The 72,089-nt window shown below is 35.1% G+C and overlaps 1 protein-coding gene and 1 long non-coding RNA gene across 2 annotated transcripts; both read left to right on the plus strand.

Annotated features, from left to right (window-relative positions):
- Positions 1-28,382: 28,382 nt before the first annotated feature.
- Positions 28,383-58,105, plus strand: LOC141630274 (uncharacterized). Its single transcript, XR_012537467.1, has 3 exons — positions 28,383-28,554; positions 40,756-40,824; positions 58,009-58,105. It is a non-coding gene; the product is annotated as an uncharacterized LOC141630274 (long non-coding RNA).
- A 9,298-nt stretch (positions 58,106-67,403) lies between these two features.
- LOC141628036 (uncharacterized) lies at positions 67,404-67,964 on the plus strand. The gene has a single exon (XM_074441225.1). The coding sequence runs from the start codon at positions 67,404-67,406 to the stop codon at positions 67,962-67,964; it is 561 nt and encodes a 186-aa protein (XP_074297326.1).
- The last annotated feature ends 4,125 nt before the right edge of the window (positions 67,965-72,089 follow it).

The raw sequence follows: 72,089 nt of genomic DNA on the forward strand, positions 1-72,089 counted from the left end.
CCTTATTTGTGCCCTTATTTTCGAGCCACTTAACAATGTAAGGGACATTGTTTTTCCTTATTAATCTCTTATTTTGTTATGCATGCACTAGATTTAAAGAACACATATTAAGAAGTTAATTAGTTCACTATTAGAAAAGTCTAATAATAGGTATATGAATCTAACAGTTGGTATCAGAGCATAGGATGTTGCATGCATAATCGGTTATTGTTTTTCCGAGTCAAAATGTTAACATATAAAACTAAAAATTTGTGATTTATTAGATTAAGTCACGAAATAATGATGCATATTATATATTATGGTCATAAAATAATTTTAGGTCATTTTCATGATTTATGGTAATTTATTGCTCATTTTAATGATTTTTAGTGAAATAATTACATTTTTATGAGTAAAATGAACTTTTATTCACTAAAATAAGTTAACCTTCACTACTGGCCGTGATTTTTTAGTATGACCTCACATGAATATTTTATGTATTGTATATAAAATTTCATATTAATGTGATTAATATTTCATGATTTATGATTTTTATGTGATAAAAATGGTCTAAATTGAGGTTAAATGACTAAAAATGGTTAAACTTAGTTTCTGACCTTAAAAATTCTATATGCCCTCACATGCATATTTTAATTATTGTATGTAAAATTTCATATTAAATCGATTAATATTGCATGATATATGATTTTTATGGGATAAAAATGGATTAAAAGGAGATAAAATGTTAAATATAGTTAAATTTCGAAATGGACCATGATATTTTAATATATTGTCACATACATGATTACACACTGTATGTAAATTTTGAAATGAAATGGTTTCATTTAGCATTATTTATGAATTTTTAGTGTAAAAATGGCATAAATAGTGACTAGTTTAGCATAAATAGCTAAAATGAATTGCATGCCATGAGAAAATTATTTTAGGTTGCATTTATATCCCACTTATCATATCTAAAGTTGTAAAATTAATTGGATTAGTTTTTGTATACTTTAGATATTTTATGAGATAAAACCGATAAATTGCAACTATATTTTCTCGAAATTAATTCGAAGTTTTTAACCATGATTTTTGATATTATGAGTGTCATGGAATTATTCCAGAATATCCAAAAATTTAAAATTCAAATTTTGAAATTATTGTAATTTAATTTGGATTTATTTCATAAATGTTATGATTTTAAGGTAAAAAATGAGGATAAAATTATATTAAGTTGAATTATTGTCAAAAATTGAGTGATGACTAATTTTTAAGTCCTAAGTGTGTTAGGATAATTAACTTGAGCTTAAATTTGATTTAAGTATTGATTTGTGATTTTAATAAGTTATTATCACGCATTTCCATAAAACCGGGTTATATAATCGATATAAGTTAAATATAGGGCGATTTGGCACATAATTTGGTATGATAAAAACATATTATAATGTTGCATATTCAATTGTTGAATGTCTTTTATTTATATAGTTTTGAATTATGTAATTTTATCTTAGTATGGCGTTAGTTATAATCGATATTACCCGTAATGAAAGGGAATATTGATTCGGTTGTAATTTAATGTGATCTCGTATCACTTTTTTTTTTACTAGTTTTTCATATTACAAATGTATAATAGGAATAGCTTTGTATTTTTATTATTATTTGTAATCATGGAGTTTCTTCAAGACGGTGCCATTCGGAAAGGCGTTCCGACAAAGACGGTGTTCTTGGGAGGCGTGCCACTTGAAGATTCAAGAGACCAAAGGAGTTGGTTTCCGAATATGTAATAGATTATTTGATTTTCTATTTTAGGAAGGCCATACTAAGAATTTAATATTTTGGTTTGCATTTCTTTTAATATGTTGCATGCATTGTCAAATCGCCATAACAACACATGCATATCATATCGAGTCATCGACCGTATCAATTATAATTATCGTAGTTCACCGCTTTAGTTCACTTAAAACGTGATAGATAATAAATTGACAAGACCTCTCACTAAATAGTAATTGAAATTTAGCCTTACCGAATAGTAGAAACCATGAGTCCCAATTTCATAAGGAAGTAGGCTCGGCTCACCGGGGTGCTAAACTTGTTACGTTGGGTAAGTGGGTAATAAAATGTTATTATATCGAAATTTGGATTAAGCTTAACGGAAGTATTCGTGACCGTAGTCGCATGTGTTCCGGGCTAAAGATAAATATTAAAGTAATTTTATCGACCGAGAATTCTAGAAGTAGAATCGATTAAAGAGTTAATCCACCGATTTATATTGATACGGGATGAATCGGCTCACCGTGCCCGAATTGATATGAATTTGGATCTCAGGATCATTTATAATAGTTGCGTAGAGATTACTATATAAATGCAATACTTGTATTAAAATATTCACAAGTATTATTAAAACGATAGATGTTAATTATTTCCTTTATTTCCGTTTTGTAGTTATTTATATGCAATGGATTAATCTAATATTCTTACACCAATCACCATTAATTCATGGCTCCAATCATTCGATGAAAAGTGCTCCGAGTATGACAATGATACGATTAGAGAATTATGCTTTGGCATTGGTCAGGATGGAAATCTTTGCTATTTTACCACTTCCATACCTCCCACTCCAATATTAATGCCCACCACTTTGGTAATAAAATCTTGTGAAGAAAATATCACTAAACACAAGGCATCCTTGTTTGAAGAAATAAGGAGAAATATTAAATTCAGTGGGAGTTCTAGCAAGAATGTTCTTGCAACTGAAAGGAGTAATGATATTATTAAAGGAAAGGCAAAGATGGGTGAGAAACCCAAACCTGATAATGAATTGGAAATGAATAGTGAGACTACCAAAACCAAAACCAAGAAGGGTGCCCAATCTTACGAAGAATGTCATTATTGTAATGTCATGAGCCATTGGAAGCGAAATTGCCCCAAGTATTTGGGAGATATCAAAGCTGGACTTGTCACTCCACTTGGTACTATTTCTTCCGAAATCGTTGTTATTGACATAAATTATACATCCACCTCAACGTGGGCATTGGATACCGGTTGTGGTTTTCACCTTTGTAATCGTATACAGGGGCTTGGAAATGTGGAAAAGCTAAAAGTGATATAGATCTCCGACTAGGAAATGGAGCTAGTGTAGCCGCCACTTCAAGAGGGACTTATGTGCTTGTTTTAGCTAATAGCTTTGAGTTGTAATCTACATAGTTGTTATTATGTACTCACCTTGTCCAAAAACATAATTACCATATCTATGTTAGACATAGAAGGATTTTTCCTTTCTTTCGCCATCAAAAAACAATTGGTGTATTTTGTTGAATATGACTTGGCTGTGAGCCAAGCCACTTCTATCAATGGTATTCATGATTTAGACTCTTTCAACTCAACTATAGATATCTATAACATACAAAACAAAAGACTCATAACTAATGATCCAAATGATTTGTACATTTGGCTTTGTCGATTAGGTCTCATAAATGAGAAACGCATTAAAAGCTAGTGTCGACTAGATTTAATGAACCATTTGATTTTCAATCATATGGAATATACGAATCTTGTCTCCTTCACAAGATGATTTTTACTCCCTTTAGTGGTAAAGGGACACGAGCAATTCATTTGTTGGGACTAACACATGCCGATGTATGTGTTCCAATGAGCATCACCGCAAGAGGAATTTATGACTACTTCATCACTTTTACCAATGATTTAAGTAGATATAGGTATGTTTAATTAATCAAATATAAAGTGAAGCATTTGAGAAATTTAAAGAATTTCTAAATGATGTAGAGAACCAATTGAACAAAGTACTAAAGCATTACGATCTGATCGTAGTGGCAAAGATCTAAGTAATGAATTTGATTTATTAAATGTGGATTATGACCTTGTGTCACTACCCATAAGATCAAACTAATATGAGTCGCTTTGAGTTATCGAACTCAATTTTGGGAATTTCCAATACAAAACGGATACGTTATTAAAAACGAATGGTCAACCCAGGAGATACCTGAAATAGAGAGTCTATTTAACATATGACATGGATCAGGCTCGCATATTACATGAATCAAGCTGCCATGATAGAGCTGGTCTTTTATGTGCTAACATGTCAGTCTAGACAAACTTCCAATTACTTCACCATATATGTTTGTAACTCACAAAGCTATCTCTTAAGAAGATAGAGGTATTTCTAAGAGATAGAGTGGGAGTAGATTAGATTGTCACAAACATGACTTATAGTTATTGTGTTACTTTTTGAAAGTAATGGAACTATAATCTATAAAGATAGAGTGGGAGTATAGCACACATGTCTTATTGTTAAAATGTTGGTATTCGAAAGTAATGGTATTATGACCTTGTCCCAAATCGACCTTGTTAAAAACGAACCATGGCATTACAAATCCAAAGATTGTTACTCAAGAGTAGATTTACTTTAAGGCAAGGGTCTCTTTAAAAATAAATAGAGCTTTAGAGTACTTAAGTGCGTAGATTGACATGAAGATGTTAATCAAGATAAATTATGTTAGGAATTGCCGCATTTCATTTTGATGAAGAATGGCAAATGATATTAAAAAAATTCACTTTTCTAAAATGGGAATTTAGAGAAGGATGTGTTTGGAACACAAACTCTTAGATAAAGATCTAAGAATCCTAACGTATTATGCGTAGCTTTCTTAAGTAATCCTAGAATGGTCTTAAGCAAGCATTAATGAATTATACTTTTCGTTCATGTGATAATTGAGAATGGTATCATTCACATGATTGAAGAATCATGTTTATACATGAAGTTAAGTGGGAGCCAGAATTATTTTTTCAATGTCTTATATGTTGATAACATATTACTTATTCAGAATAATGTACCAATGCTCTCTTCTGTGAAAGAGTGAATGAGAGACTAGGAAAAGGTGAGATGTATTCTAGAATTCTGATTCTATGTGAGAGAATATTGGCATAGAGTTGAGAGTCTTATGATGATAAGATCTTTCATATCTGTTTAACATCAACAAGGTTGAGTAGGTTATTCATGTTGATAAAAGTGGAATTGCTATGATGGAGTCATAGTCATTCACTGAACCTATTAAGTTGTCGATCACATGAAATCGTTTTCTTGCCATTATAACGATCATGTATGCCAACAGACGCATATGCCATGATGTAACATATGCTTAGAGCATGATAAGTCAATAACAAGTTAATTCGAATGATGGCTTGTGAAAGCCTTAAAGAACATCTTTGAGATTCTTGAGAAGAATTAAAGGATTCATTCACATGTTTAGATGATAAACTAAGTTATGTGTTGTAGAGTTGCACAAATTTTAGTTTCCAAACCAAAAAGGATTTGTCGAAATTCTAGGCTGATTTTATTGACTTAGGAGTAAGAGGCCAGAAAAGTGTTTTAGTTTCGTACATTGCAAATTCTACAAAAGGAATCTAAGTAAATTGTGATAAAATGGTCAACGTAGGGAATGAGAATAGATTCCTCTACCGAAGACTTTATCATAAGTTATGTGATAACAGTGGGAGCATCTTTCAAGTTAAAGAGCCCAAGTTTGGTAAGAAGACTAGACATATACTTAGATAAATTCATGCTATTAGAAATAACATTGAAAAGAAGGAAATAGCAATTAATAAAGTTGGAAAATATGGATATATGGTATATCCACTTGCCAAGCTTTTACTGCATTTCAACTAGTGTAAAAGGTACACTAAAGATTATAGGATATGAAGTAGTAATAGTGTATTGACTATTCATATATGATAATCGCATTTATCGTTTGAGTTTCTTTAAACTCACCCATTACTTTGTTACTTCCAAATGGGTTGTAGAGAAAAATTGAACCCCATTAAAGTGAACTGGATTGACATAGTATTCGCCCCTAGTTACTTAGAAGAGGTGACGTCTCGAAGTGACTAGAGTGTGATGCGATTGATGGTAAGTTCAAGTGCCATAGAGTCATATGGGATGACTAATCGATCACATAGGCAGACTGTATGGGACACTCTGTCGGGCAATGACCGCTTATAGAGTTCTGGTAATTCATCAAGCCTGGTCGTGGCAAGTGTGGGATTTATCTGTATGCATCCCTTTAATTTTAAGGACTATAACGAATTATAATGATGAAACTAGTCATAAAATTAAATTGCATAAACAAAATTGTAAAGGATTAAGAAATAACCTTTGGTCCTAGCAAATACGGCCTAAGAAAAATATCAAAGTAGATATTCGCCTATCAGTTGCACCCAATACGATATGAGAAATGCCCTTTGATTATGCTAGAATCGATCCAAAAATTAACTAAATAATTTTTAGGTTTTTTTGTGTTTTTCGTAGAGATGAGAGGCAAGAGAATGAGTGAGAAAAATTAGGTTAAAAAATTTACACTTATCTCTCCCTTTAACCGTGTATGAGAGAGAGATTAGGGTAGGATTTTTTTTCTAATTATTTTTAGGTTTTTTTGTGTTTTTCGTAGAGATGAGAGGCAAGATAATGAGTGAGAAAAATTAGGTTAAAAAATTTACACTTATCTCTCCCTTTAACCGTGTATGAGAGAGAGATTAGGGTAGAATTTTTTTTCTAATTACTCGACCCATAATCCGAAATTAGGAGAGTTATTTCTCTTATTTTCGGTTATTCCAAAAATGTATAAAATGTGTAAATTGTCATCTAGTGAGGATCGAACCCATGACCTCTTGGTTTGAGTACCCTCACTATTACCACTATGACACATTCATCTTGTTGATATTAAATATAAACGATTACATTTAATTACGAATTAACATATTAATTCGTCTAAGCTAACATTACATACATTTAATTAAATATAACTTATTATATTCAATTTATGAATTTACAGTTAATTTGTCTCAACTAATATTATTTAATCTTCATTAAATAATTGTCTCATCAACACATTGACTAACTGTTTAGTCATATAAGGCATCAATGTGATTATATTTCTATAACCACATCTCTCAAACACATCCAATAGGTGTGACCTTTAGGGACCAGTTGATCACCGTCATCTGTATGATAATAACGTCAAAGTTTCTAGCAAGCCAGCCGTTATTAGGTAATCGTTAATCAACTGATTAAAATACGAAGTATACCCTTGAGAACCTGTAAGAGATTTACAAATTTTATCACACTAATTTGTGGAGGACACAAGCTCCAATAAACTCCCACTTGTCCTCACAAGTGTATGTGCGATAACCGATTCTCATATCCTAAAATTTCTCCCACTCAATGTAAAACAATTTGCAAAATCTGTATTCACAAAGGTCGTATTTTATAAGTGATCTGTATCAAGAGTGGTTTCCCCGACTAGAGAGTAACTTAACTGATAAACGAATCATCATTCGAGCATGGCCATGCATTTCAGTTACAACTCCTCGAGTGGCCCTGAGAAATAACTATACCTGATAAGGGTTGGATATTTTCCTCAACTCGAATCCTGCAGATGTAAGCACAGTATGAAATGACCCAGAAAAAATCTACTTAGCCTCCGATTCACGGCGAGACCATGAGAAAGAAACCAAAGTCACCCAAAACTCGCTTAATCTCAAGAGACAGTCGATAGTCAAAAGAATCGACTCTAGGAACACAATGGATGTCCTATCCACGACCTGGCACCGAATGTTTTTATACATTTAGGACTCCATTACGTTGTCACAAAAAAAAAATTTGTCCTACGAGGTATCATTATAATCTCGCATTTGTGATTGATCAGTCAACAGTTTGACTTATGTCTCGTTGAACCCACCATCAATCGACTGCACAATATAATAGCCAGAGCTATCAGCTCTTGTAGGCGATTACGGACCAAAACAAAATATAATATAATTCAGTTCACTTTGTGGCGTTCAAAGTTGTCAGTACAATCCACATGAAAAACAAAATATTATTATAAAACGATGAAGTTATAAATAGTATATGAAAAAGATAATGTATCAAATCCATAATCAAGTACTACAACTCAGGAACACGTTTAATTCCCATGGAAATAACGTGCCCTACATGCTTATCATAATTCAACGGTTTAGTGAGAGGATCCGCGATGTTATCATCTGTCGCAATCTTGTCAATCAATATCTCTTCTTGCTCCACGTAATCACGGATCAGGTGAGCTTTCCGATGTACATGTCTAGATTTGTTGCTAGACTTGGCTCCTTAGCCTGGAAGATGGCACCTCTATTGTCACAATTGATGGTGATCGGGTCATTCGAACTAGGAACTATCGTAAGTCCTTGTAAGAATTAACGCATCCATATCGCTTCCTTAGCTGCTTCCGAAGCGGCATAGTACTCGGATTCAGTAGTAGAATCTGCTACAACACTCTGTTTGGAACTCTTCCAGCTGACCGCAACACCATTAAGAGTGAAGACGAACCCAGACTGAGATTTTGAGTCATCTCGATCCGTTTGAAAGCTAGCATCTGCGTAACCGATTGCGCATAGCTTAGTATCGCCTCCATAACTCAATACCCAATCTTTAGTCCTCCGTAGGTACTTGAGGATATTTTTAACAGCTATCCAGTGTGTTTCACCTGGATTCTTTTGGTACCGACTCATCATACTCAATGCATATGCCACGTCCGGACGTAAGCATATCATGGCATACATGATTGATCCTATTGCAGATGCATAAGGAACACGACTCATGCGCTCAATCCCTTCAGGCGTCGTGGGTGACTGAGACTTGCTCAACTGCATCCCAGTTGTCATTGGAAGGTTCCCTTTCTTGGAGTTGGTCATGCTGAACTTCTCAAGAATCTTATCCAAATAAGACTCCTGACTAAGTGATAACATCCGTCGTGATCTATCTCGGTAGATACGGATTCCCAAAATGCGTTGTGCCTCACCCAGATCTTTCATCTGGAAATGGTTCTTCAACCATTCTTTAACCGAACATAGGAGAGGAATGTCATTCCCAATCAGGAGTATGTCATCGACATACAATATCAAGAATACAATCTTGCTCCTGCTCGACTTGATATATAAGCATGGTTCTTCGACCGATCGAGTGAAACCATACTCTTTTATCACCTGGTCGAAACGATGATTCCAACTCCGAGAAGCTTGCTTAAGTCCATAAATAGAACGCTTAAGCTTGCATACTTTCTTAGGATGTTCAGGATCTATGAAACCTTCGGGTTGCACCATGTACAACTCTTCCTCCAAATAACCGTTTAAGAAGGCGGTTTTCACATCCATTTGCCAAATTTCATAATCATGAAAAGCGGCAATCGCTAAGATTATCCGAGTGGAACGTAGCATGACTACAGGTGCAAAAATCTCATCATAATGCAATCCGTGCACTTGAGTGGAACCTTTTGCCACTAGTCGTGCCTTATAGGTATCTGGTTGCACGTCTACAGAACGCTTTATTTTGTAAAGCCATTTGCACTGTAGAGGTTTTACCTTATTAGGTAAATCAACTAGATCTCATATGTCATTCTCATACATGGAGTCCATCTCGGATTGCATGGCTTCGAGCCATAGCTTTGAGTCGGAACAGGCCATAGCACCTTTATAGGTAGCGGGTTCATTACTGTAACACCCCGTATTTTTATAAATATTTTATAATTTCTTCTTATTTTAAGTTATATTCTGTTGGATTTTTAAACTACTAGACCCCCTTTCGTAGAATGTACAAGTTTTCACTTTTTTATTTTTCACAATAACCTTGTTTTGAAGCTCCTCTCTTAAAATTTCAATTTATTTCATTTTCCATCTCAACTTAAGACGGATAAAAATCTTTCGTTAGATATCGTGATCAGATGTTGCTTATGCGATTCGAAGGGGAGAGCACGAAGTTTAGACTCACCAGATGAAGTTGAAGCTAGATTAGACACGTATCTAGTCGATCGAGCCAAGAGTTGCAAGTCACTCCATTTTTCTAACCTGACTTCAATATGACTATTATGGTTTATCAAAAATAATATTTTCATATTAAAATATAGTTTCAGAGGCATTGAAATAGAACTTTTAAATATTATTTTATGCAACTTTTAAAGTACGATGTTAAAAGTAAACTGCTATTGAAACTTTTTATTTTATTAACCGACGTCCAATTTATGTACTACAAAATTAAATCTCCATTTTATAGTAACACTGGACTCGTTTGACGCCGCGACACTACATTTTCAATCAAATATTAAAAGTAATATATTTCGAGTTTCCAAAACGTTATACTGTTACTATGCGATTATTATCAACCCGTGACCACACTTAGCTAATTAAGTAGTTGTGTTTTGTTTGTGCAATTACACCATCATAAAATCTCATTTGTGACCCGTCTTCAGCAAGACTAATTGTTACATCATTATTATTGTAAGAGTTATTTTCAATTGTAAGACGGAGGGAAAAATTTAACAGTTGGCCCCTAATGGCACTACGTGTCCATTCCTTTCGTTGCTCTTAAGATGACTTTAATAGTCACAATTGCCTTTGAATGCCACCTCTATTTTCCTTCGTCCTTGACTTGTCATTTACACACAAAGTAAATAAAAACCATTCTTTTGGCTTTGCATTCCCAGAAAATCGAAAACGCACTAGATAAAACAATAAATGATCCAAATCCCCTTCATTATCTAGTTCAAACTTGATTAAGTTTCTCAAATTTTCATCTTGAATGCTTTTCTTTATGGATGTTCATCTCATTTATTCACCCTACAATTAGTTAAAGGTATTAATACTAATTTTCCTCTAAAAATCTAATTTCTCACATTCTTTTAGTTTACTTATGTTCAAAAATAACATGCATGTCAAAGTTTTTATGAGATCTTGACTTAAAGGTAATTTATACTTCAAAATATACTCTAATTGGATTATTATAGTGGTCTAATTGTAGAATTTTTATTGATGGGTTGATACTCGTACCGAGAAGAAAGAGAGGCGGAGGAAGCGGATATCGATTTCCCCGACTCGTTAGAACCATCTCAAGGCTGACATTTTATTAAGATTAACAAAATCCCTTTATAAGGGTGGGTAAATTAACACTTCCTTTTCATGGTTTATTGTTGCATATTTGCATGTGAAAACTACTACTTGTTAATTTTGCTTGCTCTTATTTTTGCATGTATTAACATTATCTAATAAATCAATTTCAATGAGCTTAAGATTGAGTAATAAAAATATTCGGTTAAGGAAGGTGTTGTTGGAAGAATACTTGAAATCATGGGGGTTGATATTTCTTTCTACAAGCTTAAATTTATTGATTGATACTTCATATATTCTTTTTCAACTAGAGAAAGTTTTGTACGAAAGTTTTGTTTCAAATTGTTGATTGTGTTCAGCCAAATGATTTTGGTCAATAGAAGATTAGTCCTTCAAATTTTAGATTATTTTAATCTTATTTTATAAACTAGGTTTTGACTAATAATAATGATATTTATTTTGAAAACTTTGACCGAACCCTTAATTGATCGGAGGCTTTTTAATAAAAGTTTTATAAGATAAAAGTTACATTTATATCTAGTTACATCTTAATTTGGTAATACTTACTTCCATATATTATATCCTTAATCTTATTTGTTTGATTGAGTAATAAATGTTCTATGTTCTACTATTTGTCTTATTTGATTTCATTATTATAATATAATTTAGAAGCCATGTAATTTAGGTTTTTTTTTATCTATTTATTTGTCCACGAAGCGATGTAATTTAATTATTGGATGCGAGACTTAACTATCGATACCCTAAAGATGTAATAATTAAAGACCTAGTTTATATTTTTACGAGTAAGTAAGAATAATTTTAGCACCTTGGCAATCGCTTAGGCCAGACACACGATATCGTTAGTCCAATTTTAAAGTTTAAGATTGTATCGACGTAGAAAATTTATTTTAAGAGTCACCATTTGATAATAACTACTACTACGTCAGTTTAAGGAGGATTTGGAGTAAAAGTTACATTTACCTATGTTAAAAAGATTTGGCTAAAATAAACCCTTTCAAAATTTCTCAATCAACGCATTCATTTTTTTTTTTATTATTCAAATTATGATTTAGAGGCAAATTTTCGAAGACTTGAATTTTTACTCGAAGTTTTAGATAAACTCAAGTTCTCTTAGCCTCCTTATCGTTGGTCAATTATGGAGGTACTAAATCGGAATTTTGAAACAAAGGTCTCTTAACACTTTGATCAAGTTTACTTAACCAAGATTGCTCAAATTTATGGGATATGTCAAGTAAATAACATAATAGAATTAGGAGCGATTTTTAATCAATTAATTACCAAGGGTCTAAGACTGTCCCTTAGTTAATTGATTCAACTTGGTTTGATAATCTTGTGAATCACTCGCAATATTAACCAAGTCGATAGCCAATCCCCGGCTTATAAATTGGGACAACCCCAATAAGGAGACTATTGTTTGATTATCTGCTACATGGTTCCGGCTAAAGGTTTATAAAAGAAAAGGAACTCAGTTGGAAATGGAAATTTTAACACGTTTTAAAAATGAATTTTGGAAATATATTTGTTTTTCTTGGGCATTTTTAGGGCTGAATTCGAAAGCTCAATGAGCGGGAAAGCATGTTATTACTATTGTGTACGTAATGACATGGAAGAATAGCAATTAGCTTAACCGTATAAAACCGTCCGTTGCGTACGAAGGGTCTTTGGTGGACCTATCCTTAGACTCGAGAGTAGGCGGGAGTGTGGCCATGCTTTAGGTGGGGACCTGATCAGTCTCGTACGTGTTAGGTGGATCGCACCCGGGTTCCCTAAGGTCTATATTTGGTTAGGCTTAGGGGATAATAGCCGGGTGGTGTTTAGTCCGTGGTACGGGTAATAACCCCACGTACCGGCATTCGACCCTGGAGATGAGTGGAAGAATTTCGTTTTAAACGTGCTTATGTCACCACGGTAAACAGGGGTAATAATGTAAGCCCCCTGGTATCGGTGTGATTGGTGGTATATGATTATCGTACAAGTTTCGGTTATTGGTCATATAATCGGAATGTGTATGATAATTGGCCGGTATATCGTGATAAAGTGTTACTAAAAGCAATACGGCATTGAAAAATTTGTTTGTTTTCTCAAAAATTGTGTGTTAAAAGTATGGACGTATGATTCTGATATACATGCTGATAATGATTATTTATGTTATGTTTTAGTTGTTTAAAGAAGTTAATCTACCCACCTGACGTTTGTTGTTTTTCTTATAAAACTTTTACAAATTTTAAAACGTCAGATTTATCAGATTTGTGAAGACCGACCATTCCCGAGACAGGCGAAGCTAAGATGGGATTTAGATATATTTTATTAGAACGTGTTAGTAATTTGTTAGAAACAATTGTAATATTTAGTATTATTTTAGTAATTGGAATTAGTTGAATATAGTAGTAAATCAGATATGTATTTATCTTCCGCTGTTTCCTATTTTGGACTTATATTTAATAAAGTCCTAGAAATCCGGGTTGTTACAATTACTCTCTAGAAGTAAAACGTCATTCTCCTCGACCATACTAATGTATCTGTCCGGAGGATGAGAGACTCTACCCGACCTCCTAGGTTCCTCAGGAATATTAACCATATCATCAGTTTGAGGAACAACTTCCTCCATCTGTTCCTCGGTTGTTGGTTCTGGAATCTCCGACAGCTCGAATGTTCTATTACTCGTCTTGTTCTCGAGAAATTCTTTCTCTAAGAACGTCGCACTAGCCTCAACAAAAACTCGATGTTCGGTAGGCGAATAGAAGTAATGACCAAATGTTCCTTTTGGATAACCTATAAAGTATGTCTTGACCGATCGCGGGCCGAGCTTATCCTCGTGTCTCCACTTGACATAAGCCTCGCAGCCCCAAACCCGAATAAAGGACAAGTTGGGGACCGTTCCCATCCACATTCATATGGAGTTTTGTTGACAGCTTTAGTCGGACTTCGGTTAAGTATAAGAGCAGCTGGAAAAAGAGCAAAACCCCATAATGAATCAGGCACTACCGTGTGACTCATCATGGATCGAACCATATCAAGTAAGGTTCGATTTCTCTGTTCGGACACACCATTTAATTGAGGTGTTCCAGGTGGAGTTAACTGTAGAACGATTCCACAGTCTTTAAGGTGTTGATCAAACTCATTTGAAAGATATTCGCCACCCCGATCTGAACGGAGTGCTTTAACCTTTCTACCCAGTTGGTTCTCAACCCTGTTCTGGTATTCCTTGAATTTCTCAAAGGATTCACTTTTATGCTTCATTAAGTAGACATATCCGTGTCTACTCAAATCGTCCGTGAAAGTGATAAAATATCTATAGCCATCTCTAGCGGTAATTGACATAGGTCCACAAACATCAGTATGTATGAGTCCTAATAGGTCACTAGCGCGCATTCCAACACCTTTGAAGGAACTTCGAGTCATTTTGCCAATGAGACATGAATCAAACGTGCCATATGTAGAAAATTCGAATGCGGGAATAGTCCCATTATCGACGAGTTTCTTTACGCGTTTCTCATTTATGTGTCCCATTCGACAATGCCATAGATAGGTTTGATCTTTGTCACCAACCTTTAACTTCTTATTATTCATGTGTAACACTTCCGTGGTTTGATCTAAGATGTAAATTCCATTCATGGAAACTGCTTTACCATAAATCATTTCATTGAAAGAGAAAATACAGCTATTATCCTTTATTGAAAATGCAAAACTGTCTTTAGCAAGTACGGAAACAGAAATAATGTTCTTAGACAAACTGGGTACATAGTAACAGTTATTTAAAAATAACTCAAAACCACTAGGTAGTTGGATTACATATGTTCCCTTCGAGACAGCAGCAACTCGTGCTCCATTCCCGACTCGCAGGTCCACATCACCTTTTTCGAGAGGTGTGATGTTCTTTAGGCCCTGCAAATGATTACAAAGATGAGAACCACAACCAGTATCAAGTACCCAAGTTCCGAAACTTACATGGTTAATCTCAATCATATGAATATAAGATGACATACCAACAGGAACGACGCGGCCTGCTTTGATGTTCTCACGGTAGACGGGACAGTTCCTCCTCCATTGTCCAGTCTTGTGACAATGGTGGCACTCAATGTCACCGCCCTTAGTCTTTGCCTTGCCCTGTGAGCCACTAGTCTCACCAGGCGCACTCTTACCGTTTCCTGGCTTTTTAAACTTTGGCTTACCTACAGCTAGGTCGCCATGAGCTTTGCCCTTACCTTTACCCTTGTTGGAAATCGTGAGAACATCCTGCTTCATGCTCCCACTCAATTTCATATCCTTCTCGGTCTGTACGAGAAGGGAGTGTAGCTCATGAGGACTCCTTTTCAAGTCATTCATGTAGTAGTTCGCCCTGAAAAGGGAAAAACCATCATGAAGAGAATGAAGCATTCGGTCAATGACAATGCTCTCACTGATTTTGCAATCAAGAGCCTCCAGCTTCTCGACATTCTCAATCATGTGAAGAATGTGTGGGCCAACCGGTTGGCCCTTCTGGAGTTTCGCATCAAAGAAGCGACAAGTATGCTCATATGTAACGATTCTCGGTGCTTTTGAGAACTCGTTAGTGAGCGTGGTGAAAATCTTGTTCGCACCTTGGGCAATGAAGCGTCTCTGCAAATTGGTTTCCATTGCAAAGATGAGTACGTTATTTATCTCACTCGCTTCCATAACGAAGTCACTATAAGCGAGTGACTCGTTGACTCCTACATTGGGGCCTGGGTTTACTGGTATTGGCTCAATTAGGTACCTGAGCTTACCGTCAGCAATGGCAGCATTCCGTAGTGCCGCCTCCGCAAAGTTGGACCCGTCGTTTTTCAGACGTGTGAACTGATTCATCTGGTCCATGAATATTATCAGCCAGGACTCGCGTCCAAGTGTGGCACTAGGCATTTGGATTGCGTTATTTCCAGACATTTTGTTGTAACAGTAAAATAAACGTTTTCTACACTGCGAAAAGAAGAATAAATAATAAGCATGTGCATCGATTTTAATTTAAGTCTAATGATCTAATGTCATAACGCGAAAACTCAAAACATTTATACAATTGACCTTCCTCAAGAATTATATAAATAATCACAAGACTCAATTATCTGTAAATTGATAAGCTAACCTTTTAGCTAATTCTACCGTTAGAATTCTTGGTCGATAAATTTCTGTAAATTCTATCTTTAGTCCATCATAATCACGAGAAACTCTTCGGACTATGATGTTGAGGTAAACTAAGTCAACACAACTACTTACCCAACGTAGAAGGGGTCATATTATGCCTACCGACGAAGAAGGGATTCATAGTTGTTTGCCCTCATAAAGACTAATCTCAATTTCCGTTTTAGAGGAAGATCCCATCAACTTTATTTTAATTCATTTTAAGTGAACTAATATCTAGCATGCGTGAATGATTAAACTAAGATGATGGCTTAATAAACATGTGACATCTGTATGTCTATGAAAACTAACATACAACCTATATGTGTCAATTTTCATGCATTTTAGTAGGTGGTTTGGTTTTAGGCGGAATATGATGCATAAACTATCATATGAATGAAAAGCAATAGGAATGAAAAACGTAAAAGCAATAATAAAGTCCTAGTGTGGCCTATCCTATCAAAATGAACATAAAATACAAGTTTGGAATCCATCCTTGGACCCGAGAAGCTTGTCTCGATGTTCCATCTTGATCCATGTAGCGGGAGTGAGCTCTAATCTCCATCTTTAGTCTTCTTCGAAAATTACAATAAATAAATTTACATAATAAACCTATTTATTACATTCGAATTTCAAAACCCAAAACTAAAGGAAAAATAAAGGAGATTTGAGATCTCATAATTACATAAAAAATCATGTTTCCTTCATTACGAAAACATAATTTGACTAAGGTCACACTAAGTATTACAAATTACAACCAATTGCAAAAAAAATACGTAAATAAATTCATTCAACGATTCATTCAACAAAATGCATCAACTAAAAAAAATTAAACATGCAAGACATAATTCTTTAATTATGTAGATTAATTTTCCAAACCACCCATTTAAAAACAAATTAAGTGACAATTCCTCAATTAATCACATTAATTTCAATCTTAATTCATATTAAACTTGTAATATGAATTTAATCCATCAATATTTTAAACTACTTTAAAATAATTAGGTATCTTAAAATTGTGAACCGTTTCACAACAATTAATCATACATTGTAAAGGTAATGTATAATTAATATTGGCCAAAACAAACAAAAAACAAAATCCTTTTTGTTTTATATGTCTCGGGTAAACCAAGGAAAAACAAAACAGGCCTTTTTTTTTCGGCAATAACAACAAAAACAAAAAAAACAGCCCGTTTTTAATTTTGTACACGGTTTTATCTGTAAAAACCGAAACAAGACAAATTTTTTTTTTTTTAAAAAACTGTCCTCTGTAAACAGTAACGTGACGTGAACAGTAACAGGAAAACAAATTCTTACTTTTCTCGGATGCTTTTCAAATCGGCATAAACAAAAACAGCTGCAAAAAAAACTTTAATCGGTTTTTCAGGAAAAACCGAAAGAAAAAAAAAACAGAATTTTTTTTTTTTTAATAATACTATTCATCCGTGAACAGTAACAGAAACAGAAGGAAAAAAAAATTCCACGGCTAAAAAAAATTCCAGCCGATTATATTTTTTTTTTTTTCGCAAACCCTAATTATTGTTTACAAACAATTTTATGAAAATCATCAAAATTAAAATTCGTGGCCTTGGCTCTGATACCACTTGTGGGATTTATCTGTATACATCCCTTTAATTTTAAGGACTATAACGAATTATAATGATAAACTAGTCATAAAATTAAATTGCATAAACAAAATTGTAAAGGATTAAGAAATAACCTTCGGTCCTCACAAATACGGCCTAAGAACAATATTAAAGTAGATATTCGCCTATCAGTTGCACCCAAGACGATATGAGAAATGCCCTTTGATTATGCTAGAATCGATCCAAAAATTAACTAAATAATTTTTAGGTATTTTTGTGTTTTTCGTAGAGATGAGAGGCAAGAGAATGAGTGAGAAAAATAGGTTAAAAAATTTACACTTATCTCTCCCTTTAACCGTGTATGAGAGAGACATTAGGGTAGAATTTTTTTTCTAATTACTCGGCCCATAATCCGAAATTAGGAGAGTTATTTCTCTTGCTTTCGGTTATTCCAAAAATGTATAAAATGTGTAAATTGTCATCTAGTGAGGATCGAACCCATGACCTCTTGGTTTAAGTACCCTCACTATTACCACTATGACACATTCATCTTGTTAATATTAAATATAACCGATTACATTTAATTACGAATTAACATATTAATTCGTCCAAGCTAACATTACATACATTTAATTAAATATAACTTATTATATTCAATTTACAAATTTACAGTTAATTCGTCTCAACTAATATTATTTAATCTTCATTAAATAATTGTCTCATCAACACATTGACTAACTGTTTAGTCATATAAGGCATCAATGTGATTATATTTCTATAACCACATCTCTCAAACACATCCTATTGGTGTGACCTTTAGGGACCAGTTGATCACCGCCATCTGTATGATAATAACGTCAAACATTCTAGCAAGCCAACTGTTATTAGGTAATCGTTAATCAACTGATTAAAATACGAAGTATACCCTTGTGAACCTGTAAGAGATTTACAAATGTTATCACACTAATTTGTGGAGGACACAAGCTCCAGCAAGAGCTGCTATAGTATTCTTATGAGTCAATTATTTTGACTAGAGACTATTCGCCCAAGTTGGCACAATTTTCTGATTAGCTTTGATTTATGCTCTACGACTGTCGTAACTGAGGTCAAATGAGTATATTTTGGGTTATGATGAACTGTGGCTATACGAAGGGAATAGTGCGATAGGAATTGTCCACCCCCTTGTCAGGGTTGTTTGAAATCTCAAAGCCACTCGAGGAGTAGTGAACTGAAAATGCGTGGCCACGCTCGGAAGGTATCTACAGTAGATAATTCCGGTCAGACAGTTACTCTCCAGATCGAGGAAACCACTCAAGATATGATCAAATGTAAGTAAGACCTGCGAGACACCTTGAATTGAGTGGGAGATTGTAATAGGACAAGAGAATTGGTGACGCACACTTGTCTCGGACAAGTGGGAGATTGTTGGAGTATGTGTCCTCAACAATAGTGCGATCACATGTTTAAATCTCAAATTAAGAATACGTAAGGGATGATTCATTTATATAGTCAACTGATCAACATTAATCAGTAATGATCGGCTAACTAGAGTTAGACGTTACTGTCGTTTGACGGTGGTGATCAGTTGATCCCTTACGGTCACACCTAAAGGACAATTCCCTTAATAGACAAATTGATTAATTGTATGACGATATAAGTTAATCAATTTCTTAAAATTGAACAATTCAATTGTGAGAGAGAATATTTATATATTATTGTAATTGTATTAAATAAGATTTATTTTAGTAATTGAAATACTTTATTACTAAAATTGGTTATTGTTTGTGAAACAATTGAGATAAGAATGAATGGTTAATTATAATTACAATATGTTGTGAATTATAATTATATAGCCCATTTTATTTATGTGATCAAGTATCACTAGTCGATTTGTTATATGTAATTTAATTAATGTTTATAATTATATTTATTTGATAAGTATGCATTAAATTAATTAGTAACATCTAACTTACTACATGTGATATATTGTATGACAAGTGACAAATTGACAAAATAAAATGGTAGTCCATTTGATGTATATGGACCGAAATAATGAGGATAATGGGTGTTAGTGGGTGAATTATTTTATGAGATAAAATAAGTTAATGATGCCTAATCTACACATAGCCTTACAAGTCTATATTTTGATAAGAGCAAAAAGAAAAAGCAAGATGCTCTTTTGGCCATAAGCTACCCGGCCACTTCCTCCTCCATATGAGAATTTGTTCTCATTTTTACATTCATTCAATAATCTTACATGTATATTTTGCTTAACTCTCCCACTTCTCTCTAAAAACAAGTTTTTAGAAAACAAGAAATTGTTCCATCAATTCTAATCACAATATTAGATTACTAGTGTAGTAATAGTGATAATATTAGAATTTATTTTAAGGGTACTACTATATTAATCTAGTTAATTAATATACTAGTTTAAGGGATTAGTCTTGGGTGCAATCAAAGGAGGATCTCTACATTGGGATTTTGGAGGATCATCCAACACATCATAGCTCAAGAACAAGTAAGAAAGGTGACCTTATTTGTGCCCTTATTTTCGAGCCACTCAACAATGTAAGGGACATTGTTTTTCCTTATTAATCTCTTATTTTGTTATGCATGCACTAGATCTAAAGAACACATATTAAGAAGTTAATTAGTTCACTATTAGAAGAGTCTAATAATAGGTATATGAACCTAACACCAAAATCGTCCCTTTGATACCACTTTGTAACACCCCTTTCTTACCCGGCCAAGGTAATTGGAAGATGTTACCATCTCGGTTTCCCGAGGCGGTTAATCGGAGATACAATCAAGAAAAATTTATTATAAATGATAAATTTAGTCAATTACATAACCATGATTGAATAAATAAAAGAATACAACTCATGACTACTATCTTGGTTATCTATCAATTATCCAAGTGCTCGACTCCAGGTCCAAAGCGCGACCCAAATACCGATCATATCAACAAGCAAAACCTGTACTTAACCTGCTCCCCATATGATCGGAATTATAGAGGTGGCAATCGGGTCAGTCAGGTCGGGTTTGGGTCGGGTCACGTTAGGTCGGGTCATATCGGGTCAGCATACGCTTTCGGGTCGAGTCGACTCATTTCGGGTCGTTATTGGGTCGGGTCATTTCGGGTCAAATGATGTATCGGGTCGGGTCGGGTTTGGGTCAGGTCATTATCGGGTCCGGTAACTTAATCGCATTACTATAATTTTTTACCATTAAATTTAGTTTTTAACCTATTATTTGATTTAAGTACTTCATTACTAAGTCAAACATATCAATCTAAACACAAAATCACTTTCATTTTGATCAAAATTAAGCTTAATAATTGTCAGGTCATCAATTTAATCGGGTCAGCATCGGGTCGAGTCAATATCGGGTCGGGTCTGGGTCAGTTTTGGGTCCCTGATAATCGGGTCGTGTCTGCTTACGAGTCGTCATCGGGTCGGGTTGGGTCGGTTTCGGGTCGCAATATTTTCGGGTCGGGTATGCTCGGGTTCGGTTAGGGTCACTCGGGTCGGGTCAGACTTGCCAGCTCTAATCGAAAATATCATATGGATTGACACAGGCCACCCCGGAAATAGGTGACAATTACATAGACACACAAACGTCAGTTTCAATGAATGAATACAGTGTGACTCAACTTAAAGTGTGTGAGTAGGCAACATGACTAAAACATGAATAAGACGCTATCAAACAACAACCACTCCGGTACCGGGACATGCCCTGACGTACCCAAAACCACAGTACCGGGACATGCCCAGACATACCGACAACCACACTGGTACCGGGACACGCCCAGACATACCAACAACCACGAATAGGTATCGGGACTCGCCCAAACGTACCGGGTCCGGAAACCAACCGGATCCCCTGCCAGACGTCGTGTCTCAACCACACGAGTCCCTCCGTAACTCAAGCCACTAATGTGCACATCCCTCTTGGAGTGGGAAGCTTCAAGAGGCGACTCAAGCGTAAGACGGTCTCCCAACTGCCTTACGGCTCCTCAATAACCAATTAACACCACAAATGATCTCGAACACAACATAACAATGACCATACATGGAAAATGCAACACAACTCCAATTATATGACTCATCATAAACTCAATCCCAACATATCATGGATAAAACTTCCTCAAATACCAACACGATATCCAAATTGACTCATACTCGAAATGATGATGAAAGGCGCACAAACATGCACACAAAATTATTGAAACCGAGTAGGATAAACCTACCTTTTAGCATTCTTCACAAGCAATCCAATTAATAAGCAAGATTCGTCTCATAAGACCGTCTCATCCTACAATACAACATAATAACTATCACCAATCATCCTACACTATAACATAATACAAAACCTCTTATTTTTACCCACTAATTACCCTTATTACACATACTAATTACTAATTAATTAACCCAAATAGAATTCCCTAAAAGTTAGGGTTTATACTAGCAAGAAAAGATGGGTGTTACTTTCAAATTGGAATGGTGGAAGACCAATGGTGGGAGATCTCCTAAAGCAAGCTTGAATCCTCATGGAGAAGGTGTTTATGGAGGTTTTAGAGAGAAGGGAGAGGATTTGGAGTGAGAGAGAGGATAAGATAGAAATAAATTAAGATATGGTTCGAAATCGCGTTTTACGGGTACTGTTCAGTGCCACTCGGTCGAGTGGCGAGTTCACTCGGTCGAGTGACCCTACTCGACCGAGTACTGAGGTCACTCGATCGAGTGACATCCACTCGGTCGAGTGTTCATTACACTCGGTCGAGTATAATGCAGTTCTCAGCAATGACCAGTTGTCGTAAAACAGTCATATCTCACTCATTTCTTGATCATTATGGGCGTGTGAGCTACCGTTGGAATCGTAAGAGAACAAGATAACACCTCCAATTGGAATCACATCAATATCATGTCTAAATCTCAATTTATGACAGTTTTAAGACGACCCTTCTATAGGCGAACATTATAACAACTCCACTAAGTCTATTATAGGTTATACTCGGCCCACTTTATAGTTATACTTTACTCTCATGTGGCCTCTTGTCTAGCACAACATATTATCATTCATCCCAAGGTTCCTTTGCGGGTCCTAAAATATCCGGGTATTACATCTAATTTTAGCGCAACATTGTAGCATTTACTAAAGCTGGCGATTTTAGCGCAAATTGTTTGTTAAGAGTGACTGATGAGTGAGAACTATGCTGATGCTTAAGCGATTAACCTGTTATCATGCATACATCTAATTTCTGTTTGTTTACATTCGATCCTAATATCACTTAAGTGACAATACACCAAAATTTAGACCCAAATTAATGAAATCACACCAAAATTAACAAAAGTAAAATAAAAGTTGAATAATAGATAACATCAAACCTTCGGACCATCGTATAAACCCTAAACAAAGACCCAAAATAAAATGAAGGAAATGGATGGCAATGGATACTCACAAAATAAAAGCAAGAGAGTTGAATGTAGCAGTGATTCGGCTATGATATGATGACGACGGCGAAGTGATAGCTGATTAGGAGACGGAAATGAAGTAATGGGGAAGAAGGAGGAAAGCTGTTGTCAGGATTTGACCTCAAATGAGAGAAAATTGGAAGGGGAAAAATGTGTGAAAAGAAAAGGACGAAGTGAGAGGAAAGAGAGGGAATAGGGAAGCAGGGAAAAAGGGGAAGGAATTGGAGATAAGGAATGTGTGGCTCGTAGGAGAACAAAAAGAGTGTTTGTTAGTGAATCCCAAAACACGGTGTTTTGAGGTAAAACCCAGCTATGTGATGTTCCTTATTACTGTTCATCATGAACAGTAAAGTGTCTTACCCATATTTTAGTAAGGGGTATATATGTAATTGGTTGTACGTTTGTATGGCGATGATTGTTATGTAAATAATGTAAAACGTAAAGAATTGACACAAGAGATTTGGTGATGCGAAAAAACCAGTATGGGAAACAACAGCGGGAGGGAGACGGTATCCCTCCAAGACATTCACTAGCAATCGAATAATAGGGCAACGAGTAGAATTGCAGGAGGCACGGCTAATTGCTAGTAACTTGCTTAGGTTAGGGTTGCTGTTTGAGTTGTGAATGATCGCTCCTTCTATTCTTCATTGCCTTATATAAGACTAAACCTTAGTACGGTTAGATTCCTTGCTGTCCAAGAAAGTGTATGTCGAGGCCTTCTTAGTGGGCTTTATCTAGCTCCCCTTTGATCTGCTACCCATGACCCGTCAACTACCCTTTTTAGCTTCAGTTGACTCATATTTTGTAAGCTGGCCCATATGTACGAAATTGGGCCCAAACAGGAGCTAGGTCGTCCCACCTTTTTGGATCCAACCTGCTAAACGTCGTCGATAAATTACTAAATATCGTCGACAATTTGTAATAACTTTCGTAATCTACCCCTCACTCTAAACCCCCCATATATTAGCCTTTTTTTTCAAGTACGACATTTCCATCACTACCGCTTCAATTCCGCCGCTAAATTTAAGAGATTGACGACGCAAGTAATCAAAACTAGTTTAATTTTTTAAAAATTTGTAATTAGTTAGTAGATTTAGTTGGTTTAGAATAGAATCATTATTGTTATAACAGTTTAGCGATTATCGATTACCTCGCCCAAAATTAATCTAAGTCGAAACATGATATTTTTTATTTTTTTTCTTAAAAAAAAATTCTTCCAGACGAAGAAATTTTTCGTCCAGGCCTAGGTCAGACAACAAAATTCTTCGTCCAGACGAAAAAAAAAATTCGTCCGGGATTTTTTTTTTAGACGAAATTTTTTTCCGTCTGGACGAAAAATTTCTTTGTCCAGGCCCTTTTTCGACATATTTTTTTGTTTTATTTTTTTAAAAAAAATTAATAATTTCCGTCTTAGATTAATTTTGGGCGCATGGATCGATAATTGCTAATCCGTTCGTCAAATCATAAACTTGAAACGTAATTAAAACCTAAACATATCTCTTGAACATCGTTACTAACTTGATCGTTGTTACCGTCATTAGTCGATATGATTAAAACCGTTTTAATTAAAAATTTCGTAAATTAAATTATGATTTTTTTTTCCGAAAAACCGTCTTTTTTTTGTTTTAGGAAGATTTTAGAGAGAGAGAGACAAGGGGGAGTTAATGGGGCAATGTTGGAAAGATGTGTTAATAGTCGACGATAATAAGTAAATCCCTAGGGATTTTTTGCAAAAGAAAAAACACAAGAGAAATAAGTCACCCGAAAACAGTCAAACCAAGGCGACTATGTTCAACAACAACATTTGATACAAAAGGACAAAAAAAAATCACCAAAAAGTATTCATTAAATAATCAAATGAAAATGAATGTCACAACATTGTGTTGAAGCATCATCTTTTCTCTCTATGACACTTGTTTATATGTGATTGGATAACTCATTTTCAAATTTTTTTTAAAAAAAGCACATTAAAGTATGTAAATAATGTCAGAATTGTGAGTGTTATAGAGTGTTATCAATAAAGTATCTAAATTATAAGTGAGTATTATTAAAGTAGTAAAATAATAAAAAGGTGAAAATATTAATATTATAATCATAACACTCATAATACCAAAAATATTGATGTACATAGTCTAATGAAAAATGTCTAAGGGGCAGGATTCATTTTGTCGTACACCCCCTCTTTCCAAAACTATACTTAATTTCCTCATTAAGAATCAACTATTTACGCTTCATTAAGATAAATAGACCATTTCTCAAAAAAAAAAAAAAACAAAAAAAAAGATAAATAGACCCTTGTCTTATCTTGGTGCCAGCCTTTTAATGGGTTCGAATACAAAGTCTTTTCAATTATATCCTTCCTTTTGAGTCATTATTATTTATCACAAAATCTCATTGAAGACGGCACGTATCCGTCACTTTGGAGTGACGGATATCATTTCCTCTCACAAATGACCCAAATAGAGGAGAGAGGGAAGCACATGGGAGTGCCCCACCTTGTCCCCCTATTCGTTTTGTGAGTGACATTACCCGTCACTTGCTCCGATCCGTCTTCAGCAAGACTTATTGATTATTTATTAGCTAATGTTCTTGTTATGTCCAATACTATGTTTGTCTAGTAGGGACGTCTTAAAAAGAATGGAGGTCCGTGTATTATAAAAAAATGAGACTTCAAATATAAATGCACAAATATAGTATAGTTCGAGGTTTGCATTGAATTTTGATCAGTAAAGCTTGTAAATTCGGTGACCAAAATTAGAGGCCCGGTTCCCACGCCTATAATTGCCCGTGGTCTTAGACGCCCCCGTTGTATAGAGTTAGTTACTTAACTTTGTCTAAAACCGTCCTTAAGGAGTTAAGAGTTTAATCATGTTATTACATTTTGTATACTACGTAACTATAATTAAATAAATCATATAAAGAAGTCATCTTAAATTTAAGATATTTTAAAATAAGATTTGATATTTTGACTGTGTTGAAATTAAAACATCTATAATTATATTGATCAGTGTCCAGATATTAACTACGTTACCATTATGAAGCACGATTTATTTTACTTATCGACAACTTTCTAGTGTAGAACACATTTTTGCAAATATCCTCACGATCCCAAAGTAACGAACTTGTAGTGAACCCCTTCTTAGAGAAAGAATTGTTGTCCTTTCGTTTTGGCACAAAGACCAAGAAAAAAGGAAAAGGTCAATAATTAAATGACAAGTGGAACAAATTGAATGAGAATGATCAAATTACTCATCAAGTTCATTCTTAAAATAGAAAGGACAACAAATGACTAAGACACCCTAATATGAAAAAGGACAACAAATAATCGGGACAGAGGAAGTATTTATCAGCTAACGTATAAGAGCATCTCCAATGGTTGGGAAAAAAGACTTGTTTGCAATTTTTAGAAATTATAAGCTAGTAGTTTAACCATTGGAGTTGTACATATATATTAACTTTGCTCAAATAATTTCAAGCTAGTAGCTCCATGAAGCTACTTGCTTAAATGGACCCACAAACAAAATATAACCCAATAGAAAATTAGTTGTCTCATTTATAAAGTTTTTATTTTTTATTTAGAAATTAAGAATTAAATAAATTAATAGAAAAATGTGTTAGTTAGGTCTCATCAAGCTAATACTAAATTGACTTCACCGTTGGTGTAACTTTTAGCTTGAAATTGTTCTTGCTCAAAAAAATGATGTGGCAAAGGTAAGCTAGTATCAACTAGCTTACCATTGTGGATGCTCTAACCGAGAAAAACCTAATCACATTTTTTTGGGGGAAAAATAGGCAAGTGTCTATTTACGGTGGCCCCTACAAAATAATTGTCGTCACTTAATGAAGTTAGTTGGAAGGTAGCAAGATATTGCAACCCATGCTCTTACTTGTACTCCCTCCATACCACATTAATGGTAACATTGAGAATCTTGGCGCTATTTATGGTCGTAGGAAATCTTCGATATTATTCTTAATCTATAAGACAAAGTCATGTAAGATCTTGTTTGATTTATCGTCATGAATGCTATAAGAATATCAAATTTTTATAATTTTTAATAATATATAACTAAAGATATTCACGTTGCAAAACGTGTCTCGACAAATGTAAAAAAGTCAATGTTACCGTTGGTGTAATATGAAGGGAGTACTATATTTGTTACACATGAGACATGACTATCACTATTTCTTGACCACTTCAACACTTTATACTTGCATTTTTGCTTTGTTTAGGCTAAGTAGTCATGGCAAGTGTAAGACCATCCAAGTAAAGTTCCCGTTAATTAGGTCACGATCCGATTTTACTCTTAATCCCACCTTATTAACTTTGACCCATTTTTACCCTTCCAAGCAGAAGGTCGCGACCTAGGTCATCAACTCAATCATTATTCACTTTACAACATTACCAATTATTTTCCACATTCTCTACCCCACTTTTCTCTCTCTTAGTTTTACAATTATTTATCCTAACATTTTATAAATATATTATTTATCTATTATTTATAAATATATTATTTATCTATTATTGTAAATATCATTTTCCACATTATTTATGCTAACACTTTACGGAAAAAAATATTAAATAACGTTATAATTTTGAAAAGTGATTAGACGATTTTATTAACAATTAAAATCCAAATGCTATATTTTGATCTAACGGTTATATTTTGATCTAACGGTTATAATTAAAATCCAAATGCTTATCATTATTCCAACGGCTATATTTTGATCTAACGATTATAATTAATTGACGATTTTATTTTGAAATATTAAATCCAAATGCGACAATATAATTATTTTGAAATATAATTAAAACCGAGTAACTCATCTAATTATTAAAACCGAGTTTCTTATTTTAATAAATAAATCCGAGTAACCAATTAATACAAGTCGAGTAACCAATTAATACAAGTAACTCATCTAATTCCGAGTAACCGATTAATAAAAACCGAGTAACTCATCTAATTCTGAGTAACCAATTAATAAATATCGAGTAAGTACTTTCATGCAGAAATACATAGTGCATTGAAAATGTAGTATTTTTATTATTTATTAATTGTTCCACCAATCAAATTTGGACACATAGGAGGTCACAAAGGTCGTCAATTTTATTCAAGTATGGTCACAAATTGACCTTTGGTCACAAATTATCCCATTTGGTCACCAATTAACTACCTTAATTAACTCACTAACCATGATCAAGCAAAATCATGACCACGCAATTGACTTTGCTCAGGGATGGTCTAATTGTGAAGGATGTCAAGGAAATGATAGAAGAGCTAAGGGAGACCTTTAAACAAGGAAGAACTAAGAGCTTTGCATGGAGAAAAGCACAACTTGAAGGTCCTTTGAAGATGATTATTGAACAAGAAAATAAGTGTTTTCAAGCACTTTATTATGATGTTGGTAAGAGTAAGGTTGAAGCCTACAAGGATGAGGTACATCTCCTTATTCAATCATTCAACATGGTTTTGGCTCCGTGATTTAGCTATTTTTGCTTGTAACAAAAAGGTACTTGTGATTCTAGCAGTCACCTTCCCTTTTTACATTGTTTTAACCGATTGTGTGATGTCGTCACAAGCTTGTGACAGGTCACAAATAAGATTTTGCCATCATGATTTCGTATATTTTATTCTGATGTCAATTGATTTACGACTGTGAATCTGGGATCTATTATATCTATGATATCTTCGCGTTATTAACCATTAGGCTAAGTCATTTTATTATAGTGGATGTTTAGTCATTTTTAATTTTTCGGTCTCTCATTTTCCCCTCTCGTTTCGTCATTTCTTAAGTAAAACGACTTATCTTTCAAGATAATATTGTTGGACCTTTAGTCCTAATTAATTGTTTTGATAATGACAGTAATGATTTGTATGTGGACTTAATATATAAACATATGCGTGTAATTGTGTGCTTAAGTCTTTATTTAGAAAGGAACAATTACAATGACGCAAGCTTGAAGTTTGGACCAAGGAGGTACAACTTCAAATATACTTGATCGATGTTTTCAAGAGAGATCAAGATTGGAAATCAACCACGAGACTCAAGATGAGAAACTTGTGAAGAGACGATTCGTTTACTGAAGATCTACTGAAGATTAGATAGTATAGGTCGTCATCCGGTAATGGTTTTACTTTGTTTGATTTAAAGGTTAGTGAAGTTATGACCTAATAGACATAACTTCATTACTAGACAAAAATGATGCGTTAATTTTTGGAAAATATATTTTTAATGGTTTATAAAAATAAGAGAGTATTTATTTTAATTGGAATTAATTAATTAGAATTTAAGTTAAATAAACTATTTGTTTGTAACACGATATTTATATCGTCATGCAACCTAGGGGTTTAACTAAATTCTATCTCGATTTGTTGCGGGCTATAGAAGCAAGAATGGACCGAAGGAGGCCTTGGGCCGGCCGAACCCTAGGGACGCCGAAACCCTAGGTGGCCGAACCCTAGGAGGCCGAACCCTAGGAGACCAAACTCCATTCCTTTGCTCCTTACTTGTTCTTCAAGTTTTATTTTTCCAGAACATTCCTATGCCCTAATTCCAGAACATTCCAAACCCTAATTCACTCTACTATAAATACTCTCATTCATTCAACATTAATTGTTGACACACACATCTACAAATTTCAAGAGAGAAAAATATTTTAAGCAAAAATCATTTGAGCTTTAATTCTTATTTTCCAAATTTGCTTATACAAAAATTACGCATCAAATTTGTCAATCACTCAAAGAAAAATCGTTATAGGATATTAAATACACAAGGATAGTATACTCACTCGCATAACGTGAGATTAGTATTTGTCGTTGTATTTTTCTTATTAACGTAAGAGCAACCTAGAGTATTTAGCGATACTCAATCTGAGTTATAATCATATAGTTGATTATACGAGTGGATTGATAATTTTTGTAATCCGGAGAAAGGTACTAAAAATTATTAATCGAGAATAGTGGACGTAGGTTTCGACTTGTGAAACTGAACCACTTCAAAATCCTGTGTGTCTCTCTTTCTCTCTCTCTTTATTATTGTTATTTCGATTTTGCATTTATTGTTAATAATTTAATTAGTTGATTTTAATCAATAAAATCAAGTAATTAATTTATATCATATATTTCGAAAAAGCGGTCATCGTTTTTAATACTCAATTCACCCCCTCTTTCGTATTCGATCAATAGACTCCACAATTGGTATCGAGCCTCGTGCTCTTGATAGCCTAACACTTCGAGTTGATCGTTTTTTTGTAGTCTATTTATCGTCTTTTCCGCTGCATTTATTTTTTATCAAATGGATTCCAAACACCTAAAGTGTCCTATATTCAATGGGAAGAACTATGGTTTATGGAAAAATATGATGACCCATTTCATTAAAGGAAACGACCGGGAGTGTTGGTTGATTATCAAGAATGGTCCGAATAAGATCTTACTTGCAACCAAAAGAATGGCACTACCGTCGAAAAGAAAGAAGAAGACTATATTGAGGCGGATTATAAAAAGGCTGAGAAGAATTCAAAAGCAATAAGCTTATTGCAAAACGGTATGATTGCCACTGAATTCGATCGTTTCTCAATCAGTTCATCTGCCAAGGAAATATGGGATGGTCTAGAATTAGCCTATGAGGGAACCACTGTTGTCAAAAAGCAACGTATGGCATTACTAATGCGAAAATACGAGCTGTTTGCCATGGAGCAAAACGAGTCGTTGATAGCATGTCCTCTCGCTTTTCTAGCATCATCAATGAGCTAAAAATTTAGGAAGAACTTTTGACTCAGAGGAAATTGCTAGAAAAATACTCGAAAGTATGTCTCAGATGGAGACATAAAGTATCTATCATAGAAGAATGTAAGGACCTAACTTCATTATCCTATCGAGCTACTCGGAACCTTAATGGCTCACGAGATTACTCGAATCGGGATGAGGAGGAAGTTGGCACAAGCAAAAAGATGGCCTTACAAGCTGAGTCTAGCAAAGTTGATGATTCTTCAGATATTGAAGATGAAACTGTATTGTTTGTTAAACGTCTTAGGAAAAAGCCCTTCTTTCAAAATCAAAATAAGACAAACAACAAATCAAAGCAAACCCCTAAGAAATCGTTTGAGTCAAAAGGGTCTTTCTCTAATCGTGGATGCTTCAAGTGTGGTGATGATAATCACATTATCAAATATTGCCCTACATGGAAGAAAATTAAAGACAAAAACCAACGTGACAAAACAAAGAGAGAATTCAAGCAAGTTATGATGGCATACTGTTGGGGAGACTTGGACTATGAAGATGGCGAATCCGAAGATGAAGAAGAAACTGCCAACGTCTGTCTAAGTAGCGTCAGTCTTGACCTATTATCCGAAAGCGACAATGAAACCAATGCTTCAAATGCTGAGAAGTGTCTTGTTGGAAATTCAGATTCAGATTCAGAGGATGAAGAGGTAAATTATCTTGAACTTAAAAAGCGTGTTAAGAAACTTTCTAAGGATAATTTAATTAAGTGTTGTGAACATTCCCTTGATCATTGTCATGAACAAAGTCTAGAGTTAAGAGACCTTAAGGAACAGATTTTAGATATTGCTGAGGAAAACCAACTTCTGAAAGCCAACGCCAAAAAGCTCAAATCTAAAGTTATGGCTACTCCAGCTACAACTTCAGATATGACAAATGCTGAGAAGAATGCTCTTGAATTAAAAGTTAAGGCTAGTGATGCCACAACTTCAGAGCTTAAACTTAACATTATGAATCTTCAAGCTAAAGTTACGGCTAGTGATGCCATAACTTCAGAGCTTAAACACAACATTAAGCATCTTCAAGCTAAAGTTACAGCTAGTGATGCTATAACTTCTGAGTTGAAGAAAGTCAATGAGATTTTAAAAGATGAGCTTAATGGCAAAGATAGTGTGGTTTCCGAACACAAGAGAGAAATTGTATTTCTCTCTAAGCAATTGGATGAAACTAGCAAAAGTATGTCTCAACTCAAGGTACAACATGAAAAAGAGAAACGTATCTTGAATGAACGTTTTGATAAATTTCGTGAAGACTTTGGGAAAGGTAGCTCTTCCAAGGATTCGAATGTAGATCATTCAAAATGTGGAAAAGAAATTGAGTCCTTGAAAGAATTACTTTTACATGCTCGAAAAGTTCATGATAAGTGGGAAGGAAGCACAAAGGTTCTAAACTTCCTTCTTGAACAATCGACAATAACATGAAGATGGGACTTGGTCATGAATGCTATAGCCGTAGAGACCATGATAAATGCAAATCCAATCCTTCCGAAAATGATTTGAAAAAAGAAAATACGTTAATCTTCCGAATACTTGATTTGCAACTACTGTGGCTCTACTGGACATATACAAGTCAATTGTGTCAAACTTGCTTGGGATAAGAAAAAGAATGTTGAAACTGTTAAGACTTGTGATTTCATAGTGGAAGATGATCTCTCTACTATAGATAAACCTAACGACAATGAAGAACGCAATAATGAGTTTAGATGGACTTATGATATGGCTTTCGATTACTCATCTGTTCCTTCCAAATCAAACAAAATAAATGAGAATCAAAAGCATACATTCAAGCCTAAAGTTCATAACCCTAAACCTAAAGCGTCTCATGAAGGTACTAGACCTAAAGCCACTTTCGATAGAACAAAACCTAGAGTACCTTATGTTCCGATTTTTAGACAAAGACCAAGACAACCCAATGTTAAAGCCAAAAGAATAATAAGACAAGTATGGGTTAGAAAGGATCAAATATATAGAATTACTAACCATAAAGGACCCAACTTAGCTTGGGTACCTAAAAGTTGTATTTGATTCATTTGCAGGTAGAAGTGAAAGAAAATAATCTATGGTATCTCGACAGTGGATGCTCGAGAGACATGACAGGAGACAGAAATCTTTTTCTTTCACTAGAGCCCTTCTTTGGTGGCAAGGTTACCTTTGGAGATAACAAGAAGGGTATGATTATTAGAGTAGGAAAAATTGGAATTTTAACCTCTCATTCAATCGATAAAGTATATCTGGTAAGTGGTCTTAAACATAATTTACTTAGTATTTCTCAATTATGTGACAAGGGAAATAGAGTTGTTTTTCATGCCGATGTTTGTCGTATCATAATTGAAGGTACTACTAATGTTTTACTTGAGGGTCACCGTATGAGGAATGTGTATATGATTGACTTAAATGTTGTCAATACAAATTCCTTTGCGTGTATGAAAGTAACTTCCGATGAGTCTTGCCTGTGGCACAAGAGGTTTGCACACATTAGTCCAACTATTTTAAAGAAACTTAAGTCCATGGATTTAGTTGAAGGCTTGCCCTCAATTAAATTCGAGCAAGAGACAATGTGTGACTCATGTGCCCGCTGCAAACATGTTAGATCCTCTTTTAAACCTAAGAGAATAGTTAGCACTAAACGACCACTTGAGATGGTACACATGGATTTATGTGGACCTATGAGAGTTAGAAGCCGTGGTGGATCAAAGTATGTATTTGTTCTAGTCGATGATTACTCAAGGTATGTCTGGCCAATCTTTCTTTCCTCTAAAGATGAAACTTTCGATGAATTTGTGGTATTAATGAAGCTTGCCCAAAATAGATTTGATAATAAGCTTATTTCGATTCGGACGGATCACGGCACGGAATTTGATAATCAATTATTTATAGAATATTGTAGGGAAAATGGTGTGGGGCATAACTTCTCCGCACCACGTACCCCACAACAAAATGGTGTCGTGGAACGTATGAATCGAACCCTAGAGGATATGGCCCGTACTATGCTTTTGTGTAGTGGCCTTCCTAGAAGCTTTTGAGCAGAAGCTGTTAGTACCGCATGCTATGTGCATAATAGAGCTATGATCCGACCCATTTTGAAAAAGACTCCCTATGAACTTTTAAGTGGGAGAAAACCCAATATATCACATCTCCGTTGCTTCGGGAGGAAATGCTTTGTTCACAATAATGGAAAAGAAAATTTAGGAAAATTTGACCTCCGAAGTGATGAAGCTGTTTTTCTGGGATATTCGGATCATAGTAAAGCTTACAAAGTGTTCAATAAAAGAACCTTGCGCATAGAAGAAAGTGTTCATGTTCGCTTTGACGAAGATAATGTGTTTGATAAAGCTGAACAGGAAGAAGAGGATCCAGATGAGCCCGATTTCTTTCTAGCAAGAAATGAGCCTTTAAATGAAGATGAAGATATTCAAGGTATCAATGATGAACTAGAAAATTCTGCAAATAATCCTAAGAGAAGTGATGAGTCCATAGTTAATGATACTATCGTCCCTTCCTTGGATAAAGAAAGAGATCTTGAAGTTATACCTAATGATGTTGTAACTTCCGATCCAAATCATGATATTTCTAATGAAGTTAGTGATGCTTCTGAAGAAAATCCCGAGTCCATCTCAGGGGGAACAAATCATGATTCTTCGTCTGCAGATGATGCTAGTCCATCAAATGATAATGAGCCTAGAGTTCTAAAAAAATGGAAACATCAAAGCTCCCACCCTTTGGACAAAATCCTAGGGGATCTAGAGCAAGGCATTAAAACTAGAAGGTCCTTGAATAATTTCTGCTCGTTCTTTTCGTTTCTATCAACTATTGAACCTACCAATATTAAAGAAGCTCTTGCTGAACCTGATTGGATAACCGCTATGCAAGATGAGCTTCAACAATTCGAACGCAATAAGGTATGGCACTTAGTGCCACGACCTAGTGATCGAACTGTTATTGGTAGTAGATGGGTGTTTAGAAACAAATTGGACGATACAGGACTTATTACAAGAAACAAGGCACGACTAGTTGTCCAAGGCTACAATCAACAGGAAGTGATCGATTATGACGAGACCTTTGTACCTGTAGCGAGACTTGAGGCTATACGTTTCATTATTGCCTTTGCTGCTCATAAAGGAATGAAACTGTTCCAAATGGACGTTAAGACAGCATTTCTTAATGGTTATTTGGAGGAAGAAGTCTATGTAGAACAACCTCCCGGATTTTTAGATAGCAAGTTTCAAAACCACGTCTATAAATTAGACAAAGCTTTATATGGTTTGAAACAAGCTCTAAGGGCATGGTATGACAGATTATCCAAGTTTTTGTTACAAAATAATTTTACAATAGGATCTGTCGATAAAACCTTGTTCCTTAAATTCGAGGGTTCTAATTTACTTGTTGTACAAATTTATGTAGACGATATTATATTCGGTTCTACTAATGAAAAATTGTGCAAGTATTTTTCTGATCTAATGACTTCTGAGTTTGAAATGAGCATGATGGGAGAACTGAAGTACTTTCTAGGCTTACAAATTCAACAAACAAAGGATGGTATAAAGATACACCAACAGAAATATATCAAGGAACTAATCCGAAAGTTCGGTATGGAAAATGCAAAATCATACGATACACCTATGGTACCTGAAAAGAAGATGACTATAGATGAACATGGTAAGTGTGTCGATGAGACTACATATCGAGGTATGATTGGTTCACTTTTATATTTAACTGCAAGTCGTCCTGATATAATGTTTAGCGTATGTGTCTGTGCTCGATTTCAATCGTGCCCTAAAGAATCACATATGATTGCAGTTAAACGTATTTTGAGATATTTAATTGGTACATCTAATTTATACTTATGGTATCCACTTGAGTGTAATTTCGATCTAGTAGGATATTCGGATGCGATTATGCGGGATGTTCTTTAGATAGGAAAAGCACTTCTGGGTATGCAACGTTTGTTGGACCTTGTATTATCACATGGGGATCAAAGAAGCAAAATTCAGTTGCAATGTCTCTTCTGGGGTTGAGCCGAGTATGTATCTCATGGGGATCGGTATGTTCTCAATTACTTTGGTTAAAGCAACAACTATGTGATTATGGTATAAATGTAGGTCGTATGCCTATTATGTGTGACAATACGAGTGCTATAGTAATTTCTAAGAACCCCCCCAGACTCGAGGACCAAACATATAGATATTCGACACCATTTTCTACGGGATCATGTAGAGAAAGGCAACATTTTACTTGAATTTTGTAGTACTGAAAGGCAATGGGCTGATATCTTGACTAAGGCATTAGCTAGAAAACGCTTTGAGTTATTGAGACTTGAGATTGGTTTAATTAGTGATAATTAAATCCGTCATAATTATGTCCGGGAACCTCGAATGACCGCTAGGAAGATAAGATTGTACGATTGTGTCCGTATATTTTTGTTGCAAGTTTAATTATGTTAAATAATATTTATTTTACGTGTTATATCTTGCTTATGTGTATGGTAGTATTTTAAATTCTGCATAATCACATTTCCTTACAAAAATCGACAAAATCTACAATAAACTGCCTTAATATAATAAAGATATTTCTATCTTATTATATTCCTACACAAATCCTGCACAAACTCCATCTCAAGATTTTCTTTCCTAATCTTACATTTAATAGGAGATAATACCGAAAAAAAAAGAAAAAAAAAAAAGAGGAAGGTGCGAAAAAAAAAGGAAAAACGCACGAAAAAAAAAAAAGAAGGAAAGTGCCGTGAAAAAAAAAAGGGCACGAAAAAAAAAAAAAGGGAAAGATGCCGGAAAAAAAAGGGAAAGGCATTAAAGAATTTAAGGAAATTGGTATTATTTTCTATCTTTTAGGAATCCTATTCTTACCTAAACTCAAATTCCTTATGCTATATATACCCCTTCAATCTCTCCATAATTCTCATCAATTCTAATCCTCTAAACCCTAATTATCTTTTACTACTATCTTCAATTTTAATAATGACTAATCAACCTACAACCCGTTTTCAATCAAAGAAACATGTTGTTATTAGAAAGAAGGTAAGCCAATCACCGCCTCGAACTCGCTCCACCTCACCGGCCGAACCCCCTCGCTCCCCACGATCCTTCGTCGACCAACCCGCCAACCTCACCAAGCGACGAAAATTGTTTAAGGGTAAGGGAAAGACGGTTTCGGAAATTGAGGTAAGTTCAAAGACTGAATACTATAAACTTCAAGATGGTTCTTCACGAGTTCTTTACGCACAGCATATGGATGATTACACCAACAATGGACTGAATAATCTTAGACTAACTCAAGTAGAAAGAAGAGATGTCAATCAAGTTGCTCAATATCGCATTCACGCAGGACGAGTATATTTGATTGATTGGTTAAAGAAATACAAAGCACTTGGGTTTTTCAGAAATTTTCTCAAAGATCAAGGATGGGAAAATATTGTTGCTGTAAGTGGTCCTGTCTTTCCTATTGAGGTATATCAATTTTATGATTCTGTTCATCTTAAGGAAGGAAATTTGTTTGCTGTGATTAATGAGACTTCCATAAAAGTCTCTCCTGGTGATTTCTGCGACTTGGCTCGAGTTCCTGCAGGAGGAACTGAGATCAATCCAAGCGTAGAATGGGGAGGTGTGTCACCTGAAAAAAGGTTGATAGTGAAACGGTATTTCAAACAAGATGCAACTTCGTCTGAGACTATCTTAACTGCGAAGTTGTCGCCAAAATTGAGGTTCTTTTTGAACTTTCTTTGGAATACCATTGTTCCTCGAAAAGAAGGTAGAGATAAATTCGGGGCACATGAGATGATTATTATGAAGGCTTGGCTTGAAGGAGAAAAGGTTAGTCTACCCTTGCTTGTGTTTCATAAAATTATACAAGCTAGTGTAACGGCTAAGATGGATGATTTCGCTTCTACTTTAAGTTTGCCTTATGGGAATTGGATATCTCGAATTTTAGAGAAGAAAGGAGTAATTGGGAAGCATAGTTATGGAGTTATCACTAATGACGAGATGAGCGATCTTTACCTATCTTATATGAAGCTCGTTATTAATGGCAACGAATTAGGTTTTGAGACAAAAGGAGATAAAGGAGAAAAAGAAGGAAAAAGCAATGTGAGTTTTGATATGTTGGATTCAAAGATGGATTCAAACTTTACTTCTATTCTTGGACGGATTAATGAACAAGGCAAGAAATTGGAAGAATTGTTTGACCTAATTAAAAAGGAAAGGAGATTTGATACTAGTGGACCAAGTGAAATTAGCCCGGCTCGTCTAAATACCGTGTTGTCACAGTTTGATACACGCCTCGAAAGTGTTTTTAAAGCCGCCGTACGAACTCACTCCGAGTCTACTCAAATAAAGGAAGGTATGGCTAGTTTGGTTAAGTTTGGTGATGATCTTTTGCAATCTGGGAAGGAGATGAGGTCTGAGATGCAAACTATATATGAAGCAGTTAAAGCAATGACTTTGAGGATTGGTAACTTTGATACTCGATTGACTGCCCAAGCTGCACTCCTAGACCATTGTCATGCGCGACTCGAAGACTTGGAAAACCGCACCCGACCTAGGTCCAACCCGCCAAGCCCACGCTACCCTTGACCATCTTGCCCTAATCCATTCAACCTAGCCTTATCTTTTTAATTCCTTTGCTCACAATAAAAATCCATTCTTATGGATATTAGCTTTTTTAATTCTGCATTATTCCTTTTGTGATTGCAAGTTTATATTATTATTATGCTAATTAAGAACTAGATTGCGTTTAATATAATATGTTTTTCATGATTAATTCTTGTCTCATAATATATTATTCTGGTCGTTTTATGTTTGTTCTTATCTTTTCAATGATGCCAAGAGGGGGAATTGGTTTTATGATTTGCGACCGTCTCAAAGTTAATTCTCTCATGGCGTTCTATAGTTATAACTTTGAAGAGATCATTAGTTTCTGCGCTCAACTGTTCTATATTTTGGGAAGTATTATGTTGAGGGGGAACTAGACTTAGACACAAATCATAGGAGACTTGTCATCATCAAAAAGGGGGAATTTGTTGGACCTTTAGTCCTAATTAATTGTTTTGATAATGACAGTAATGATTTGTATGTGGACTTAATATATAAACATATGCGTGTAATTGTGTGCTTAAGTCTTTATTTAGAAAGGAACAATTACAATGACGCAAGCTTGAAGTTTGGACCAAGGAGGTACAACTTCAAATATACTTGATCGATGTTTTCAAGCGAGATCAAGATTGGAAATCAACCACGAGACTCAAGATGAGAGACTTGTGAAGAGACGATTCGTTTACTGAAGATCTACTGAAGATTAGATAGTGTCGTCATCCGGTAATGGTTTTACTTTGTTTGATTTAAAGGTTAGTGAAGTTATGACCTAATAGACATAACTTCATTACTAGACAAAAATGATGCGTTAATTTTTGGAAAATATATTTTTAATGGTTTATAAAAATAAGAGAGTATTTATTTTAATTGGAATTAATTAGAATTTAAGTTAAATAAACTATTTGTTTGTAACACGATATTTATATCGTCATGCAACCTAGGGGTTTAACTAAATTCTATCTCGATTTGTTGCGGGCTATAGAAGCAAGAATGGACCGAAGGAGGCCTTGGGCCGGCCGAACCCTAGGGAGGCCGAAACCCTAGGTGGTCGAACCCTAGGAGGCCGAACCCTAGGAGGCCAAACTCCATTCCTTTGCTCCTTACTTGTTCTTCAAGTTTTATTTTTCCGTGAACATTCCTATGCCCTAATTCCAAAACATTCCAAACCCTAATTCACTCTACTATAAATACTCTCATTCATTCAACATTAATTGTTGACACACACATCTACAAATTTCAAGAGAGAAAAATATTTTAAGCAAAAATCATTTGAGCTTTAATTCTTATTTTCCAAATTTGCTTATACAAAAATTACGCATCAAATTTGTCAATCACTCAAAGAAAAATCGTTATAGGATATTAAATACACAAGGATAGTATACTCACTCGCATAACGTGAGATTAGTATTTGTCGTTGTATTTTTCTTATTAACGTAAGAGCAACCTAGAGTATTTAGCGATACTCAATCTGAGTTATAATCATATAGTTGATTATACGAGTGGATTGATAATTTTTGTAATCCGGAGAAAGGTACTAAAAATTATTAATCGAGAATAGTGGACGTAGGTTTCGACTTGTGAAACTGAACCACTTCAAAATCCTGTGTGTCTCTCTTTCTCTCTCTCTTTATTATTGTTATTTCGATTTTGCATTTATTGTTAATAATTTAATTAGTTGATTTTAATCAATAAAATCAAGTAATTAATTTATATCATATATTTCTAAAAAGCGGTCATCGTTTTTAATACTCAATTCACCCCCCCCCCTCTTTCGTATTCGATCAATAGACTCCACAAATATATATCCGACTTTCTAATTGGTATAGGCATGAGCCTTCAAAAAAGCACTTTTAGCACTTTCCCCCGTTTTCCCAAGTATAAAGTCCCTATTTAATTATGTATAAAGGGCTTAGTATGCTCTAACATTATGTAATTGCATCTTTTTCTACTGTTAAAAAAAAAAATCCCTATTTAATTTTGGTCGTAAGTATATTTGGTTACTTGTTCAATTTGTCTTTAGTTGTTTATTTAACTTTGATCTTTTTATTGGTGTAGAATTGTAGATCAATTACCCAAAACTGATCTAATCAGCAAAATAATACTCCGTCGCAGCAAAGGAAAATTATCCACATACGTACAGTAGTAGGCTAGTAGCCTAGTAGAGAGTACATATATACGATCGAGACGAACATAAAGCCAACGACAGGTATGAGGTATGAGGTATGAGTGAATTAATTAGTTGAGTGTCAATTTGTTAGATCGGACCAGTGAAGAAATGTATTCAATATGCATTAAGTTGCTTGAAGAACTGGATGACTCCCAAAAAGGTACGTACGCCCACTTATTAATCATCCATCAAACATATTAATTACGTCACAAAATCTCATTGAAGACGGGCGATATCCGTCACAAGCTTGTGACGGATACCGTTTCCTCTCACAAAATGCCCATTTAAGAGGTGAGTGGGAAGCACATAGGGGTGCCCCACCTTGTCCCCTCTCCCTTTTTTGTAAGAGGTCACAAGCTTGTGACGGGATTAGCCCGTCACAAGCAAGACTAGCTGTAATTAGGTATACATTATCACTCATTAGTTATAATTAATTTTTTTTTTTTTTTTGCTGTCATCATCATTATATTACTGAAGGCCCCTTCTCAGCTGGCAGTATGAGAATCCAGAAAATTCATTTTAGAGCCCTCTCATTAAAAGGGTAGAATCGTCCACAAAATCACACAACTCAATAGTTTAATAGAAAATAAAAGGGCAAAATAGTCTATTACCGTTTTATCCCAATAATACCCCAGTCAGTCGGTCATTGCCCACAGAGTACAATTTTCGAAAAGAAGCGTGTATATTCAGAAAAGTTCCTAAAAATTCTACCTACCCTCTCACCATTATTATCCCCGTAAATCTATTCTTTCACTCTTCTCAAAACTAATACAGTAATTTCAATTCACAAGAATTTCTAATACTCTCCAACTTCCAGATCTCCAACAATCCACTCCCAAATTTTTTGATCTTATGCCGCATAATCCATCAAGGCTAACATTCGACTCAGTGAGCAGTGACCCGTCATAAGCAGGTAATTGTAAAAATGTGTGCTTTTTGGAGGTTTTTTTTTGGAATTTAATGAGTTAGTGTATTTGTTTGTGTTGATTGTTGCTAGATAGTGGCTAATTTCGGTGCAAAGTTTAGCATAGTCGTATAGGAAAGGATGTTATTTGATGGCTGCATTGCACTTTGTTCATTCGTTTATCGGGTTAATTTTTCGGGTAGGCTAAGAAAGTCTGGTGGGTGAAGAGATTAGAGATGTGAAGGTTTTGACTATAAAGTGTCGAAGAAAGTAACAATCTTCCAATCGGGCAGCTCCAATAAATTAGAAAACAACATGTTTGCCATTGTGTATTGTTTTGTTTCCTCATCCTGCCTCAATCTCTCCATCTTTCCTTGAACTACATCCTACCTCCACCTCTCCATTGGGTTGGTTGTGCGTTTCGTATACTCTAGGGTGGTTTGCGATTACAATGTTGATATTGTAGTATTATTCTCAATTCTTTTTATTAATCATGGTAAGACGATCTAACTTCTTTTACTACATCTTTTCTTATCACTGCTACTGCTTTTTTTTTGGGTGACTTTTGTTACTGCTCTTTAATTTTGGTTATTATCGATTCTGTATGTGTATGTTATTGGCTCGGGCTGCAGATTCTTGAGTACAAAATTTTTTACGACCTTATAATGCGACTTGATTTTATTTTCCTTTTATAAGTTGAGAGTTGAGACAATCGGATACTAGCTGTTATATAAATCTACATTAATATTTTCTGCTAATTTTATCCTTCCTTCTATTCGTTTTTTAGTTAATCATGTAACTTTGAACATATAAGGAACAATATTTTCTGATTTCGTGGGTTTTACGGGATCAAGTTACAATATTTGAAGTTTAACACTACCGTATTCTGAGACAGTATAAGCATGGCAGCATTTATAGTGTATTAACCGAGTTAAAGGAAGAGTTGTAAATTTTGTGATGATGTCTCAAACCATGTTTAATGCTATGCTTAAAACTATTCTACCTTTTGACTTTAGATAAACAAAATAAACATTTTGATGATGTTCTGAACCTGGAATTTGATGTATCATTTGAATCTGTTTTAATATATTTTAAATTTTTCATTAGACAATAGACATCCTTGATTCGACGGATTATTGATTACTCCCTTTGTTTCGGCCATTTATTTACCTTTTATATTTGGGAAATATCGGTATACCTCCCTTATAATTAAGGATTATAACGAATTTATTATGATGAATACGAGTCATAAAATAAATTACATAAACAAAATAGTAGAGAATTAAGAAATAACCTTCGGTCCTAGCTAATATGGCCTATGAACAATATCGCAATGATATTCTCCTATCAGTTGCACCCAAGATGATATGAGATATGCCTATGTTCTTTGCTAGAATCGATCCCCAATTAACTGATTAATTTTTAGGATTTTTTGTGTATTTTGATGAGAGTGTGCTCGGTTAGAATTAGGTTAGAAAATGATGTACCTCTCACCTACTTAAACCGTGTATTAGGTGAGTAATAGGGTAGATTTTCTTTTCTAATTTTTCGGCCCATTTCAACCGAAACAATAAGAGGATATTTCTTCTTATTTTCGGTTTTTTTCACCTACCAAAATAAGGTGATTAAATCTTCTTATTTTTGGTAGTTTACAAAATGTATATAAAAAGTATTATTTATAAATTGTCATTTAATTAATTCCGTATTAATAAGTCTACACACAACAGCTTGCAGTCGATTTATTAATGCCGGTCTGTAATAATTTATTATGACAATATCGTATAATAAAATTTAATTATAAATATCGCATATTTATAATTAGCTAATTAAATATAACCGATTACATTTAATTACGAATTAACATATTAATTCGTCCAAGCTAACATTATATACATTAATTAAATATAACTTATTATATTCAATTTACGAATTGACAGATTAATTGCTCTCCTAATATTATTTAATCGGCATTAAATAATCGTCTCATCAACACGTTGACTAACTGTTTAGTCAATTATATGAACTAACCTTTTAGTCATATAAGGCATCAATGTGATTACATTTCCATAATCACATCTCTCAAACACATCCTTTAGGTGTGACTTTTAGGAACCAGTTGATCACCGCCATCAGTATGATAATAACGTTAAACTTTCTAGCAAGCCAACCGTTATTAAGTAATCGTTAATCAACTGATAAAATACGAAGTATACCCTTGTGAACCTATAAGAGATTTATAATGTTATCACACTAATTTGTGGAGGACACAAGCTCCAACAAAATCCTACTTGTCCTCACAAGTGTATGTGCGATAACCGATTCTCATATCCTAAAATTTCTCCCACTCAATGTAAAACAATTTGCAAAATCCGTATTCACAAAGGTCGTATTTTACAAGTGATCTGTATTGACACGTCTGTCGCGTACCTGTCAAAAATAAAACCTAACGGTCTCAACTAAAAATGTAGTAGAGGCAGTCGAGTATCGAATCCTCAGGGAGGTAATGAAACTACAGCTATCTATTTCTAATCCTATGGTAACAATGGGGGTTGATTGAATTTTTGGTTCTAACTACGGAGTAAAAGGAAGAGAAATAAAGCAGATAGCAGTAAAGGCAATAAAACGATTTAAAACTATCAATAAGAGAGGAACATGTCGGGAATTCGGTTCACTACGGTAGTACAACAACTTAGCAGTAAAATGACTCGGATTTAACTAATGTGAGACGGATATTAGAAGGTCCTTTCGGTCCACTTCCCACCCTAAAATACCACTAACTTAACTTTCGTCCTCATTAGGGTAGTCTCTTTTTTATAGCAGGCCTATTTAGTCCAATCTTTCGATCCAGGATTAATTGTAGCCAATTTAATGGGTGACATAGAAGCGTGCACTCAACTAGGTCGGTGATTACGCTTATATTGCTATAGTGACATGGTCTCTTAGTCAATTCGTCTAACTCATTCACTACGTCGTCATTATTCTACCGCAGATCCCCTAATCCCAACATGAAGAGGTTTAGCTACTCATATTCATAACTAATCTAACAAAGACATAAAATTCCAAAGAAAGACATAACGAAATAATAATAAAATGCGATGACGAAAATTAGGGCAAGGAAGAACAAATGCATAAACAATAATTAAAGGCAACAAGAAAGGTTAATTATTATTAAGAGAAGGAAGAGATTACAATCTAAGCAATCCGGCGTAAAGAACAACGAAATCCGAGTGAAATAATCCCAAAGCGAAAGCAACGTAAGAGTAACAGTAGGTTTTCTAATGTGAATGATAGTAAGGAAACTAGTAAAGGAATAGTAAAAGTGATTAAGTAAAAAGTGAATGCCAATAACCTAGTAAAACATAGGTTAAATAGCCGAAACCCCTAAGTGTTTATGCGGAAATAAAACATGGACTAATTAAGCCCACGGAGTCAAAATCCTCTCGATCGAGCAAGCAAAACCACTCGATCGACCAATGTCTCAACAGAAGGCCCTCGATCGAGCAACAGGTCACTCGATCGAGGCCTGGATCATGTGCATCTTACTCGATCGAGTAAGGAATAGCTCGATCGAGTCTTGGGAAGCTTAGGGGCCATTCGATAGACCACAAAACAACTCGATAGACCACTTGACAGCTCGATAGACCACCTGGGTCTTCAATTCAGCTCGCGTCTTCACCAAAATACCTCGTAATGCGTGCAACAACACTTCTAAGTGCAACATCTCACTCTGGGACAATCCCGTCTCCTCTAAATGCATGCAAAAAGGGTGGAAAAGAGCATGGTTCCGCTACTTCCGCGATCATACCTACAAAAAGGACAAAATACACCAAAGTAGCCAATTCGGGGCAAAATACTATAAAAACAGTATAGAAATGCATAGAAATACGTGCTGAAATAGGCTAAAAAGACTATACATTAGGCACGTATCATGTATCAAGAGTGGTTTCCCCGACTAGAGAGTAACTTAACTGATAAACGAATCATCATTCGAGTATGGCCATGCATTTTAGTTACAACTCCTCGAGTGGCCCTGAGAAATAACTATACCTGATAAGGGTTGGATATTTTCTTCAACTCGAATCCTGCAGATGTAAGCACAAAGATGAAATGACCCAGAAAAATCTACTTAGTCTCCGATTCTGGCGACCATGAGAAAGAAACCAAAGTCACCCAAAAACTGCTTTAATCTCAAGAGACAGTCGATAGTCAAAAGAATCGACTCTAGGAACACAATGGACGTCCAATCCACGACCTGGCACCGAATGTTTTTAAACATTTAAGACTCCATTACGTTGTCACAAAAATAATTGTCCTACGAGGTATCGTTATAACCCGTATTTGTGATCGATCAGCCAACTGTTTGACTTATGGCTCGTTGAACCAACCATCAATCAACTGCACAATATAATAGCCAGAGTTATCAGCTCATTAAGGCGATTACGGACCAAAACAAATATAATGTTATTCAGTTCACTTTGTGGCGTTCAATGTTGTCGGTACAATCCACATGAAAAACAAAATATTATAAAAACGATGAAGTTATAAATAGTATATGAAAAAGATAATGTATCAAATCCATAATCAACTACTACAACTCAGGAACACGTTTAATTCCCATGGAAATGACGTGCCCTTCATGCTTATCAAAATTCAACGGTTTAGTGAGAGGGTCCGCGATGTTATCATCCGAAACTATCTTGTCAATCACTATCTCTTCTTGCTCCACGTAATCACGGATCAGGTGAGCTTTCCGATGTACATGTCTATATTTGTTGCTAGACTTAGGTTCCTTAGCCTGGAAGATGGCACCTCTATTATCACAATAGATGGTGATCGGGTCATTCGAACTAGGAACTATTGTAAGTCCTTGTAAGAATTGACGCATCCATATATTTTCCCTAGCTGCTTCCGAAGCGGCATAGTACTCGGATTCAGTGGTAGAATCTGCAATAACACTCTGTTTGGAACTCTTCCAGCTGACCGCAGCACCATTAAGAGTAAAGACGAACCCGGACTGAGATTTTGAATCATCTCCATCCGTTTAGAAGCTAGCATCTGCGTAGCGATTGCGCATAGCTTAGTATCTCCTCCATAAGTCAATACCCTATCCTTAGTCCTCCGTAGGTACTTGAGGATGTTTTTAACAGCTATCCAGTGTGTTTCACCTGGATTCTTTTGGTACCGACTCGTCATACTCAATGCATATACCACGTCTGGACGTGTGCATATCATGGCATACATGATTGATCCTATTGCAGATGCATGTGGAACACCACTCATGCGCTCAATCCCTTCAGGCGTCCTGGTTGACTGAGACTTGCTCAACTGCATCCCAGACGTCATTGGAAGGTTCCCCTTCTTGGAGTTGGTCATGCTGAACCTTTCAAGAATCTTATCTAAATAAGACTCCTGACTAAGTGATAACGTCCGTCGTGATCTATCTCGGTAGATACGGATTCCCAATATGCGTTGTGCCTCACCCAGATCTTTCATCTGGAAATGGTTCTTCAACCATCCTTTAACCGAAGATAAGAGAGGAATGTCATTTCCAATCAAGAGTATGTCATCGACATACAATATCAAGAAAACAATCTTGCTCCCACTTGACTTGATATATAAGCATGGTTCCTCGACCGATCGAGTGAAACCATACTCTTTTATCACCTGGTAGAAACGATGATTCCAACTTCGAGAAGCTTGCTTAAGTCCATAAATGGAACGCTTAAGCTTGCACACTTTCTTAGGATTCTCAGGATCTATGAAACCTTTGGGTTGCACCATGTACAACTCCTCCTCCAAATAACCGTTTAAGAAGGCGGTTTTCACATCCATTTGCCAAATTTCATAGTCATGAAAAGCGGCAATCGCTAAGATAATCCGAATGGAACGCAACATAACTACGGTTGCAAAAATTTCATCATAATGCAATCCGTGCACTTGAGTGAAACCTTTTACCACTAGTAGTGCCTTATAGGTATCTGGTTGCCCGTCTGCATAATGCTTTATTTTGTAAAGCCATTTGCACTGTAGAGGTTTTACCTTATTAGGTAAATCAACAAGATCCCATACGTCATTCTCATACATGGAGTCCATCTCGGATTGCATGGCTTCGAGCCATAGCTTTGAGTCGGAACAGGCCATAGCACCTTTATAGGTAGCGGGTTCATTACTCTCTAGGAGCAAAACGTCATTCTCCTTGACCATACCAATGTATCTATCCGGAGGATTAGAGACTCTACCCGACCTCCTAGGTTCTTGAGGAATATTAACCGTATCATCAGTTGAAGGAACAACTTCCTCCATCCGTTCCTCGGTTGTTGGTTCTGGAATGTCCGACAGCTTGAAGGTTCTATTACTTGTCTTGTTCTCGAGAAATTCTTTCTCTAAGAACGTCTCACTAGCCGCAACAAAAACTCGATGTTCGGTAGGCGAATAAAAGTAATGACCAAACATTCCTTTTGGATAACCAATAAAGTATGTCTTGACCGATCGCGGGCCGAGCTTATCCTCGTGTCTCCACTTGACATAAGCCTCGCAACCCCAAACCCGAATAAAGGACAAGTTGGGGACCGTTCCCTTCCACATTTCATATGGAGTCTTGTCGACAGCTTTAGTCGGACTTCGGTTAAGTATAAGAGCAGCTGACAAAAGAGCAAAACCCCATAATGAATCAGGTACTACCGTGTGACTCATCATGGATCGAACCATATCAAGTAAAGTTCGATTTCTTTGTTTGGACACACCATTTAATTGAGGTGTTCCAGGTGGAGTTAACTATAAAACGATTCCACAGTCTTTAAGGTGTTGATCAAACTCATTTGAAAGATATTCGCCACCCCGATCTGAACGGAGTGCTTTAACCTTTATACCCAGTTGGTTCTCAACCTTGTTCTGGTATTTCTTGAATTTCTCAAAGGACTCACTTTTATACTTCATTAAGTAGACATATCCGTATCTACTCAACTCGTCCGTGAAAGTGATAAAATATCTATAGCCATCTCTAGCGGTAATTGACATAGGTCCACAAACATCAGTATGTATGAGTCCTAATAGGTCATTAGCGCATTCCAACACATTTGAAGGAAATTCGAGTCATTTTGCCAATGAGACATGATTCACACGTGCCATATGTAGAAAAATCGAATGCGGGAATAGTCCCATTATCGACGAGTTTCTTTACACATTTTTCATTTATGTGTCCTATTCGACAATGCCATAGATAAGTTTGATCATTGTCACCAACCTTTAACTTCTTATTATTCACGTGTAATATTTCCGTGGTTTGATCTAAGATATAAATTCCATTCATGGAAATTGCTTTGCCATAAATCATTTCATTGAAAGAGAAAATACAGCTATTATCCTTTATTAAAAATGAAAAACCGTCCTTATCAAGTACGGAAACAGAAATAATGTTCTTAGACAAACTGGGTACATAGTAACAGTTATTTAAAAATAACTCAAAACCACTAGGGAGTTGGATTACATATGTTCCCTTCGAGACTGCAGCAACTCTAGCTCCATTCCCGACTCGCAGGTCCACATCACTCTTTCCGAGAGGTGTGATGTTTCTTAGGCCCTGCAAATGATTACACAGATGAGAACCACAACCAGTATCAAGTACCCAAGTTCCGAAACTTGCATGGTTAATCTCAATCATATGAATATAAGATGACATACCAACAGGAACGACGCGGCCTGCTTTGATGTCCTCACGGTAGACGAGACAACTCCTCCTCCAATGTCCAGTCTTGTGACAATGGTGGCACTCAATGTCACCGCCCTTGCTCTTTGCCTTGCCTTGTGAGCCACTAGTCTCACCAGGCCCACTCTTACCGTTTCCTGGCTTCTTAAACATTGGCTTACCTACAGTTAGGTCGCCTGGAGCTTTGCCCTTACCTTTACTCTTGTTGGAAATCGTGAGAACATCTTGCTTCATGCTCCCACTCAATTTTATATCCTTCTCGGTCTGTACGAGAAGTGAGTGTAGCTGATGAGGACTTTTCTTCAAGTCATTCATGTAGTAGTTCTCCCTAAAAAGAGCAAAACCATCATGAAGAGAATGAAGCATTCGGTCAATGACTATGCTCTCACTGATTTTGGAATCAAGTGCCTCCAATTTCTCGACATTCTCAATCATGTTAAGAATGTGTGGGCTAACCGGTTGGCCCTTTTGGAGTTTCGCATCAAAGAAGCCACAGGTATGCTCATAAGTAACGATTCTCGGTGCTTTTGATAACTCGTTAGTGAGCGTGGTGAAAATCTTGTTTACACCTTGGGCAATGAAGTGTCTCTGCAAATTGGTTTCCATTGCAAAGATGAGTACGTTCTTTATCGCACCCCGCTTCCATGATGAAATAACTATAAGCAAGTGACTCGTTAACTCCTGCATTGAGGCCTGGGTTTACCGGTATAACCTCAGTTAAGTACTTGAGCTTACCGTCAGCAATGGCAGCATTCCGTAGTGCTGCCTTCCAGTCCGCAAAGTTGGACCCATCATTTTTCAGTCGTGTGAACTGATTCATGTTGTCCATAAAAACTTTAAGCCAGGACTCGCGTCCAAGTGTGGCACTCGGCATTGGGATTTCGTTATTTCCAGCCATTTGTTGTAACAGTATTATCAATATAAATGAATTCTACACTGCGAAAAGAAGAATAAAAATAATAAGCATATGCATCGTTATGATTTTAAGTCTTAATGCAAAACTATTATAAGCGAAGACTCATGCATTTATACAATTGACCTACCTCAAGAATTATATAAATTATCCCAAGACTCAATTATCTGCAAATTGATAAGCCAACCTTTTGGCTAATTCTACTGTTAGAATTCTTGGTCGATAAATTTCTGTAAATTCTATCTTTAGTCCATCATAATCACGAGAAACTCTTCGGACTATAACGTTGAGATAAACTAAGTCAACACAAACTACTTACCCAACGTAGAAGGGGTCATATTATGCCTACCGACGAAGAAGGGATTCATAGTTGTTTGCCCTTATAAAGACTAATATCAATTTCCGTTTTAGAGGATGATCCCATCATCTTTATTTTAATTCATTTTAAGTGAACTAATATCTAGCATGCGTGAATGAATAAACTAAGGTGATGGCTTAAACTGAGTGACATATGTATGTCTATGAAAACTAACATACAATCTATATGAGTCAATTTTCATGCATTTTAGTAGTAGGTGGTTTGGTTTAGGCGGAATATGATGCAAAAACTATCATGTGAATGAAAAGCAATAGGAACGAAAACGTAAAAAACAATAATAAAGTCCTAGTGTGGTCTATCTACCAAAATGAACATTAAATACAAATTTGGAATCCATCCTTGGACCCGAGAAGCTTGTCTTGATGATTCATCTTGATCCATGTTGCGGGAGTGAGTAATCCAATCTCCATCTTTAGTCTTCTCAAAAATTACAATTTAAAATTACATAATAAACCTATTTACATTCTAATTTCAAAACCGTAATAAATAAAGAAAACCAAACGGAGATACGAGATCTCAAATTACATTAAAAATTATGTTTCCATCATTACGAAAAGATTATTTAACTAAGGCCACACTTGGTATTACAAATTACAACCGATTGCAAAAATACGTAAATAAAACCATCCAACGATTCATTCAACTAAAAAAATGCATCAACTAAATAAATTAAACATGCAAGACATAATTCCTTAATTATGTAGATTAATTTACCCAAACCACCTATTTAATTGATCAAATTAAGTGACAATTTCTCAATTAATCACATTAATTCCAATCTAAATTCACATTAATCTTGTAATATGAATTAATCCAACAATATTTTAAACTTCTTTAAAATAATTAGGTATCTTAAATTGTGAACTTCTTCACAACAATTAATCATACATTATTGATTTAATGTATAATCAATATTGGCCAAAACAAAAACAAAAGAAACCCCCTTTTTTTAAATTGTCTTGGCAAAAGCAAAAAAAAAAAAAACAATTTTTTTTTTAAACTCACGGTAATTCCTCAATAACCGAAACAGAAATTTTTTTTTTTTATTTTTCCAGCCCTCGGTATTAGCCAAAGAAAAACCCTAAAACCTTTTTTTTTCTTTCGGCAAAATGCCCTAACAACAACAAAAAAACAGTTTTTTTTTATTATACTCGGCTGAATCAAAAACAAAACAGCCTAAAATTTTTTTAAGATGACCAAAATCGATTATAGTTGCTATTAGAACAAGATTAGCATATTAATTAATGAAACATGATTAACCGTATATGCCAAAAACTATATAGCAAAAATAATTTTAACATCATCAACAAGACGATTTCCATTTACATTTTAACTTAATCTTTCATTAAATCAAACATCTACCAATTCTTTATATAATCATTTTAACTGATTAAAACAACAATATGAAAAATCAAAATGGAAATATAACATCAAAAACAAGAACTAATACTCGGTTGGGAAAAAAATTCTCCTCGGCAAAAAAAAAAATTCCAGCCGTGTTTTTTTTTTTCTTTTTCGATTCAACAATTTCATTTAAATTCAATTTATGAAAATCATCAAAAATAAAATCGTGGCCTTGGCTCTGATACCACATGTGGGAAATATCGGTATACCTCCCTTATAATTAAGGATTATAACGAATTTATTATGATGAATACGAGTCATAAAATAAATTACATAAACAAAATAGTAGAGAATTAAGAAATAACCTTCGGTCCTAGCTAATATGGCCTATGAACAATATCACAATGATATTCTCCTATCAGTTGCACCCAAGATGATATGAGATATGCCTATGTTCTTTGCTAGAATCGATCCCCAATTAACTGATTAATTTTTAGGGTTTTTTTTTTGTATTTTGATGAGAGTGTGCTCGGTTAGAATTAGGTTAGAAAATGATCTACCTCTCACCTACTTAAACCGTGTGTTAGGTGAGTAATAGGGTAGATTTTCTTTTCTAATTTTTCGGCCCATTTCAACCGAAACAATAAGAGGATATTTCTTCTTATTTTCGGTTTTTGTCACCTACCAAAATAAGGTGATTAAATCTTCTTATTTTTGGTAGTTTACAAATTGTATATAAAAAGTATTATTTATAAATTGTCATTTAATTAATTCCGTATTAATAAGTCTACACACAACAGCTTGCAGTCGATTTATTAATGTCGGTCTGTAATAATTTATTATGACAATATCGTATAATATACTTTAATTATAAATATCGCATATTTATAATTAGCTAATTAAATATAACCGATTACATTTAATTACGAATTAACATATTAATTCGTCCAAGCTAACATTATATACATTAATTATATATAATTTATTATAATCAATTTACGAATTGACAGTTAATTCGTCTCAGCTAATATTATTTAATCAGCATTAAATAATCGTCTCATCAACACGTTGACTAACTGTTTAGTCAATTATATGAACTAACCTTTTAGTCATATAAGGCATCAATGTGATTACATTTCCATAATCACATCTCTCAAACACATCCTTTAGGTGTGACTTTTAGGGACCAGTTGATCACCGCCATCAGTATGATAATAACGTCAAACTTTCTAGCAAGCCAACCGTTATTAAGTAATCGTTAATCAACTAATAAAATACGAAGTATACCCTTGTGAACCTATAAGAGATTTATAATGTTATCACACTAATTTGTGGAGGACACAAGCTCCAACAAACTCCCACTTGTCCTCACAAGTGTATGTGCGATAACCGATTCTCATATCCTAAAATTTCTCCCACTCAATGTAAAACAATTTGCAAAATCCGTATTCACAAAGGTCGTATTTTACAAGTGATCTGTATCAAGAGTGGTTTCCCCGACTAGAGAGTAACTTAACTGATAAACGAATCATCATTCGAGTATGGCCATGCATTTTAGTTACAACTCCTCGAGTGGCCCTGATAAATAACTATACCTGATAAGGGTTGGATATTTTCTTCAACTCGAATCCTGCAGATGTAAGCTAACATTACATACATTTAATTAAATATAACTTATTATATTCAATTTACGAATTTACAGTTAATTTGTCTCAACTAATATTATTTAATCTTCATTAAATAATTGTCTCATCAACACATTGACTAACTATTTAGTCATATAAGGCATCAATGTGATTATATTTCTATAACCACATCTCTCAAACACATCCAATAGGTGTGACCTTTAGGGACCAGTTGATCACCGCCAGCAGTATGATAATAACGTCAAACTTTCTAGCAAGCCAACCGTTATTAAATAATCGTTAATCAACTGATAAAATACGAAGTATACCCTTGTGAACCTATAAGAGATTTATAATGTTAGCACACTAATTTGTGGAGGACACAAGCTCAAACATTATATTCTTTATGAGGAGTATTTTAAGAAAAGGTAAACAAATGATTGAGAAGGAGGGAGTATTTCAAAACCCAAGTCAAGAGCGTAAATCTTTATAATAGTATTATTGTTAATCAGTAATCCATCGAACAATATTGAGAGGAAATCATGACTCTCCCTCATTTTCACTCATTTATGGAAGTCCGTGAGGTTGAAGCTCCTGGCAGCAGCCAGGAATACGCGGCTCCACAAGAGGAAATCGGTGCACAATTTTCAGCTCATGCAGCAAAGGAGCTGATGCTCTACATAATGTAGATGGAAAACCTTCTTACGGGATAAATGCGGATGGTTCAAGGTTCCGGAAGGAGACTTGAGTGGAAACATGAGCTGATGGTGTTGTTTGCCGTTAGACATTGAACAGATTGGCAAAATCTGCCTCTGATGTAATCACCCAGTTCTGTCCATAAATGTTGCTAAAGCATTTAGATGCATTTTTCACACTCTTCTGGTACACTTATTATTGAATGTAGTTGAATTATTCTGCTTCAGTTCTCTGTTCTGACATGGATCAGAGTTTGTCAACTATTTGTCGTCTATAGATGTTAAGAAAGCTAAAATTCCAACACGGCACCTACAAAGCAACGGGACAGTAAGATGTTTAACAGGAGTTTTTGAAGCATTTATACTTAAATCTATGGATCTCTAAGCGGTCAGAAGCTTATTCGCAAGGATCTTACAAAGCCTAAGGGTGCGTTCAAAAATTGTAATGCTATGGTTCGTCATTTTTTATGACGGCAAATGAAATGCAGAAGCAATGCATACAATGCAACTTACATCTGGATTTATGTTTCATTTTTTGTATGTTCACTATATGCAATGTCCGCAGAACAATCACTTTTACACAAGCCACTTTCTATCATTCTTTGATTCTTAAAATCGTATAAAATCGTTTTACACAAGAGCTTTTAGTTTTACCCACTAATAGAGTTGTGTTTAGAACTATATTAGTATAAAATCGTTTTACACAAGACTAATTTTTGAAAATAAATAAGAGTTTTGTTGCACACTAAAATTGTTGAATATTATACTTTATTTATATGTTTACAACATAAGTGTTTTTTTTTATACAAATAAATACCGAAAAGCAAGCTTACCTTCAAAATAGAGGTGATCAAATGGCCCAAGCCCATTGGCCCGACCCGGCCCAGTCCGCTTTTTTGAAGGGCTTGGGACTTTTATTTTGGCCCAAAAAGCCCAATGTACTTTTGGGCCGGGTTTGGGCCAAGCGTCTGGCCCAAATTTTGGCCCGGCCCGGCCCATATTTATTAATTAAGGAATATTTTTCTTATAAAATTTGTTTAACTAGCGTAAATTTTATATACAATCTTATATATATATATATATATATATATATATATATATATATATATATATATATATATATATATATATATATATATATATATATATATATATATATATATATATATATATATATATATATATATATATATATATATATAACTTGGTTGAAACGATGTGGATGCGACACGTGTCAACCCAGCATTAAATACAAGTATTAATTACGGCTGGACATTAAATATAAACATAGTAAATGTTGTATAAATATCAGGAAAATATTAATTATAGTTTAATAAATTTTATTAAATAATTACAGTGATTTGATTCTAAATTTACTAAAAAGTTATTTTGATAAAAATTATAAAATGTAAATAATTACGTTCATTGTGAAAAATGCTTTCAATTGAGTATAATTTTCAATATATTTATTGAAATATTTATTTTGATATGTAGAGATGAATAAAGTGAGTGGCGCACAATGTTTTTACATTTAACGTAAAAAAACATTTTTAGAAAGTTATAAAACTTAGACTATTAAATCCATTAAGAAAAGTATTTGGAAGAGTCATTGTATATATTAAAAACACAACTTAAAAAAAAAAAACTACTAAGAGATACGTTTTTATAGAGTGGGAATGAAAAAAATTATATCGGACAAATTGAATACATATGAGATTTTGATAGGTTTCAATAGTGTGATAACGAGTATGTGTATGACTGTGTATGTAAATAGTAATCGCGAGTGCATTTGAATAATAAAAACAAAAGGAACGATTATTAAGTAATATAGTATTATAAACGACATGAAAAAGTAGAAAACACGTTACATTTTTCTTTAATATCTTTAATTAAATATGTATAAGTCAAATATAAAATATTGATTATGACTAACCAATTATTCCATATTACTTTTAGTTAAATATTTTTATATATTATGTTTTAAATACTTTGAAGTTAGTTAAACATGAAAAAATAATATTTGAGAAAGTTCAACCTATTATATTTACAGGTAAACTCTTAAACACCATTATATATAGTTGTTTGAACAAACAAAAGGTGCAAATTTCAAATAGATATGTTTGACACATATCACATGCAAGACCCAATAAAAAGATTTGAATAAGTTGAGTTTGAACCCAATATGTTTGATAGATAAATGTCACATGCTATACATAAAAAAATTAAAAATTACATAAAATTATGTTCACATCATTTTGAACAAGTATTAATTGATTTGAAACATAAAGTATCGTGAAATGATATAATTTGAGAACTTATTGTTGATTGTTGTATTATTCGAATAAATTTTATTTTGATTAATAGTATGATATTTCACTGGTCACAAATTTATTTATAAAACGCTAATCATGCATATTTAATTATCACTTATTAGTTTTAATTAAAACTATTATGTATTTTATTTTAAAACATTGAAGTTAAACCTAAAACAATTAAATTTGAGAAAAAATTATTTATAAGAGAAAATATTGAAGGTTATATATGAATTATATTATTTTTCTTCAATTATAATCATAAAATTTTAGAACAGGCCGCGCGAAGCGCGGGATACTACCTAGTTCCTTATAAACTCATGTATATATTTATTGAGATTTAAAAGCGATGTTTACGTAACATAAATCATATCTACTAGATATGATTAAGCATTATAATGTGTCGATAATTGTCTTTTATTCTATTTTTGGAGATTAATTCATATGTACTTCATCATACTTTGTACGATTTTTTTATACTAAGTGCACATTTAAAGTACAAGTTGAAGGTATTATACTACTTATCTCGTTTGGTAAGTCGTAAATTTTAGGGCCCGAAAAGCCCATACAGGCCCAAAAGCCCGATTTAGCTCATAAGGGCCGGGTTTGGGATCGCTAAATAGGCCCTCTCATTTGGCCCGGTCCGGCCCAACCCGCACATGTGGGCCATTTTTATCATTCCGGCCCGGCCCAAGCCCGCATAGGCCCGGCCCATGATCAGCTCTACTTGAAAACAAGGCGAACCGTGCAACAATGTCGAAGCATTTACTAATAGAGCTCTTTCATTGTCCTTCCGAATTTTACATTAGACTTTACATTAATGGTTCACAATTGTTCAAAATGAGATTTTTGTATTAATCTAAGTAATTTAAAATTTATTTTCGCCGGAATTTTTTAATCATGTGATTTATGGGAAGCATGAATGAAATTTGGGTTATTTTGGTTAATTTTCCTAATAAAACAAATAGATGTATATAGTTTGACATTCGAAAACAACAACATTATTTCGGTGCCTCAATGTCTCCCGTAAATTATCGTCCAACATTTATTTTACAAATTTAATAGAGATTTTATTTAAATATTTGTAAATAACCCCGTGAAATTTTCACGAGTGTTACACTAGTTAGTTATTATAACTAACATAGGTTAGTAATTACATGAGCATCATAGGAGTATCAGTTAGCTTGTTGTCTATTATTAGGTCACGCAGATTGCGTAAATTATTGAGCATATATAAGAAAATACGGCATTATGTCACCCAACCCCAAATTACTCCTGGACGACATTTTCTTAGTATGTACTTCGTATAAGCTCATCGATTAAATATAACGTTCTTAAATGAATGTCATACCGTGTGAATTTAAAAAGTTAGTGCCGGTCATAGTCCGCCACTAAGGACTAAGGGTGTGTAAATGTCTAATTATAGACTGTTTTATAGTAGACTTACGATTATAAGAACTTATGCAGGTCGGAACAAGATTACTTTTCTTCCCAGCAAAAGGCGAAGTAATTGCCGAACCTTATGGATTAGTTCTGATCATGTCGTCATGGAACTACCCATTAGGTCAGTAATTAATTGGACTCGTGATACAAAGAAAATTGAAAGTGTCAAGAAAGAATTACCTGATTGAGGGAGAGTTTAATTTAATGTTTGCATTGACTATCAGACGTGGCATTGGAACCGTTGGTTGGAGCTATAGCTGTGAACCCCTGCGATTATACAAAAGAATAAACACATAACTAGCAGCGAAAAATACGTAAATTTTTAAAACTTCGAGGCATGACCGCGGAGTTCACTGAAAACATTTGAAAACTATTTAACCTATTTTCTATTTTTACAAAATAAATATATATTACGAATAAAAATATACGAGGGATCTCGGATCCCTCCAAATTTCCAAAAATGCAATAACGAACGATAATTAAAAAGGCATATCGTTGCCTCGACAACGCTCGCTAGCCACTCTTCTTGTAACCCCCAGCATATAACACCCGACCTATCACTTGACATTCATAAAATGAATGCAACAGTCAATGGGGAGTAACTGAAGTGTCCTCCTAGCCATATTAGGATGTAATAACACAAGTACAACACAAAATATATCCGTTTATCAATCATACAAGATAGGAAATATAAATAAATCATGCGATAACGGAATGAAAACAACCACAACGTATCCCACTTTACTACGACCAAAAACGATATCGTAGAAAATGAAGCACGGTAAAAACCCACGACCAAAGACGACATAGTGGACCGGTCCCAATGTTATAATGCTAATCAACCTATAAAGAAACACAACCACGATCTCCCGGTAAGGCCACGATCATATACGTCCTTAGCTTAAGCCGATATTGAACCCTTCGAGGTTTGCCACCGACTCTCGAGATCAGATACCCGATTCGACGATTGTGATACAACCCGCAAACCCAAGACCCGATGCCTGACACCTAACCGTACCAGGGTCGAGTAACCTCGTACCCAGTACCCAACAAGTAACTGTACCAAGGTCCGAATACGAGACGATCGTGATATCCAGGGTCAAGTAACCTTGTACCCAGCACTCAGCAGATAACCGTACCGAGATCCAAATACGAGATCAAAACAAATGGGTTGATTAGCACTAGAACGACACACAAAGACCCAATTTACTTCCATAACAAACATGGATTAATCATACAATCCAAGGGCGGAAACATGTACATAATACAGGAATGGGAACAACAAGCATAAATATAAAAATATCTCCCCGTATTGGCCGAACAATCCATTTTGCATTCCGTACCTGTTCCAACATTCTTACCGTCTCACCTGCAACAAAATACAAATATAGAGAAAGGCAAGTCCACACAACAATATATCACTCCCCTTCACCAAATCTAATAAGTAAATGCATCCAAAACTATCTCTAGATGTCGGTATACACCGTCTTAAATATATCACACTCTAACTAGCATTCCAAATGATCTCTACGGATCAGTATACACCGTCTCAATCATCACCACATATTAGTATACACCGTCTTAACTATACAATATGTTAATTAGCTTCCAAAATGATCCATATATATCAGTATACACCGTCTCAACTATACAACAAACTAACCAGCATTCAAAATACACATATTTTACAAGTAATATTGAGTAACCTGTCATCGTTACCTTTTTTCCGAGCTAACTAGTCTTCCATGACGTAAAATGGGTTTGTAAAAATCCATGACACTTACAACAGAATGACGAGAACGACGAGAGGAGCGCTATGGAACAAAAATAGTTGAAAACGGATGAGAAACGGAGGGATGGAATTAATGTTTGGGACAAAAATTGAAAAAGTGAAAAAGATAGAACAACCGAGAAGGACGAGGAAGAGAAACAGACGGAAAGAATGAAAGAATGAGTGACGAGCTTGCTTGCCTGCTATATATTATACGTACATTTCTTCATCGTTAAGTAATTTCGCTAGTTTCAAAATCCGGCTCGAGTTAAATTAAACCGATTTAAGTAAAAGTTTAAGGAATAAAACAGAATCAATAATTAATAAATTTACTGAGTGAAAATAAAAATAAACTCAATTAGCGGAATTTAACAGGAATAATACGAAACCGGCTCGAATCGGAATTCTTAGTGATTTTTACTAAATTAGCGGAATTTAACGAAATTTGCTAATTTAGTGGAACAAACTCAAAATAGCTAATTAGACGATTCTTCTCAAATCCGTCTTGAGCCCACTTAGCTCGACTTTCATAACTGACTCGTAAAAGGAACATAAATTATTAACGATTATTAAAATTAACGTATCGAATTGTGATGAAATTAATTAATTAGCTGAGAATAAAATTAACGTATCATGAAATTAAAACATTATATATATCGTTATATGACGTATTAAATCTAAAAATAGAAATTAAAATAATTTATCTCACTTAATACAATACGGGGTTTTACAATCACCCTACCTTCAAAAAGTTTCGTCCTCGAAACTTGAATGTAGAAAATCAAAACTCAAAGAAAAGACAATTAGTCTTGAAAGATGTCAGTTGACAAAAAGGATACAGAATAAAAATTAAAATTAAAACAATCTTTTAACAATTTTTCAAGAAACGTTTATCAGAAAACACATGTTTCACCTGATGGAATGAAAGAGTACCCGTCGCGAACATGAACTCTGTCTGTCCAACTCAAAAACAAGCCGAAAGAAATCTCAAAAACATACGTTAGCAAGTGATGAACCAAGTATTAGATGTCTCCAATAACAGGTCCAAACATCAAACCAACATTAAAACCAGCTAAACTTCGTATAAAATCTCAAATATATAGGATTTTTTTTCTTTCAATTGGTAGAGAAAATTTACAAAAAGAAAGTAAATTACATTATAAAATCTAAAGATAGATTGAAATTTTTACTTTGAAGGTAACGAGTTGTAGAATCTAAATTTCTGAGAAGAGAGAATGTTAAGGAACAAAGAACAACTCAATGAGTTAAGCAATTGAGAAGAGGCGTGTATATAAGATGTGTAACAGACTTCGAAAGAATTACGGAGGCTAAATTTATAGCACGGAATGGAGGAGTTCTAAAAATAAGTGAAGAAAAATGAGGACTTCAATCCCCAACAAAGATTATCTAATATCCAAAGTTCCACTTTCATATAAGAATAACCTAAAATGAAAGAAAACAAAAGTCAACAACTTACTAATAACTCGATGATTTTGGGGCAAAGGGAAAAGTGCATCAAACCAATGTAACATGGATGAACGAATTAGTGGAGCTGGTAAGTGTCACACATGAGAGATGATATGGGATATCCAAAACCAAAATCCATAAACTGAAAACAAATGGTACTCACAAATTTAATGATACTCCCTCAGTTTTCTGTTTTCTGTTACTCATTGATCCACGGTTTACGAAAACGGTCAAAACCGCGCTACCGTCTACCAAATCTCATTTCAATATCAATATTACTATGAGCAGTCTAACTCAAACATCATTCATCAAATAATCACCATTTAAATTTTTAGTTTCTCTACTCCAAGACATTCCATCTAGGGAATCTCCAACTGTCTTATTCCAATTCATCTCCATAAACCTCCAATAGAATCTCACCAAATTAAACCGAAACCATATCATATCCTCGATAAACCTCAATACTCAATCGAAGGTCTAATCTTGTAAGTTTGATATTGTCCAAAATATACACCTCCACTACCATTCCATAATATCATAACCTAATCATACCCGCTTGACTTCCAACATTGCCTCTTCCATTCAACTCACCATTAAGCATCAAAGTACAATATTTCAGACATCATTACCAACACAATCTCTAAGTCTATCCAAGTGGGAATGGTCACTCGAAACCTACCATGGTCTCTAGTTTATAAACCTCTACTCGTTGAATTCCACAACACTTAAGAAAAGAGCATATTTGGCATCTAAAATTCCAAAATAGCCAGGTTCGGTACAACTGATTCCCTAAGAGTCCACCAACTCGTCTCTCACATTCTCAAGGATTTTCCTCAAAAATCTCGAAATTAAATTCTACTCACTAGCCAAACCATAAAAGTAGATCCTTAAGGTCACTAATATCCCAAAAGAGCATTGCCTAGGTTGTCTAAGCTAGCTTACACACCATAACTGAACTCGATCGACATTCTCCAAATAGGGTCTCCTACTCTCTCTTTCTCACTAAGCATTATGTGGCAAACATCCAACAACTCTCATCCCAAATCAACTACTCTTGCTCTTGGCACGGTTCCCAAAGTAGTTCACAATCATTGGTTTCACAACCTTACCTTACCTAGACTTTCAATCACGCAAGTTTATAGTTAAATCCAAATTAAATTTTATCTCTAAAGGTCAAGTCAAACAAAAACATCCTCAATCCAAATAAGAGTGACTCATCTCAAGGGTCCTCTAATAACAGTCCATCAAGAAAAGGTAGGTATCTACAAACCAGGTGGCAATAAGAGAATTCTCAAGGGTAGTACAACTCATGTCAAGAAAATGCTAGGAACAGATAGAGGTTCGGAATGAGGGAAGACTAAGTCAACCTACAAGTTTAAAGATTAAGTTTGAACCAAGATAACACAACGATCGATGACACGATATAAGAGCATAATCATGAAATGGAGGATGATGGAAAGAATAACTTGGAATATTATATATGAAAGGTTTAGATATGACTATTAAATGGAAGTTTTTGAAACGAGGTTAGTATTAAGACACTAGAAGCAAACGATATATGGACAAGAAAAAGAACTAATCATGAAGGAATATGACACTAGATAATTCCACTAATATTTTCACAAAGGGTACCTGCTTACTTACCCAACTACAATACACTGGATCTAAAACCATAAAATTAGTTAAAAGATTATCCGTACTAATAATTTCAGTGAACTTAACTTTCCTCAAGATGGTTCACTGGTTATCAATTCGCAAACTTGAAACCCGAAAGGTTACCAATAATAAGTTTTAAAGTTTAGTTTAAACACAAGCTCCTCCTTGCACAATCGGTTACTTGCAGTAAATACACTCAACCTTACTCGCGCATCTAAGTTCCAAGATCTTCAAAACACCATTCACCTGAATTCTCTAAACTTAGCCAACGATTGCAATATTCCACAAGTCCAAGGCAATTTTCTATAAGTTAGGACAGAGGAAAGAATAAGACACAAAGGATAAATCGGAAAGATGATTCCCAACCATGAAAAAAGAGTGTTTCAGAAAAGTAACAAAGAATAATACCTTTCATTCTAACAAATCCTCAAGCTAAATATAATGAAAATTATTCCTCTAAATTTAACATTGTTTCATCCTAAACAAGACTATATCCATCCAAGATCAAGTCCAACTACCGAGTACACAACCTATGAAAAGATCTAGGTTCTAGTATTCCCAAAATACTTCTCAGAAAGCTTTTCAGGCTCACCCCAAAACCGAAGTAATCAATCCACCTAAAGGTAAAGTAAGTCAGGGTACTTAAAAGGTGTAGAATGAATGTGAACAAACCACGAAATAAAAGCCGAAAGAAAAATTCTTAAACATAGAGTTCGAATGTCCTTGACAAGAAGGAATAAGAGTACGATCCATAGCAAAGAAAAGGATTGGAATGATGAAGATATCAAAATTAAAAGAATAAAGCGAACAGTACCAAGAACGGGTAGAAAATACGAGGAAATAGAAGCGCCTCTTCTTTTAGTCTAACAAATCGTCAATCAGTACAACGGCCACTTTCTCTCTTTTTCTTCACACGTCGACAATCTGGTAGTCGATTCCAAGTTGTATCAAAACCTTTCACCAAAACCAACAAACAGATTAGTACTTAACAAGTAGCAAACACACAAAGACTATCAAATTTGGTCCTTATTTCTACCCACTCTCACCTACTAGGTCAATATCATTGGGGTTACACAAATGTGCGTCGGGAGCATTATGCTCTGATACCAACTGTGAACCCCTGCGATTATACAAAAAAATAAACACATAACTAGCAGCGGAAAATACGTAAATTTTTTAAACTTCGAGGCATGACCGCAGAGTTCACTGAAAACATTTGAAAACTATTTAACCTATTTTCTATTTTTACAAAATAAATATATATTACGAATAAAAATATACGAGGGATCGCGGATCCCTCCAAATTTCCAAAAATGCAATAACGAACGATAATTAAAAAGGTATATCGTTGCCTCGACAACGCTCGCTAGCCACTCTTCTTGTAACCCCCAGCATATAACACCCGACCTATCACCTGACATTCATAAAATGAATTCAACAGTCAGTGGGGAGTAACTGAAGTGTCCTCCTAGCCATATTAGGATGTAATAACACAAGTACAAAACAAAATATATCCGTTTATTAATCATACAAGATAGGAAATATAAATAAATCATGTGATAACGGAATGAAAACAACCACAACGTATCCCACTTTACTACGACCAAAAAAGATATCGTAGAAAATGAAGCACGGTAAAAACCCACGACCAAAGACGACACAGTGGACCAGTCCCAATGTACTAATGCTAATCAACCTATAAAGAAACACAACCATGATCTCCCGGTAAGGCCACGATCATATACGTCCTTAGCTTAAGCCGATATTGAACCCCTGGAGGTTTGCCACCGACTCTCGAGATCAGAACAGATACCCGATTCGACGATTGTGATACAACTCGCAAACCCAAGACCCGATGCCTGGCACCTAACCGTACAAGGGTCAAGTAACCTCGTACCCAGTACCCAGCACATAACCGTACCAAGGTCCGAATACGAGACGATCGTGATAAGACCCAATACCTGGCACCTAACCGTACCAGGGTCGAGTAACCTTGTACCCAGCACTCAGCACATAACCGTACCGAGATCAAAACAAATGGGTTGATTAGCACTAGAACGACACACAAAGACCCAATTTACTTCCATAACAAACATGGATTAATCATACAATCCCAAGGCGGAAACATGTACATAATACAGGAATGGGAACAACAAGCATAAATATAAAAATATCTCCCCGTATTGGCCGAACAATCCATTTTGCATTCCGTACCTGTTCCAACATTATTAAAGTACATATACAACCTATAATGCTTACCGTCTCACCTGCAACAAAATACAAATATAGAGAAAGGCAAGTCCACACAACAATATATCACTCCCCTTCACCAAAATTAATAAGTAAATGCATCCAAAACTATCTCTAGATGTCAGTATACACCGTCTTAAATATATCGCACACTAACTAGCATTCCAAATGATCCCTACGGTACAGTATACACCGTCTCAATCATCTCCACATTAATGTATACACCGTCTTAACTATACAACATGCTAATTAGCATCCAAAATGATCCATATATATCAGTATACACCGTCTCAACTATACAACAAACTAACCAGCATTCAAAATACACATATTTTACAAGTAATATTGAGTAACCTATCATCGTTACCTTTTTCCGAGCTAACTAGTCTTCCATGACGTAAAAGTCTTGTACCAGACCGTTTATCTCAGCCCCTACAACCGTCTTACAATAAATAAAACTGAAAGTATAAAATGGGTTTGTAAACATCCATGACTAAACTGAAATTTACTTACAACTGAATGACGAGAACGACGAGAGGAGCGCTATGGAACAAAAATAGTTGAAACGGATGAGAAACGGAGGGATGGAATTAATGTTTGGGACAAAAATTGAAAACGTGAAAAAGAAAGAACAACCGAGAAGGACGAAGAAGAGAAACAGACGTGAAAGAATGAAAGAATGAGTGACGAGCTTGCTTGCCTGCTATATATTATACTTACATTTCTTCATCGTTAAGTAATTTCGCTAGTTTCTAAATCCGTCTCGAGTTAAATTAAACCAATTTAAGTAAAAGTCTAAGGAATAAAACAGAATCAATAATTAATAAATTTACTGAGTGAATATAAAAATAAACTCAATTAGCGGAATTTAACAGAAATAATACGAAATCGGCTCGAATCGGAATTCTTAGTGATTTTTACTAAATTAACGGAATTTAACGAAATTTGCTAATTTACTGGAACAAACTCAAAATAGCTAATTAGACGATTCTTCTCAAATCCGTCTTGAGCCCACTTAGCTCGACTTTCATAACTGACTAGTAAAAGGAACATAAATTATTAACAATTATTAAAATTAACGTATCGAATTGTGATGAAATTAATTAATTAGCTGAGAATAAAATTAACGTATCATGAAATTAAAACATTATATATATCGTTATATGACGTATTAAATCTAAAAATAGAATTTAAAATAATTTATCTCACTTAATACAATACGGGGTGTTACAATAGCTGCCGGAAATGTGGTTGTCATAAAGCCCTCAGAGTCAGCTCCAACAACCTCTTCTTTCCTAGCGAAAACCATACCTCTGTATCTGGATAACAGCGCGATAAAGGTCATTGAAGAAGGGGTGGACACTAGCCATCAGCTCTTACTCCACAAATGGGATAAGATCTTTTAAACTGGTAAGTGGTAACGGTTTGTGAGCAATGTAGAAGCTCGATTTTTTGCATCATTATGTAAAAGGGAAGCTCAAAACAAAATGCAAAACAAATCCCATGCTGATAAATTGTCATATGCCGATGTTCTCATGAAAAAGAATGACTAAACTACAAGACAAAGAAGTTGGTAGAATCCTAATTTAGCTGGCCATTGTGTGAGCTGTGCATTGCACAGCTTGGCTTGTCTGTTAGCTAGATCATCCTAGGGTTATAATATGCACTCTAGTATAAATACATGATGTAAGGACTGCAACATAACACAGAAATAAATACAATTCAGTAGCCGCCTTAAGAGTAGCTTTTGTGCATTCATCTTGTTCTTATGTGCTTGTTCATACATCATTGATCATATTAATTTATCTCAACATGGTATCAGAGCCATGAGCACTTGTGCTCGTGGTTTCTGTATACAGGCTCTCTCTTTTTGCATATTTGCGTAACTCCCTTTTTTTTATCAAAACTGCAGTCTTTTTCATTAGAAAGCTTTATATCAGTTAAAGTTTTAGTCTTTTGCATCTTTTAAACTCTGTCATCATGCATGATAGCACAGAAAATACCAAAACAGTCATAGAGGTTACAGATCCTTTGTACTGTAATCCAAATGATGTAGGTAGTACACATAAGATAACACCTGTCTTAACAAGGGTTGAGAACTATATTCCTTGGAAGAGGGGGATGGAGTTGGCACTGTAAACCAAGAGGAAGCTTGGTTTTGTAACTGGTGCATTAGAAAAACCTAAGCATGATAATGTCAGGATCGAAGCCTGGATGGCAGCAAATAGTTTGGTTATTTTCGTGGATATTACAAAATGTGAGTGAACCCATTAAGATGGCCATTTTGTATACTCAATCTGCCAAAGAAATCTGGAAACTTTTGAAGGGAAGGAACCTTGTGAGCAATGGTGCAAGGAAGTATAAATTGAACAAGGACACTTATGAATTGAAACAGAATGGGAATTCTGTGACTGACTACTATATCCAGCTTAGATCAATGTGGGATGAGTTGGAAAATATCCATGATTATCCTATTATTACTGTCATAACTGAAGAGATCAGTGCTTTCTTAGACACCATGCAGAAACACAAAGAAGAGGCTAGACTCTTTCAGTTCTTGAATGGTCTAGATACCTCCTATGGCCCACAAAGGAGTGCCCTGCTGCTTATGTCACCACTTCCATCGGTGGATGATGCTATGTCTATTACGGTGCAAGAGGAGGCACAACAGAGTAATGCTATCACATCTGCTTCTAAGAATGAAGTGGAAGCATCTGCCCTCCTAGGTAAGGGGGAGCAGTTTGAGACTGAATGCAAGCATTGCGGATATCACAATCACGCCTCCGAAAATGCTGGTTTGCTCCAGGTAATCAAAAACCCAGGAGAGGAGGTATGAGTTCAGGTAGATGACAAGGCAACTTCAGAGGTGGTAAAGGAAGTTACAGAGGAAGAGGAAGAAATAATCACACTTATGGATACAACAATGGATATGGTAACAACCCTGAAAGATTTGGCAACACCTCTGGTTCAAGTTAGCACTACAATTACACCTCCAATGGGCCTCACAAGAGAATGGCAAACAATACTCAGGCTGATCCAAGTAATGTAGAAATTGCTGCTGCCTTGGCTATCACTAGTCAACAGTTGGAGAGCCTGTTGAAGTATGTCCCTGGGAGCAGAAGTGGATTCAAATCAGGTATGATACTGATGAAGAAATAGATTGCAACTTTGCAGGTATTATCTCATGCCATAATGTGAAATTTAATAAAAATGGATGGATTGTTGACTCAGGTGCCAGTAATCACATGATTACTAATCTAATTAAACTTCACAATGTAAGGAACCTCACAAGGAAGCCCAAAATTAATCTTCCTAATGGGGAGATATCCCGTGTGACACACATGGGAGATATGTTACTTGAAAATGGTCTGAAACTGGCTGGGGTGATGTATGTGCCAGATTTTAAACAGAACTTGATGTCTGTTCAAAAACTGGCCAAAGATAACAATTGTTATGTGAAATTTTATGACACTTATTGCCTTGTGCAGGACTGTACTACCCATGATGACAAGGCCAAAGGGAAAGCTGTCAGTGGATTATACTATTTAGAGACTCTAAAAAAAAAGTCAAATGCAGCAGACAACAAAAACTCCAAGAACTCTTTTTATTTACTTTCAAATTGTACCTCTAAGGCTGACAATTTATGTCAAAAGCCACTGAATCAAAAAGAACATGTTTGTAATGAGATTGTTACATCTATGAATGCAAAAGTTAGTTCTTATTCATTGTGGCACAATAGACTGGGTCATGCCCCTTCTAGCAAACTTAAACATATTTCTTCTTTGAATTTGTCTACTGCTAATTCTCAAAAACAAATCTGTCTTTGTTGCCCTATGACAAAACTCACTAAGTCGCCTTTTCCTTTAACTCAATCCACTGCAGCTAACCCGTTTGACATGGTTCATATGGACATATGAGGACGGTACAGGGTGCCATATAGAGGCAAATATAGATATTTTTTTACCCTAGTTGATGATTGTTCAAGAGGCACATGGGTATATCTCTTAGAGTTCAAATCTCAGGCCTTTAAATATTTACAGGAGTTTTATGAGTTTGCAAAAACACATTTTAACTCAAAAATTAAAGTGATAAGATCTGATAATGCTTTGGAATTTAAAGACCAATATTGTTTTGATTTGCCAAAAATGGAATTGTACATCAAACAAGCATTGTTGATAGACCACAACAGAATGGCAAAGTTGAAAGAAAGCATAGGTATTTGTTGGAGATTAGTAGTGCTCTTAGGTTTCAAGCTGGTTTAATTTTGGCTTATTGGGGAGACTGTGTAATGATAGCTGCTTACCTGATCAACAGATTACCCTCTTCTGTAGTTGTTAGACACCAGACACCATATGAAATCCTGTAGAAGCACACTCTTGATTACAGTCTCTTGAAAGCCTTTGGTTGCTTGTGTATGGTCTATAATTCCATTAGAAATAAAGACAAATTTTAGGCAAGGGGAGTCCCTTGCATTTTTATAGGGTATCCTGCTTATAAAAAAGGATACAAGGTGGAGGAGTTGCTTACCAAAAAGAGATATATGAGGAGGGATATTAAATTTTATGAGCATATATTTCCATATAACTCTAAAGACAATACAGAATTCCTTCACCCTTGTCCCATTCAACTCCCAAGAGAAGAAACCAATGATCTATCTTTCATCCCTAACTCTGAGACTGAGGATATTGCACCACAGTCAGTCACACCCTTGGCTACACCCTTGGCTAGTGCTGATGCTGAGATACACAGCCAAAGGGAAGCTCAAAATGAAACTCAAGAAGAGGTATCCTCCATTGAAAATGAAGTTTAAAGGAGGTCAGATAGAACAAGAAGACATCCTGAATGGATGAAAGATTTTGTAGTAAATTACAAAGGCAAAAACAGCAAGGATGACACTGCTCAGGCCACAGGTGTGACAGAAACTCAGGTCACACAAAGTTTTGCAAATATTGTGAATCATATCATCACAGAGGAATAACCTTCACACTTCTATGCTGCAAGGAGGAAGCCAGAGTGGATAAAGGCTATGAATGATGAACATGAGGCCCTTGAAATCAATCAAACATGGGATGTCACCTCTCTTCCCCTGGTCGAAGAGCAATTGGGTGCAAATTGATTTATAAAAATAAATATAAACCAGATGGCACATTGGAAAGGCACCAAGCCAGGTTGGTTATTTAGGGGTGTAGACAGAACTATGGCATGGATTATATGGAGACTTTTGCCCCTGTAGCAAAAATGACCACTGTTTGGGCTCTACTTGCAGTGGCAGCAATGAAAGGATGGCATATGTGTCAAATAGATGTAAGCAATGCCTTTCTACACGGTGAATTAGAGGAAGAAGTCTATATGCATTTTCCTCTAGGATACACAAGAAATGGGAGTAGGATAACAGGCAGTCAAGATTTGATAAAGACCGACAACTCTCAGGTTTGCAGGCTTCGAAAATCCTTGTATGGGTTAAAACAGGCACCCAGACAATGGTTTATTAAGTTATCCACATCTCTTATAAAATTTGGATTTAACAAATCACATGGTGATCACTCTTTATTTGTTAAGAGTCAAAATGGAAGCAATACCACTGTCTTGGTGTATGTGGATGATATGGTGATAGCTAGGGATAATGTGAAAGAAATTGAAAAGCTCAAGGACATGTTGAACTCTACCTTTCACATGAAAGATTTGGGAAATCTGTCTTACTTTCTTGGTTTAGAAGTGGCCAAGACTGAACAGGGAATTTCTGTGTCTCAGAAAAAGTATGTGATGGATATGCTAAAGAAATTTGGTATTGAGAAACAAAGGCCTCTTAAAGTGCTCCTGGATAGTCATAGCAAATTGTATCTTGACAAAGGAACAATTTTGCAGAATCCTGAAATATACAGGAGACTCATTGGGAAATTGATCTATCTCACACTAACGAGGCCTGACATTGCCTTTTCCATTCAACTGTTGAGTCAATTCATGCAATCACCAACCTCATATCACCTTCAAGCTGCTAAGAGAGTCCTAAGGTATCTCAAGGCCTCACCAGGACAAGGAATATTGTTTGCAAACACTTCAACAACAAGATTGACCGGCTACTGTGATTCTGATTGGGCATCTTGTCCATACTCCAGAAGATATACTACTGGCTATTTTATTCTGTTATGACAGTCACCAGTGTCTTGGAAGTCAAAGAAATAAAGTGTTGTGTCAAGATCCTCAGTAGAAGCAGAGTATAGGGCCATGGCCTTAACTACCTGTGAGGTAACATGGTTAATGACACTATTGAAAGATCTTGGTTTGACAAAGGTGGAGTCAGCAGCATTGAGGTGTGATAATCCGGCAACCATTGCAATAGCTGCCAACCCAGTGTTACATGAAAGGACAAAACATATAGAAATTGATTCACACTTCATTAGAGAGAAGGTTGCAGGGGGAGTTGTGAAACCAGTGTATGTATCATCTAAAAATCAGGTGGGAGACATTCTAACAAAGCAACTCACAAAGATAAAGAACATACTCATCTTCTTAGCAAGATGGGAGTGATGGAAGATCCACACTCACATCTTGAGGGGGAGTGTAAAAGGGAAGCTCAAAACAGAATGCAAAACAAAGCCCATGCTGATAAATTGTCATATGCCGATGTTCTCATGAAAAAGAATGACTACACTACAACACAAAGAAGTTGGTAGAATCCTAAATTAGTTGGCCATTGTGTGAGCTGTGCATTGCACAACCTGGCTTGTCTATTAGCTAGATCATCCTAGGGTTTTAATATGCACTCTAGTATAAATACATGATGTAAGGACTGCATGTTGGAGTAAGTGTCCTCAACAATAGTGCGATCACATGTTTAAATCTCATGATAAGAATGCGTAAGGGAAGATTCAATTATATAGTCAACTGATCAACATTAATCGGTAATGATTGGCTAACTAGACTTTGATATTACTGTCGTTTGACGGTGATGATCAGTTGA

The sequence above is a fragment of the Silene latifolia genome, chromosome Y (genome assembly GCF_048544455.1).
Source record: "Silene latifolia isolate original U9 population chromosome Y, ASM4854445v1, whole genome shotgun sequence".
Classification (NCBI taxonomy): domain Eukaryota; kingdom Viridiplantae; phylum Streptophyta; class Magnoliopsida; order Caryophyllales; family Caryophyllaceae; genus Silene; species Silene latifolia.

Bases quoted from the DNA above. Each gene is read 5' to 3' on its own strand.
- LOC141628036 (XM_074441225.1), top strand. From the start codon at position 67,404: ATGGCCATTTTGTATACTCAATCTGCCAAAGAAATCTGGAAACTTTTG.